A 72,089-nucleotide genomic window follows, 5' to 3' on the forward strand; every position below is an offset into this window, starting at 1 on the left:
ACAGCATGCCCCCTTTCAATGCAGAGTGACCACAGCGTGCCCCCTTTCAATGCAGACTGACCACAGCGTGCCCCCTCAGCTATAACTTCTGCACCCCCCTCCCCCCCTACACACAGCCCTCTCTCCTCTGCCCTCATCACCTTTCTGTAACTGACTCTTCTATCCACTGCAGCCACAGCTTCTTTTACCCTTTCAGTGCACTAAGTACACACTCATTCTTGGCTCCTGAATTCCTCCAGCAGGTAGGAGATAAGGATTAGGCTGCAGCTCACCCCCTCCTCCCCTTGAACACGCTGCAGTCAACCAGTCCAGCACTTGTCCCGACTGAAGTGCAAGGCTAACTGATGCTGAAAAAAACCCTGAGGAGGGAAATAGAGAACTGATCCTGACCCTTTGCAACTTTGTCCCAGCGCTCTTTTCTTATACACTGCTTGCCTGAAAAAGGGGGCGGGTCTGGGTAGCAGTCCCGCCCATACCCGACATCACAGCTTGGATTTGACAGCTGAAGTCTGTTATCGTGGCTGCACAGCGCACACCTCGCTGGCTTGTCCGCCAATCCCACCCTATGCTGGATGTTCACACTGCTGCCTGCAGGTCCTATTGAGGTAAAAGTTATAATCAACAGGATTAATGCGGGACAACATGCCTATACAGCGGGACAGCGGGACACAGGTCTGAATGCGGGAAAGTCCTGCCCAATCCGGGACTGTTGGGAGGTATGGGCTAAGGGAGGGTTAGTTATAGAGGACAGGTACTTCCTTTTCAGACCTGTTTGCTAGGAGAGAGAGACATCAGTAGGCTTTGAGGAAAGCTCCATTGCTGGACTGTGACCTGCTGGATGAGCCAAGCCTTATGAAAGACTGTAGCTCTGATTAGACCTGTGAATAGTGATGTCGCGAACATAAAATTCGCCGTTCGCGAACGGCGAACGCGAACATTGGCGAATGTTCGCGAACCGGCGAACATTGCGAACCGCCATAGACTTTGATAGGCAGGCCAATTTTAAAACCCACAGGGACTCTTTCTGGCCACAATAGTAATGGAAAAGTTGTTTCAAGGGGACAAACACCTGGACTGTGGCATGCCGGAGGGGGATCCATGGCAAAACTCCCATGGAAAATTACGTAGTTGACGCAGAGTCGGGTTTTATTCCATAAAGGGCATAAATCACCTAACATTCCTAAATTGTTTGGAATAACGTGCTTTAAAACATCCAGTGTGTATATACGATCAGGTATGATGTTGTATCGATCAGGTAGTGTAAGGGTTACGCCCGCTTCACAGTGACAGACCAAACTCCCCGTTTAACGCACCGCAAACAACCGCAAACAGACCAGAACCGACCAAAATGGGACAGGAACTGGGCTTTAAGGGTTAGGGTTAGGTTTAGTGTTAGGGGCTAGGGTTAGGGTTACGGTGAGATACTTAGGGTTAGAGTTAGTAACTAGTGTTGAGCGAACACGGACTGTATTATTCGTGTTCGTACCGAATAATTGGATTTTTTGTACCCGAACACGGACACGGACACTTTACTGTATGTTCGGGTAAAAATCCGTGTTCGGTCGTTTTATTTCCGGGTTTTGCATGCTTTGGCGCTCTTTTCATGGCGGGCTTTCAACAGCCAATCAACAATCGTTTAACTGGTGTGCCTTAAGCCATCCCAGCCATGCCTGCAAATGTCTCAGTAGCTGTGATTGGCCGTCTGAAGCATGTGACCAAGTCTTTATAAGTTCGAGGCAGCCGCAGCGGCGTCATTATGCTGCTTAGATTCAGGGACAGAGCACACATCAACGTGCTGGCTGCTGATTAGGGAAAGATAGGCAGGAAAAAACCATTTGTGTCCGGATAGAATTGAGGGACAGGTCGGAGTGTTTAGGCAGGGCGAGTTGTAGGCATTTTAGGGATAGAGTCTGCTGAATTATATAGGGTCAGTGTCTTCTACAAACTACAATCGATATTGCTGTGTGGGGGGTGGGGTCTGCACTCAATCCTGATCTACGATCTCTTCTCAATCCTGTTAGGGACAGAGTCTGCTGAATTTTAGGGAAACTGTGTTCTACAAACTACAATCGATATTGCTGTGTGGTGTGGGATTGGAGATAGGCAGGTGTCAGTGATCCACATCCATTTTTCTGTGTGTGAGCTGCAGTGAACACAATCTTTTTGGGCTGCAGTGAACACAATCTTTTTGGGCTGCAGTGAACACAATCTTTTTGGGCTGCAGTGAACACAATCTTTTTGGGCTGCAGTGAACACAATCTTTTTGGGCTGCAGTGAACACAATCTTTTTGGGCTGCAGTGAACACAATCTTTTTGGGGTGCAGTGAACAAAATCTTTTTGGGGTGCAGTGAACACAATCCTTTTTGGTGTGCAGTGAACACAATCTTTGTGGGGTGCAGTGAACAAAATCCTTTGTGGGGTGCAGTGAACACAATCTTTTTGGGGTGCAGTGAACAAAATCCTTTTTGGGGTGCAGTGAACAACATCCTTTTTGGGGTGCAGTGAACACAATCTTTTTGGGGTGCAGTGAACAAAATCCTTTGTGGGGTGCAGTGAACACAATCTTTTTGGGGTGCAGTGAACACAATCTTTTTGGGGTGGAGTGAACAACATCCTTTTTGGGGTGCAGTGAACAAAATCCTTTTTGGGGTGCAGTGAACAAAATCATTTTTGGGGTGCAGTGAACACAATCTTTTTGGGGTGCAGTGAACACAATCTTTGTGGGGTGCAGTGAACACAATCTTTTTGGGGTGGAGTGAACAACATCCTTTTTGGGGTGCAGTGAACAACATCCTTTTTGGGGTGCAGTGAACACAATCTTTTTGGGGTGCAGTGAACACAATCTTTGTGGGGTACAGTGAACAGAATCTTTGTGGGGTGCAGTGAACACAATCTTTGGGGGGTACAGTGAACACAATCTTTGTGAGGTGCAGTGAACACAATCTTTGTGGGGTGCAGTGAACACAATCATTGTGGGGTGCAGTGAACTCAATCTTTGTGGGGTACAGTGAACACAATCTCATACTGAAGGTTTGAGGGTGCTGCCTGTTCCATACTCCCCCTACTCCTCATCTAGCCTTTTAGGGGTACAAACAATAGTAATTGGGGCCTAGTGTGGTTGTGTACGTGTGATATACATACACTTTTTTGGGATCATATTTTCTATTCCGCTATTTAATCAAAAACCTTTGGGGATCAGTTAAATTGGGGGATAGTCTGTGTTGGTACGTGTGAGAGAGATCCACCTTTCCAAGTTGTTGGGGTTCATCTCATACTTCTGAAGGTTTGAGGGTGCTGCCTGTTCCATACTCCCCCTACTCCTAGCCTTTTAGGGGTACAAACAATAGTAATTGGGGCCTAGTGTGGTTGTGTACGTGTGATATACATACACTTTTTTGGGATCATATTTTCTATTCCGCTATTTAATCAAAAACCTTTGGGGATCAGTTAAATTGGGGGATAGTCTGTGTTGGTACGTGTGAGAGAGATCCACCTTTCCAAGTTGTTGGGGTTCATCTCATACTTCTGAAGGTTTGAGGGTGCTGCCTGTTCCATACCCCCCCTACTCCTAGCCTTTTAGGGGTACAAACAATAGTAATTGGGGCCTAGTGTGGTTGTGTACGTGTGATATACATACACTTTTTTGGGATCATATTTTCTATTCCGCTATTTAATCAAAAACCTTTGGGGATCAGTTAAATTGGGGGATAGTCTGTGTTGGTACGTGTGAGAGAGATCCACCTTTCCAAGTTGTTGGGGTTCATCTCATACTTCTGAAGGTTTGAGGGTGCTGCCTGTTCCATACCCCCCCTACTCCTAGCCTTTTAGGGGTACAAACAATAGTAATTGGGGCCTAGTGTGGTTGTGTACGTGTGATATACATACACTTTTTTGGGATCATATTTTCTATTCCGCTATTTAATCAAAAACCTTTGGGGATCAGTTAAATTGGGGGATAGTCTGTGTTGGTACGTGTGAGAGAGATCCACCTTTCCAAGTTGTTGGGGTTCATCTCATACTTCTGAAGGTTTGAGGGTGCTGCCTGTTCCATACCCCCCCTACTCCTAGCCTTTTAGGGGTACAAACAATAGTAATTGGGGCCTAGTGTGGTTGTGTACGTGTGATATACATACACTTTTTTGGGATCATATTTTCTATTCCGCTATTTAATCAAAAACCTTTGGGGATCAGTTAAATTGGGGGATAGTCTGTGTTGGTACGTGTGAGAGAGATCCACCTTTCCAAGTTGTTGGGGTTCATCTCATACTTCTGAAGGTTTGAGGGTGCTGCCTGTTCCATACTCCCCCTACTCCTAGCCTTTTAGGGGTACAAACAATAGTAATTGGGGCCTAGTGTGGTTGTGTACGTGTGATATACATACACTTTTTTGGGATCATATTTTCTATTCCGCTATTTAATCAAAAACCTTTGGGGATCAGTTAAATTGGGGGATAGTCTGTGTTGGTACGTGTGAGAGAGATCCACCTTTCCAAGTTGTTGGGGTTCATCTCATACTTCTGAAGGTTTGAGGGTGCTGCCTGTTCCATACTCCCCCTACTCCTAGCCTTTTAGGGGTACAAACAATAGTAATTGGGGCCTAGTGTGGTTGTGTACGTGTGATATACATACACTTTTTTGGGATCATATTTTCTATTCCGCTATTTAATCAAAAACCTTTGGGGATCAGTTAAATTGGGGGATAGTCTGTGTTGGTACGTGTGAGAGAGATCCACCTTTCCAAGTTGTTGGGGTTCATCTCATACTTCTGAAGGTTTGAGGGTGCTGCCTGTTCCATACCCCCCCTACTCCTAGCCTTTTAGGGGTACAAACAATAGTAATTGGGGCCTAGTGTGGTTGTGTACGTGTGATATACATACACTTTTTTGGGATCATATTTTCTATTCCGCTATTTAATCAAAAACCTTTGGGGATCAGTTAAATTGGGGGATAGTCTGTGTTGGTACGTGTGAGAGAGATCCACCTTTCCAAGTTGTTGGGGTTCATCTCATACTTCTGAAGGTTTGAGGGTGCTGCCTGTTCCATACTCCCCCTACTCCTAGCCTTTTAGGGGTACAAACAATAGTAATTGGGGCCTAGTGTGGTTGTGTACGTGTGATATACATACACTTTTTTGGGATCATATTTTCTATTCCGCTATTTAATCAAAAACCTTTGGGGATCAGTTAAATTGGGGGATAGTCTGTGTTGGTACGTGTGAGAGAGATCCACCTTTCCAAGTTGTTGAGGTTCATCTCATACTTCTGAAGGTTTGAGGGTGCTGCCTGTTCCATACTCCCCCTACTCCTAGCCTTTTAGGGGTACAAACAATAGTAATTGGGGCCTAGTGTGGTTGTGTACGTGTGATATACATACACTTTTTTGGGATCATATTTTCTATTCCGCTATTTAATCAAAAACCTTTGGGGATCAGTTAAATTGGGGGATAGTCTGTGTTGGTACGTGTGAGAGAGATCCACCTTTCCAAGTTGTTGAGGTTCATCTCATACTTCTGAAGGTTTGAGGGTGCTGCCTGTTCCATACTCCCCCTACTCCTAGCCTTTTAGGGGTACAAACAATAGTAATTGGGGCCTAGTGTGGTTGTGTACGTGTGATATACATACACTTTTTTGGGATCATATTTTCTATTCCGCTATTTAATCAAAAACCTTTGGGGATCAGTTAAATTGGGGGATAGTCTGTGTTGGTACGTGTGAGAGAGATCCACCTTTCCAAGTTGTTGGGGTTCATCTCATACTTCTGAAGGTTTGAGGGTGCTGCCTGTTCCATACTCCCCCTACTCCTAGCCTTTTAGGGGTACAAACAATAGTAATTGGGGCCTAGTGTGGTTGTGTACGTGTGATATACATACACTTTTTTGGGATCATATTTTCTATTCCGCTATTTAATCAAAAACCTTTGGGGATCAGTTAAATTGGGGGATAGTCTGTGTTGGTACGTGTGAGAGAGATCCACCTTTCCAAGTTGTTGGGGTTCATCTCATACTTCTGAAGGTTTGAGGGTGCTGCCTGTTCCATACCCCCCCTACTCCTAGCCTTTTAGGGGTACAAACAATAGTAATTGGGGCCTAGTGTGGTTGTGTACGTGTGATATACATACACTTTTTTGGGATCATATTTTCTATTCCGCTATTTAATCAAAAACCTTTGGGGATCAGTTAAATTGGGGGATAGTCTGTGTTGGTACGTGTGAGAGAGATCCACCTTTCCAAGTTGTTGAGGTTCATCTCATACTTCTGAAGGTTTGAGGGTGCTGCCTGTTCCATACTCCCCCTACTCCTAGCCTTTTAGGGGTACAAACAATAGTAATTGGGGCCTAGTGTGGTTGTGTACGTGTGATATACATACACTTTTTTGGGATCATATTTTCTATTCCGCTATTTAATCAAAAACCTTTGGGGATCAGTTAAATTGGGGGATAGTCTGTGTTGGTACGTGTGAGAGAGATCCACCTTTCCAAGTTGTTGGGGTTCATCTCATACTTCTGAAGGTTTGAGGGTGCTGCCTGTTCCATACTCCCCCTACTCCTAGCCTTTTAGGGGTACAAACAATAGTAATTGGGGCCTAGTGTGGTTGTGTACGTGTGATATACATACACTTTTTTGGGATCATATTTTCTATTCCGCTATTTAATCAAAAACCTTTGGGGATCAGTTAAATTGGGGGATAGTCTGTGTTGGTACGTGTGAGAGAGATCCACCTTTCCAAGTTGTTGGGGTTCATCTCATACTTCTGAAGGTTTGAGGGTGCTGCCTGTTCCATACTCCCCCTACTCCTAGCCTTTTAGGGGTACAAACAATAGTAATTGGGGCCTAGTGTGGTTGTGTACGTGTGATATACATACACTTTTTTGGGATCATATTTTCTATTCCGCTATTTAATCAAAAACCTTTGGGGATCAGTTAAATTGGGGGATAGTCTGTGTTGGTACGTGTGAGAGAGATCCACCTTTCCAAGTTGTTGAGGTTCATCTCATACTTCTGAAGGTTTGAGGGTGCTGCCTGTTCCATACTCCCCCTACTCCTAGCCTTTTAGGGGTACAAACAATAGTAATTGGGGCCTAGTGTGGTTGTGTACGTGTGATATACATACACTTTTTTGGGATCATATTTTCTATTCCGCTATTTAATCAAAAACCTTTGGGGATCAGTTAAATTGGGGGATAGTCTGTGTTGGTACGTGTGAGAGAGATCCACCTTTCCAAGTTGTTGGGGTTCATCTCATACTTCTGAAGGTTTGAGGGTGCTGCCTGTTCCATACTCCCCCTACTCCTAGCCTTTTAGGGGTACAAACAATAGTAATTGGGGCCTAGTGTGGTTGTGTACGTGTGATATACATACACTTTTTTGGGATCATATTTTCTATTCCGCTATTTAATCAAAAACCTTTGGGGATCAGTTAAATTGGGGGATAGTCTGTGTCGGTACGTGTGAGAGAGATCCACCTTTCCAAGTTGTTGGGGTTCATCTCATACTTCTGAAGGTTTGAGGGTGCTGCCTGTTCCATACCCCCCCTACTCCTAGCCTTTTAGGGGTACAAACAATAGTAATTGGGGCCTAGTGTGGTTGTGTACGTGTGATATACATACACTTTTTTGGGATCATATTTTCTATTCCGCTATTTAATCAAAAACCTTTGGGGATCAGTTAAATTGGGGGATAGTCTGTGTTGGTACGTGTGAGAGAGATCCACCTTTCCAAGTTGTTGGGGTTCATCTCATACTTCTGAAGGTTTGAGGGTGCTGCCTGTTCCATACCCCCCCTACTCCTCATCTAGCCTTTTAGGGGTACAAACAATAGTAATTGGGGCCTAGTGTGGTTGTGTACGTGCGAGATACATACACTTTTTTTGATCATATTTCCTATTCCGCTATTCAATAAAAACCTTTGAGGATCAATTGAATTGCGGGATAGTCTGTGTCGGTACGTGTGAGAGAGATCCACCTTTCCAAGTTGTTGGGGTTCATCTCATACTTCTGAAGGTTTGAGGGTGCAATCCTTAAAGAAAGATTCGTGGAGAAGGGCTATAAAGTAGAACATATTGAGGAGGCATATGCTAAATATTGGTTAATGTATGGGAGTGACAGCTCTGTCGAACATCCATCCCCGATAGATAGCCTCCAGCATACCAGCAATTTCAAGAATAAGCCCCCCAAGGTTATGAGCACAGGATCAGTCAGGTTCAGTACCGTTTATAGTAACAAAGCCTTTGATATCCAACGCGTGATTCAGCGCAATTGGAAAATCCTTAAACAAGATCCAGTTTTGGGAAGTGTGCTGCCACCAAGACCAGAAATAGTGTTTAGGAAGCCAAAGGATTTGAGGAGCCAAATCGCACCCAGTAGGGTTCGTAAACTTAAAATCTCTCGAGGGGCACCAACATCTAACCCGTGGTTCTCAGCCTTTGACCAGAAGGGTAACTTCAGGTGTGGGGTCAAAAATTGTGGAGCCTGCTCCTTCATGTGGCACCGGAAGAAGGAAGTAGCTGGCACAGATGGGCGAAGCCACGTGATCAAACAGTTCATCAATTGTGGCACGAGCTACCTTATATATGCCTTAATCTGCCCATGTGGTCTATTATACATCGGACGCACCATACGACCCCTGAGAGTTAGATTCGGGGAGCACAAGTGCAGCATACTCAACAAAAAGACCAAGGAGGGACCGAGAGATCGTAACAACTACTCGGTACCCCGCCATTTCAGCCAGTTCCATGATGGAGACCCTACAGGGCTAAGGGTGTTTGGGATTGAAGCCATCAGTAAGGATCAGGATGATGGGGTGAGATTCCAGAAACTCTGCAAGAGAGAATCGTACTGGATATTCACTCTGGGGTCCTTAGCACCAGGGGGCATAAATGAGGATCTAGAGATCCATGGGGCTCTATAAGGCCAATAGGTACACCTATTTGGTCAGCTCCATTGACCATCATGCACTTTCTATTTTCAGGTTGGATGCCGGGTCCGTTGGCCTGTTTGTGCCGTGGCTACCCTGTATTCGGCCTGTTCTTTCTCTGCTTTTTGATTACAGTTTATGTTAATTCTTCTAAATTGTACTTTGATCACGTTTCAGTTCGAATTTCTGGAGCGGCATCCACGGATGTTGTTCCAGAGTTTCGGAACTATATTATAAATTATGGTCCCACCCAGTTTGCAAAAAGCCGTGCAGTCGCAGGTCCAGCATGAACCTGCGACTGTCAGTGAATGATGACATCGGTTCACCCAGTCTAGAGGACAGGGGTTCTCTTCTCCCCTGGAGGAACGATATAGTCCATCCTTGGGTCAACCTCCAAAAGAAGGTGCTTATATGTAAATGTTTATATATACGTACATAAGTGTACACCTGCACATTCTCCTCGGTGAGTAATTATTCCATATATTAATTATTCCTTATATTGGTTTTATTTGTCGCTTTCATACTGTGACCAGATCGAGTATTAATCTAAATATACAGTGCAGCATATTTATATTTATATACATGTGCAAATAGATGTCCATATTAACAATCTTTGGACCCATATCAACATAGAGGAGGGTTCCGTCTATCTTATATACATATGGTGCAGATGTGGTGTTGCATGCATGCGTGAGTGCGTATGTGCATGTGCTTACATTCCCCTTGTGGGTTTATGTGCGTATGTATGCGTGTGCGCCCCCGCATGTATGCAATATGACCACATCGGTATCAATAGTAAGAATAAGCAAGTAAAATACACACATGTATGTATACAACTCTTTTGAGTCCATCAATGATACATTGTGGCCCCAAGTGGCTCCCAATTGTAGGTTGAGATCTTCTAATAAGGGACAGTGATAGAATTGAGGTTTGAATACAAGATCGTTGAAATCGCCTATATGCAAATAAGTAAGGTATGGCGCTGTGTAATAGGGGCAGTGTTGGTGCTCGTCGGACCAGTGGAGGGTTAGGTAGAGTCACCGTGGAAACAAACTAGCTCGCTGTACGTAGAATCTCTCTCTACGGGAAGTGACGTCAGCGGAAGTGAGGTCAGCGGAAGTGACGCCAGGTGGAACGCACGACGCGACAACCCGGAAGTTGTGTAGCGGCGTGCGTTCCACGGAGCCGGTGATCGGCATACAGGGACCGATCGGCTCCATATTCCACCACTAACGTCCCTCTATTGGCACTCCACGGAGCCGAGGTTCGGTGAACTATGACCGATCGGCTCCCTACCCCCTCTCTAACTCCCCCAGTCTGGTATAGATCCCCCCCACGGCCCCCCCCCCCTCCCTCCTGTATGATGGAAGCAATTTGGGAAAGGCATGGAGAGGGGATTACCATATATGGACAGGACCATGGCCCAGACCACATTAGACCGGCAAAGGTAAAAAAGGAAAAATATGGGGGTCACTATCAAACAGTGATCATACTAGCTGCCCTCCATTGTCGGTCCGAGGAGCTTCCACAGTGTCCCTATGTGCACTGAGTAAGCAATCTCATCAGTTTTTGATATTTGCTTATGATGGGTTTTAATTGTATTGTTTTTAAGTATATGGTTTTTATTTTTATTTTTATGCATATGGTTTTAATTATACGTATATACACTTTTAATATTGTATTGTACTTACATGATCGATGTATGCCACTGTATACCACTAATGATGTAATGAGAGGGAGTGTCGTGGTGCTCTAGCCACCCCCCCGGGGGAAGGACACTCCCACCTGGGGGTAGGGACTAGATCAGTACACCACTACTTAAACCAAGGAGATAGCCATGACACAGTGGCTCTGAGGAAGGGGCTAGGCCTCGAAACGCGTCAGCCGTCATCATATCGATTATGAACGATTGTATGGACTACACCCGGACATTGGAGCAATCTAGCTTGATATGATGTATTTTCATCTACGTCTGTGAGTATGCATTTTTTATTGTTACATAAATAAAGCCTTCTACTGAGGATAATGCGCTAGGTCGGTGCGCCCTTTTTGTTTTCTTTGATTCTAGTACCGGTGGACTACCCCAGTCCGATATGGGCAGCAAGACTTAAGCCATTTGAGAAGCCAGTTGTGAGTCCCGTGAGGAGTGTGGTCGAGGGGTTTGGATACCAAGCGCAGGAGGAGGGTGGTCACACCCTATTGGTTTTTGGAGGTTTGAGGGTGCTGCCTGTTCCATACCCCCCCTACTCCTCATCTAGCCTTTTAGGGGTACAAACAATAGTAATTGGGGCCTAGTGTGGTTGTGTACGTGCGAGATACATACACTTTTTTTGATCATATTTCCTATTCCGCTATTCAATAAAAACCTTTGAGGATCAATTGAATTGCGGGATAGTCTGTGTCGGTACGTGTGAGAGAGATCCACCTTTCCAAGTTGTTGGGGTTCATCTCATACTTCTGAAGGTTTGAGGGTGCTGCCTGTTCCATACCCCCCCTACTCCTCATCTAGCCTTTTAGGGGTACAAACAATAGTAATTGGGGCCTAGTGTGGTTGTGTACGTGTGATATACATACACTTTTTTTGGATCATATTTTCTATTCCGCTATTCAATAAAAACCTTTCTAGGGCAAGATCTTAAATTACAGAAATATGAGGAGACCGTCAAATAAGGGCCGTGGCCTGGGTCGTGGTGCTGCTGGTAGAGCTCCTGTTGCAAGGAGAGGACATGGTCGATCTGTGCCAGCTACACGCACAAGTGAAACACCTTCCTCAAGTGTGAGTAGGCGACAGAACCTGCATCAGTATTTGGTAGGGCATCAAACGCCCCTAGAAGTGATGAGGCCAGAACAAGTTGAGGCGATAGTAGATTGGTTTGCTGCTGACAGTGCCTCCAGTTCCTTCACATTGTCTCCCACCCAGTCTACTGCAGAAAGGTCAGAGTTGGCACCTGCAGCCAATGTCCAACCGTCTTTCACCTCACCCCCTTGCAAATCAGGCCAGCAGTCTGAGCCCCAAGCCATACAGCAGTCTCTTATTCTTTTTGAGGACTCTGTCAGCAGGGTTTCCCAGGGCCATCCACCTAGCCCTGCCCCAGAAGTGGAAGAGATTGAGTGCAGCGATGCCCAACCACTTATTTCTCAAGATGAGTACATGCAAGGATCATCGCAGCACGTCTCCGATGATGACGAAACGCAGGTGCCAACTGCTGCGGCGTTCAGCATTGTGGAGACCGACAAGGAGGGCAGGGGTGAAGACTGGGTGGAAGATGATGTGGAGGACGATGAGGTCCTCGACCCCACATGGAATGAACGTCATGCAGGTGAACTGAGTAGTTTGGAGGAAGAGGCGGTGGTCGCACAGAGCCACCAGCACAGCAGAAGAGGGAGCAGGGTGCAGAAGCGGAGCGGCCGTGCCCTAGACACTACGCCCGCTACTGCCCAACGCAGCAAGGGAACGAGCGCACCAAAGTCAGCTCAAAGGAGTTCTCTAGCGTGGAAGTTCTTTAGAAAATGTGCTGATGACAGGACACGAGTGGTTTGCACCCTGTGCAATCAGAGCTTGAAGCGAGGCATGAACCTTCTCAACCTGAGCACAACCTGCATGATCAGGCATCTAAGTGCAAAGCACGAGCTGCAGTGGAGTACACACCTTCAAAACCAAGAAACGTCTCTGGCTCATCCTGCTTCCTCTTCTGCTGCAGTCTCGGCCGCTCCAGCCACATCTGTAGTGATACCGGCACCTGCCACCCCGCAAACAGACGATCTGTCAGCAACACCACCACCTGGGTCACCAACAACCATCTCCACAATGTCCCGTGGAAGCGTTCAGCTTTCCATCTCCCAAACACTTGAGAGGAAGAGGAAGTACCCCCCTACCCACCCGCGATCCCTGGCCCTGAATGCCAGCATTTCAAAATTATTGGCCTTTGAAATGCTGTCATTCCGTCTGGTGGAGACGCACAGTTTTAAAAACCTTATGTCGGTGGCTGTCCCACAGTACGTCGTGCCCAGCCGCCACTACTTTTCCAGGCAAGCCATCCCTTCCCTGCACAACCAAGTGGGGGAAAAAATCAGGTGTGCACTGCGCAACGCCATCTGTGCCAAGGTCCACCTAACTACGGATACGTGGACCAGTAAGCACGGTCAGGGGCGTTATATCTCCCTAACGGCACACTGGGTAAATGCAGTGGCGGATGGGCCTGAGGCGGATAGCAATTTGGCGCATGTCCTTCCACCACCGAGGATTGCAGGGCGCTTCAGTTTGCCTCCTGTTCCTAACTCCTCCTACTCCGCTTCCTCATCCTCTACCGCCTCCTCATCCGGACAGCGTAACACCTTCACCACCAACTTCAGCACGGCCAGGGGTAAACGACAGCAGGCAGTTTTACAACTTGCCTGTTTGGGGGACAAACCACACACCGCGCAGGAGTTGTGGAGGAGCATGGAACAGCAGACAAATGAGTGGTTGCTGCCAGCGAGCCTCAAGCCCGGCCTGGTGGTGTGCGATAACGGGCGAAATCTCATAGCAGCTCTGGGCCTAGCCGGTTTGACGCACATCCCTTGCCTGGCGCATGTGCTGAATTTGGTGGTGCAGAGGTTCCTTAAAAACTACCCCGATATGTCAGAGCTGCTGCAGAAAGTGCGGGCCGTTTGTGCGCACTTTCGGCGTTCTCACCCTGCTGCTGCTCGCCTGGCAGCGCTGCAGCGTAACTTCGGCCTTCCCGCTCACCGCCTCATATGTGACGTGCCCACAAGGTGGAACTCCACCTTGCACATGCTGGAAAGACTGTGCGAGCAGCAGCAGGCCATAGTGGAGTTTCAGCTGCAGCACGCACGCGTGAGTCGCTCTGCGGAACAGCACCACTTCACCACCAATAACTGGGCCTCCATGCGAGACCTGTGTGCCTTGTTGCGCTGTTTTGAGTACTCCACCAACATGGCCAGTGGCAATGACGCCGTTCTCAGCTTAACTATCCCACTTCTATGCCTCCTTGAAAAAACAATTCGGGCGATGATGGAAGAGGATGTGGCACAGGATGAGGAGGAGGAGGAGGATGAAGAGGTAACATTTCCAAGGCTTTCAGGGCAGTCATTCGCAAGGGGCACCGAGGGTGGGTTCCTGCACACGCAAACGCCAGGGACGCAATTGTCCAGCAGGGGCACAGTTCTGGAGGATGAGGAGGATGAGGAGGAGGAGGAGCTGGAGGAGGAGATGGAACCATGTTCACAGCAGGGTGGCACCCAGGCCAGCTCATGGCCATCACTGGTGCGTGGCTGGGGGGATACAGAGGACACGGACCATACACCTCCCACAGAGGACAGCCTTTCGTTGCCTCTGGGCAGCCTGGCACACATGAGCGATTACATGCTGCAGTGTCTCCACAACGACCGCCGAGTTGCCCACATTCTAACTTGTGCTGATTACTGGGTGGCCACGCTGCTGGATCCCCGTTACAAGGACAACGTACCGTCCTTAATTCACTCACTGGAGCGCGATCGCAAGATGCGCGAGTACAAGCGCACGCTGGTAGACGCCATGCTGCTGGCATTCCCATCTGACAGCGGGGCCACAGTGGAAGCACAAGGCAGAGGAGGAGGAGGAGGAGGTCGCCAACGCAACCAGGGCACCGCCAGCACCTCAGAAGGCAGGGTTAGCATGGCCGAAATGTGGAAAAGCTTTGTCAGCACGCCACAACAAACAGCAGCACCAGCAGCTCAGATGGAACGTCTTAGCAGGAGGCAGCATTTTACCAACATGGTGGAGCAGTATGTGTGCACACGCCTACATGTAGTGAATGACGGGTCTGCCCCCTTCAACTTCTGGGTCTCCAAATTGGGCACATGGCCTGAGCTTGCCCTTTACGCCTTGGAGGTGCTGGCGTGCCCTGCAGCCAGTGTATTATCTGAACGGGTATTTAGCACGGCTGGGGGCGTTATAACAGACAAGCGCAGCCGCCTGTCCAGAGACAATGTGGACAAGCTCACGTTCATTAAAATGAACCAGGCATGGATCCCACGGGACTTTTCCGTACCTTGTGCAGAATAGCAATGGATACCGACCTTACCCACCCATTGTTCCATTTTTGCTCTTTCTCACTCTTTTGGGGTGTACCCTCATTTAAAATTTGTGAAAAGAAGCAGTGTTGGCTACCTCGTCCTCCTCCTCAGGGCCAGATTAATGTAGGGGCTATTGGAGCTGCAGCTCCAGGCCCCTACCTTTTATATAGGCCCCGGGTTGGCCATATTCACTGTTACCGCTCTTCTGTCACTTGTAAACACAGAAGTCTGGCTTCTATGCTCGCTTCCCCAGGCAGCACCCTCAGAACCTCCCCACACAGCGTGAAGGCCGGACAAGGAGGGACAGTTGGCGATGCATGGATGTGTTTATGGGCTTCAGAGACAGCATCCCATGTTGAATTAGGCATGCATGGCTGCACCCTTCCTCCTCTGGGTGCATGGCAAGGCACGGCCCTAAGGCCCTTCAAAATCCTCAGCACGAAGCCCATGATGCTGTTAATCCGGCCCTGGTCCTCCTCCACCGCCGCTTCCACCTACACCGCCCATAGGTGTGCGCAGCCTATTGCATTAAGGTGTGCACCCCAAAGTTGAAATACACATGCATGTGTTTGCCAGCAGGGAGAGTAATGTATCGGGGCCATGTACCTGTAGGCAAGGAGAAATAGAGCAGAGCAGGTCCCAGGGAGATCTTTCCCATCTCCTCACTGGCAATGCTATGTGCCCTAGGTGATTAGGGTGTGCCCAGGCACACCCAGCACACCCTGTGCGCACGCCTATGTCACCGCCACATCCACCACCACCTCAACCTCCCTCCTACTCCATATGGGCCTCGTCCTTCAGAGATGAAGAAGAACATTGTTTTATTTTTCTGTTTTTTTTTGTTGTTTTAAGTTATTTCCCTATCCACATTTGTTTGCAGAGCACTTGCCATGCTCTTAATTACGTTTTGCTGCCATTTGCAGCACTCTAGCCCTTTCCTTTGGTGTTTTAGAGCCATTTTAGTGCCTTAAAGTTCGGGTCCCCATTGACTTCAATGGGGTTCGGTGTCCGGGAAAAGTTCGGTAAAAGTCCGGGACACGGACCCGGACTTTTTTTTAAAGTTCGGCCGAACCCGTCGAACACGGACATCTAGGTGTCCGCTCAACCCTATTAGTAACCCTACCCCTACGCCTCTAACCCTAACCGTCTAACCCTAAGCACTAAAAATAACCCTAACCCTAGCCCTAACCCTAACCCTAGCCCTAACCCTAATTCTAATTTTTTTTTCTGGTTCTGGACATGCTACAGAGCTGAAACTTCACAGGTACACTTTTTAGACCCCCAGACACTGAATCACACAAAAAAAAGTTCTTAAAAATTGTAATTTTATGTTAGAGAGCCAATTATTGGAAAAATTAAAAAAAAATAAAAATAAAAAATGTCTTTGGATTTAGCATCTGGGGGGTCTAAAAAGTGTACCTGTGAAGTTTCAGCTCTGTAGCATGTCCAGAACAAGAAAAAAATACGAATTAGGGTTAGGGCTAGGGTTAGGCTTAGGGCTAGGGTTAGGGTTAGGGCTAGGGTTAGGGTTAGGGCTAGGGTTAGGTTTAGGGTTAGGGTTATTTTTATGGCTAGGCTTAGAGGGTTAGGGTTAAGGTTAGAGGGTTAGGGTTATGGTTAGAGGGTTAGGGTTAGGTTTAGTGTTAGGGGCTAGGGTTAGGGTTACGGTGAGATACTTAGGGTTAGAGTTAGTAGCCCTACCCCTACCCCTCTAACTCTAACCCTCTAACCCTAAGCACTAAAAATATCCCTAACCTTAGTATATATTCCAAAAAAGATAAGTGCTGGACAGCACCCCCTTTCCTGCGCTCGGAACCTGGTCCTCAGGCTGTATAGCATATATATAGCATACTATCTGGAATATCCTGATAGCCAGGCCTACAGTGAACACCATTAGACCACCAGGTAATATGCCCAATATGCCCAGTATGAGATACTTGATTATCGACCTACACTCGATAGTTTCAGCTTATCACAGCAAACCACTAACGGTCCGCAGTGTATCATGATGGTAACTTCACACGCCATCTACTTACAAAGAGTGTGTGTATGCACATCTCTTTGGATGTGCACAAGCAATGGCTCGTTTCCCACTAGGCGCCGGATTGTCCCTCTGTAACTGCTTGGAGAATGTGATGCTCTATTTGGTTTAGGACCAAGACATGCACAGGTCAGTTTACCACATCAGCTTTAATCTAACATTTTGACATGTATGATATGTGAAATGGAGTCCACGATGGGCTGGGAAGTTTTTTGGACAGCTCACCAATGGAATAAATGGTCGCGTGGGGCTAGCCAATCGAAATGTAATTACAATTGTGACTTGCAACAGTTTTTGGGTAATTAGCTGTGTAGTCACGCCCATTTGGGCGATATCTCCTCCCACATCCCCCAGGGGTCATGTGGAGGCCTGGCCTTTCATACTATATTTAAACTATGGACTTGACCATGGCCTCCAGGCTCTGAGGAAGAGGCACGGCCTCGAAACGCGTCAGCCCCCTGCTTCCAGTAAAGACGTTGATCCTCTGGTAGGAGGCAGGTGTATGGAATTGATGTGCCTGAACTTCATGTTTGTTTGTGAGTATTTGATTTTAAACAATTTTATCCAAATAAACTTGTTGAGGATAATGCGCTAGGCTGGTGCGCCCTTCTTTTGCTTTGTACATCCCTAACCTTAGCCCTGACCCTAACCCTAGCCCTAACCCTAATTCTATTTTTTTCTGGTTCTGGACATGCTACAGAGCTGAAACTTCACAGGTACACTTTTTAGACCCCCCAGACAATAAATCCAAATAAATTTTTGACAATTTTTAAGAACTTTTTTGTGTGATTTAGTGTCTAGGGGGTCTAAAAAGTGTACCTGTGAAGTTTCAGCTCTGTAGCATGTCCAGAACCAGAAAAAAAGATAATTTTTCAGTAGAGCAGGGATGGTGGGAACCCCTTTTACACCTATATGATCTTTTTTTTCTGGTTCTGGACATGCTACAGAGCTGAAACTTCACAGGTACGCTTTTTAGACCCCCCCAGACACGAATAAAAAAAAAGTCATGCCTGCCACCGTATATATCAGTGGTGGGTGGGCAGTGGCACTGCAGTGGGCACAGTACACTCTGTGGACCTGACAGTCACTGGCACCCAGGCAACTGCAATTATAAAAAAAATATATATATTTTTACTTTGCAAGCTGCTGTGCCACCGTATATATATCAGTGGTGGGTGGGCACGCAGTGGCACTACAGTGGGCACAGTACACTCTGTGGACCTGACAGTCACTGGCAGCCCAGGCAACTGCAATAATAAAAAATATTTTTTTTTCAATTTTCAACAAGATGCTGTGCCACCGTATATATATCAGTGGTGGCAGTGCACTGCAGTGGGTACAGTGCACTCTGTGGACCTGACACAGCACTCACTGCAATTATGACAGAGGAAAAAAAATATTTTTTAAAATGCAAGGTACTGTGCCTGTGCCACCCGAAATGAGTGTGGTGTGCACACAGTACAGTCTGTGGTGGGTCTGTGGCCTCTCACACACAGCGGGCAGGCAACTGCAGTGTACAATAGATATATATATAAATATATATATATATATATATATATATATATAAATACTCAATTACCAGCCCTAAAAAGGGCTTTTGGGGACAGTAGATATATATATATATATATATATATATATATATATATATATATATATATATATATATATATATAAATAAATAAAAAAAAATACTCAATTACCAGCCCTTAAAAGGGCTTTTGGGGACACTATATATACATATATATATATAGATATATATATAAAATTACACAAATACCAGCCCTTAGAAGGGCTTTTTGGGGTGCTGTCAGGATGCTGTCCTTACAGCAGTAGTGGACCAAGAACACTGACTAGCAAGACCAGGAACACTGACTAACAACTGTCCCTAGCTATTAACAGCAGCAGCAGCAACACTCTCCCTGCTTTTACTAACACACTGCTTTAGAATGATCTAAGATGGATGCTGCCCTTGCTTATTTATAGGAGGTGGGAGGGTGTGGGAGGGAGGTATGCTGATTGGCTGGAAATGTGCCTGCTGACTGTGAAGTTCAGGGTCAAAGTTTGCCTCAATGATGTATTATAGGGGGCGGACCGAACATCGCATATGTTCGCCCGCAGCGGCAAACGCGAACATGCTAAGTTCGCCGGGAGCTGTCCGCCGGCGAACAGTTCGGTACACCTCTACCTGTGAACTGTTGCCTGTAAACCTGCCCGCATCCTCCACCATTTGTAAGGGATCAGAGGGGTGAACAGCCAGCTCAGAGACAGTCCAGGAAAATTAAAGGAGCTTTATTCAGCAAAAGGCAAAACAAACAGAAGAAACAACAGGCTTGTTTTGTAATATAGTTGCACACATGGGTATAGTTCATTTTCTGCCACGGACAGGTTTACAGGCAACAGTTGACAGGTCTAATTAGAGCTACAGTCTTTCATAAGGCTTGGCTCACCCAGTAGGTCACAGTCCAGCAATGGAGCTTTCCTCACATTGTGCTGATGTCTCTCTGTCTCCTAGCAAACAGCTCCACTGATACTTTCAGACCAGCTGCTTAATAAGCAGGTCTGAAATGGAAGTACCTGTCCTTTATAATTTACCCTCTCTTAGCCCTGTCCCAGGCTGACCCTCTACACCTCCCAAAACATTATGTATTTTCTGAAAGCAGAGACAATAGAGAATACAACAGTGGTTGTTGCAATTTTTTTAACGCACAATATAAGCACAACAGTTTATCAAACCCATATTTTCTTTAAAAAATGCACTAAAGTTAATTGTGGTGCACACAAAAACAATATATTACCCATTTTCTAAGATGATGTTGCATTGTGTAAACAGATACCAAACATGTTGAGCCTTAAAACTGCATGTGCAAGGTGTGTGACAAATAGGGATAGGCTCTCTGTTCGAGCAAACAGAGCAAAGCACCTGTATGCTTTGGCCAATCACAGCAAAATGTCCTGTCAGAGCCACGATTGGCCAAAGACAGGGCGCCTTTGGCTAATCTTCGCTCAGGGGCTAAGTTAACGCCCCACACTATATAAGGCTGCTGCTTACACGGCAGCCATGTATAGTGTGTGACAATAGAAATTAGGCAGGTAGTTAGTGGATAGTAGGTTCAGTCAGTTTAGTACAGTCAGGGTAGTGAACAGGCATACTCCACTTTTAAAATGTATGGCTATATTGTAGTCCTGGGTCCCCTCTCGGTGCTCCCCAAGTTGTTTGTCCCTGTCATTTATAGTTCAGGAGCAGTGCCATGTCAAGCTGACCAACATTTCCCATAGACACCAATGTTAAAGATCGAATAGTGCCATGCCAAGCTGACCAATATTTCCCATAGGTGCCAATGAGCACTGATAGCTGAAAATTGGTCTAGGCAGGAAGGATGTGAAAGTGCCCTGTTTTTAAGTGGTTAAGGGGATTCCTATGACATAATTAAAAGTAAAAATGGTTTGATGTCCCCTCAAAATCTATACCAAGCCCTTTGGCTCTGGTATAGATTTTCAGGGCAATTCCATGCCATAATTTTTTTTTATTAAAAAGAGTGTGGGGTCCCCGCCAAAATCCATACCAGGCCTTTAGGTTCTGATGCAGATTTTAAAGGGAACTCCAGGCCAAAATTAAAAAAAAATGGCGTGGGGTCCCCCCCCCAATACCACACCCAAACCCTTATCTGAGCATGCAGCCTGGCAGGCCAGGAAAGGGGGGGGGGTGAGCGAGAGCTCCCCCTCCTAAACCATACCAGGCCGCTTTCCCTCAACATGGGGAGGGTGCTTAAGGGGGGCCCCCCAAAGCACCATGTCCCCATGTTAATGGGGACAAGGGCCTCTTCCTGACAACCCTGGGCTGTGGTTGTGGGGGTCTGCAAGGGGGCCCCCAGATTCAGGCCCCCCCCCATGTGAATGGGTATCGGGTACATGGCACCCCTACCCATTCACCAAAAAAGAGTAAAAAAGTAAAAACCATAGATAAGTTCTTTAATAAAAAAGAAAAAAAATAGTGACCCTCGATGTAAATCCATCGTCAATCTCGACGCCCGCCGGACCTGAAAAATAGAAATAAATTAAAAAACGCTTCACCTCTTCATAGTCTACCCGCCATCTGCATGATCCTCAGCTTTGACAGTTCTTTTATAGGCAAGGGGCAGGGCCACCTGGTTGCATCACCCGATGGCACCGCCCCGTTCTGATGTCACATGATGTCATGATATTTTTCATTGATACATGTCCCCCAGGGCAGTCCCCATTCACTTTTTATGGCAATAACTTGCATATAAACCTTTAAAATTAGGACTTTTGATTTTTCTTGTTTGTGTTCAAAGACTTTAACCTCCCTGGTGGTAATCCGGAGTGTGGCTCTGGGTTAATTTTCACTACCAAAAGCAGCATCCCCGAGCCACAGGGATTACCCTGTAGTGATACTTACCTTGTCCCTACAATCCCCCAACGTCCACCGGCCAATGCCGGTGTTCTATCAGAATACCGCTACCTATCAGATTCTGCAACCGGAAGTGACGGCCGAGAAAACTTACTGCGCATGTGCCATGCGTTCCAATAACTTTCCCAATGTAACAGAACACGAAGCAGCATCAGATATGTTCTTATAACCAAGCAACTCTTGAATTTCAGACTTATTTTTGCAGTAAACTCCCCTTTTTTACTGAAAAAGACTATTTCACCGCGACCGAGTGAAATAGTATATTTCACTATATAATCAGTTTGTCACTGAGCAGTGCAGGGTGTACCAAGATGGATGTCGCCACCTTCTACCCGCAGGTTACTTGCTATATTTACTATATTACAATAATAATAGAATGTAATACTGTTATTCAGTCTATAAGGTCAGTTTACTGGTAAAATAAATATACAATTCAAGACTTGCGTGGGTGTAAAAAGATGTCCGCAGCTGCTTCGTTTTCTGTAACATTAGGAAAGCTATTGGAATACATAGCTGCCATGTTGGAATGCATGGCGCATGCGCAGTAAGGTTTTCTTTCCCAACGTCACTTTCAGTTGCAGAATCTGATAGGTAGCAGTATTCGTCTTCCGGGTTCCCTTCCCTGCGAGCGCCGCGACGCAGGCGGGCGGAACCGGGCAGAACATTTTAAAAAAAAGTACACAAAACATGATATGATACATTGTAATTTTTTAGAATTACATTACTGTATGAAACCATTTCACCTCAGTTTTGTCCATAGTGCTTTGTCCATTGCCCTGCCTGCACTTTTACTGTTTTATTCCTTTTATTATTTTTTATTAATAATTTATTCATTTAATTTATTAATTAATTTATTATTAATTTTTATTCACTTTTACCGTTTTATTCCTAAGAATTACAGGCCCACAATATAAAACAACAGATTTCCATGCAAAACAATGTACCGCTTTGACATTCAAAAATACTGACATAATCAGACAGCCAGGGAGGTTATTATAGTTTGTATGTTAGCTAGAACTTTTTCCCTGTTTGAGAAGTCCTGGTGCGAACCAAACGGGGGGTTGTTCGGCCCATCACTAGTGACAAACCATGATACCCAAAATCGTACATACAGTAAGTGATGCTTTAAAATTCTTTACAGGTCATCAGTTTACAGTTAACTCTAACTATGTTTGTGCAGTAATACCTAATGTGTGTAGCGATGTCATTGTTTTTGGACGTAAAAATACTAGCCAGGGAGTTTTGGGAGTTTTAAAAATTATTTTAAGTTACTTTTTTTTTTTAGGTTGGCATCAAACAAAAGAACCAAAAGGAAGCTGAGCCATCCATGCTGACTGACCTAAAAAACAGAAATAAAGGCAGCTACACCTCAGACATTACAAACATCCTTATTTATTGTAAAAAAACATCCACACATGGCACTCACAGTCCCCGTTTAGAACCTCCCCCTCTATCTCTAACATGTTTCACCCAATCAGGGCTTAACCTTAAGAGATCTCTACACTTAGGCCCTGGTTGTGTGAAATGTGTTTAGAGGGGGCAATTCTCGGGCAGGGACTGTCATTGCCATGTGTGTGGATAATTTTGAAGAGTGTAGCGGCCTTTGTTCCATTTTTTTTTTTTTGTTTGTTTTACTTAACTTTATTGCTATTACATAGTGAGCTGCTAAGCAAATTGGAAGTGACAGGTTCTCTTTAATCAGACATCAGGGGTGTCTCAGACCTCTAATGTCTCAACTGTATTTCTTTGAAGCTAATTAAGTACGGGTCATACTTGATTAGCTTCTTCTGGAGGCACAGCAGCTGGGAACAGACAAAGCTAGAGCCGGAAGAATCAGTAAGAGCTTTTACTGAATAACCAGTTTTCAAACAAGTGCTAATTCATCTCTGTAACTATAAGCTTTGTGAAAAAAAAGCTAATGTAAACAACCAGCAAGTGTATTTGAGTTGTTAGAAACAGACGGAAACCTGACTTCATAGACTTAATTGCGATTTTTTTAGGATCTTTAAAAATTAATGATGTTAAAAACAGCTAGAGAGTTGAATGAGGAATAATAATGTCCATAGTCTGGGCACGGGTGCACTGTATGTCGTATTAGGCCAGATTTTCAGAAAACCTAGTAGGGCATGTAACATAATTTTCCAATTTAACTGACCTTTCCTGTTGTTTTAACACACAGGTTAGAGTTATATGGGACCAGGGGCGGACTGACAACTCATGGGGCCCCTGAGCAGTATGAGATCATGGGGCCCCCTGTGTCTCTGCCCACACTCAAGCCACACCAACACAAAGCCCCACCTACTGTATATATTGCACTGCCCACATTACATGCGTTCATCACAGAATTGCTTTACACTACGTTCAAAATACTTATTTAACCATTAGACCTCTGCAAAATGTACCCCCCCCATCCCTTAATGACCAGGCCATTTTTTTGCTATTCAGCACTGTGTTACTTTAACAATCATGCAACACTGTACACAAATTAAATGTATGTCCTTTTTTTCCACAAATAGAGCATTCTTTTGGTGGTATTTGATCACCCCTGCATTTTTTATTTGTTTTTTATTTGTTTGTGCTATAAAAAAACAATATTTTTTAGTTTCTGCTATAAAACATATCCAATAAAAAAAAACTGAAAAAAAATCTATTTTTTTTTTCATAAATTTAGGCCAATATGTATTTTTGCTACATGTCTTTTGCAAAAGAAATCCAAGTAAGCATATATTGATTGGTTTGTACAAAAGTTATAGTGTCTACAATCTATGGGATATTTTTTTTTTACTAGTAATGCGACTTATAGTGGGATTGCAATATTGTGGCGGACAGTCGGACACTAACTGACACTTTTGACACTTTTTGGGTACCAGTGACACTAATACAGTGATCAGTGCTAAAAATTTGCACTGTCACTGTACTAATGACACTGGCTGGGAAGGGGTTAATATCAATAGTGATCAAAGGGTTAACTGTGTGCCTAACCAGTGTTTATGTGTACTGTGTGAGGTGCTTTTGCTAGGGGAAGAGATGGAATTTATTCACAAATTTCATCCCTTCTCTCCTGTCAGAACAGCGATCTGCCTTGTTTACATCAGCGGGTGCCGGTGGACATTGAGTCTGCGATACCCGCAGATCATCTTCCTCTGTGTATAATCACAGCAGGAGTGAACCGCCAGCGGCACACATGCACGTCCCCTACCCGGAAGTGTCGGATCATGGTATGTGATCTGGCACAGCCGAGCCACCATATATCTTGGCAAGCGGTTAATATTTTAAGAAAATACAGAAAAATAAAAACTTACAAAAAAAAAAGACTGTCATACTGTCTGTCACTTGCTATAGGTGTGTGCAAGTATACAGGGTGTGCTAGATTATCATACAGGTATACAATGCAAGATGTCATATAGAAAATCATAGAAGTACATGTATAGACTCCTCACCTTCCAAATAATCCTCCTTTACAAATAGCACCAGATTCTACTCAGATAATACCTGACCCCCCTGTACACTTCTTCCCAAAAACAACCAGACCCCCTGATCCCCCTTCACAAAAACGTTCTCCCCCTCCCATCCCAGATAATATCAAATTCCTGTATCCACAGTCCCAGATAAAACCAGACTTCCTGTACCCTCCCACTAGAAGATAATACCAAAATCCCTGAAGCCCCTATTCTTAGATAACACCAGATCCCTGGACCCCAAAATTCCATATAACACCAAACCCACTGTATCTTCTACTCCTATAAAACGCCACACACCTGTATCCTCCACTCTTAGCACCAGCCCCTCTAAACCTACACAGTAACACCAGACCCCCAGTATCCCCCACTCCTGGACAAAACCAGACCTTGTAAACCCCCCTATTCCTAGGTAGCACCAGACTCAACCCCCAAGTCTAGATAAAACCAGAACCCCTATGCCCCACTCCTAGATAACACCAGCCCCCCTATACTCCCACTCCTAGATAACACCAGCCCCCCTTACCTCCACTCCTAGATAACACCAGCCCCCCTATACCCCCATTTCTAGATAACACCAGACCTCTATGCCTTCCACCAGACCCCCTGGACTCCTAGATAATACATGACTTCCAGTACAGAGCCACTGATCTCCTCTCCTCTGCCTGGGTCAGCTGGGATCTTCTCCCCAGAGCTGGAGGGTGGCATTGTAAGCCTCACCAGGGGCCAGGTTGGTCAGCAAGGGCTGAAAATGAACCACCAGCTGCTGGTTTGGTACCCAGCCCTCCTTTCTGATCATGAAGCTGATCAGCTAGTCTCAGCTCAGTTCACTTATGACTGATGATTATGGTTACAGGTGGCAGGGAAAACATTGCTCTGTCGTCCCAGGAGGCTTCATGAGGGTGGCAAAGTCTGGGTTGCCATTAGTAACTAGGCCACTGTCACCTATCAACTGCCGCTGACTCTGCTCTCCCAGCTCCAACTCCCCCTAAATGGTCAGTCCGCTCCATAAGCAAATTATGATCTATTGGGGGATCTGTAAGTGGGTGTGCTGCTGATCTAATAGTTGGTCACCAACTATTATATCAGCAGTCAGCACCCTCCCTTAGAGACCCCCATTAGCTCACAGTTCCCTTATATCATGCCCCCCTTCCTTAGAGACCTCCAGAGATCATAGAGATCCCTATAGCAGAACCCCCTGCCCTCTTTAGGATCTCCATTTGGACCATAGAAACTTTTAATAGCATTATTCTACCTTACCCCATTATGCATACTCTTACTGTAACAGGCCATTCTGGCAGACAATTAACCTCTATTGTGTTATCCCATGAAATATGGAACCTCCTTTGTGTTCTGTTATTAGACCGGCGGTAATCAGATACTGCTACAAGCAAGGTGTGAGAGTCAGGGTTGGGGGGTGGAGCTAAGAGGTGGACTAGTTCTACAGATATTTTCCTCAGTGTGTGTGTACAGTGGCGGTCCTAGCAACCAAGAGGGTCATTGAGGTGGCAGGGGACAGAGGAGGCGAGCAGGGAATTCGGAGAACTGAATGCAGGAAGAACACAGAGATGATTACAGAGGCGCAGGTGACAGGAATCTTTACTGAGTGGAGCACAATGCCGGACATTGATCCGGCACTGACTTCATCCTGAGGAGCCTCTCATGGGGCCCCCCACTGGTCCCGGGCCCTGGGGTCAGTCCACCCCTGTATGGAACTAATGTACACCCCTTTTCTTCTAAACTGTAATATTGTACAGTTTACTGTTCCTTAGATGTGGTGACTGCATTAGTTCACTTTTCTCAGGCTAAATACTATTTCCGCAAGTACAGAAGAATCTTCTTTGAAATCTCAATGTTATCAGCTTTTCCAGTTCTCTTCTGTTAACTATGAACTACAAATGACACACCATGGGGGATGTGTTTGTAGGTCACATCAAGAAAGCAGTATAGGGTGACAGCACTGCCCCTCCTGCGATACGGTGGAGTGTTGGCCAAGCCCCCCCCCCCCACACACACACACTTCACAGGACGGGAAGCATGTTATTGGTAGGATCACCAGGTCAAAATACAGGAAAATAAAATAAAAAAAGAGAATGAATTCAGCTGCCACATCTATGGATTGGTAAACTGCAATATGTTACATTTTTCTTCAGCTGCCACATCTATGGACTGGTAAACTGCAATATGTTACATTTTTCTTCTTAGGTTTAGATGCAACTTAAGCATAAAAGCTATTCCTACAGCTGCTACAAATATCTGCTGGTTAACATTTTCCCACTTGGAATTGTCAAGTCAAGTCACTTACATTATACAATTGAGACCCGCGCTGCTCTTTTGTGTAAATCTATATTTACTGCAGAAGTACTAGATACCTTCATTTGCATTTGCCCTCTGCAACATTCACTTGCCAGAGTTAGAACATTGCTGGTAAATACAGGTAAATGCACGTGAACTGAGTCAGGTATACATGCCTGAATTCATCCAGTCTTCATAAACTGGCCTTTCAGTGTTCATTTTTTCTTTTCTTGTTCCACCTATGCGATTGAAGCATCTGCCAAGACTTTTGGAACTTAGTAAAACAGTAATGCAGATTGTGAATTCTAAACACAAGCTTTAAAATCACAGAGGGGGGGGGGGGGGATTGGGTTGCAAGGAATAAGGTAGGAATTTCTGCCCGCTCCTTACCCCCTAGACTAAACATACATGTGCCCTTACAACTTGAAGAGAGAGCCACAAATATGTTTATATTACTTGCTAAATGTCAGATAATTCAACTTTACACGGGGCATATGAATACAGAGGTATGGGTCCCAGCTGAAATTACTATAAATTGACTGGTAGAGTGGAATATCAATGACCTGTATGGCTACACAGAATGGCTTAAATCATGCAACTGAACCTTTGCTGGCAGCCTCCTTAGTACAGCTATGCAGACCTTTTAAAAGAGATATCAGCTTTTCTTCTTTAGGACAGGCTATAAGCATTTGTATGAGTTTCTACAGGAAAGTCACCTTCATTCTGCCCACAGAGTCTCTCTAAGTAGCTCCAGGGCAGTGTTTTTTCTGTCCAGGTGAGTATTTCTCTCTAAAGCCTAGTATACACTTTTATTTTTTTATTCAACCCAGCGGGCTGAGCGAAAAAAAAAAAAAAAAACGAAGAGCTCAGTAGGAGCCACTGTACCAACGATGTGATGTTATTACAGCGATCTACCCCGCTGAGCTATTGTGTTCTGACAGGGGGAAACCCCCCCACCAGAACACACCATTCAGTGCTCTTAGCCATTGGCTGAAAGTGCTGATCAGATGCCTATCGGCAGACCTTTTTAGTTTATGCCCCTTCTACAGAAGACGGCTGAACAGCTGCTATACACACGGGCTTAATGACGGCAGATCTCTATTGAACCGGCCGATGCTGCCCACAATTCATGTTGAAAAAATCCACTCAATTTGATGTGAGTCCCACCGCTTTTAGAATACAGTAGCAAAGCAGGGACAGTTCCCCCATCCCCCTGTGTGGAAGGGGGAAATGGTCCAATTTTTTTTTTCGTTCAGCCAACTTAAGGCTTCATATACAGCTTAAGGATTAATGCTTCATGTACAGCTCCTAAACTTGAGTTTAGGAGCTTTTGGCATTTTTTTTTAGAAAGCTCCTAAACTCCATAAAAGGCCATGTGTCAATGTACACATAGATTTTTAGCAGAATTTAGAAACTGTTGCGGTTAGAGGAGCTTCTCCTGAATGTGGATAGGAATATTTTGACCGCTGGCCAGAAAACACAGCAAAATTGCGGTAAAATCCGGGTGTAATTTTGACACATTTTGTGCTTTCTCGTGGCTGGTGGTCAAAGTAGGCTTTGTGTACATGAAGCCTTAGTCAGAGTGGCTACATACTGTAAGCATTAATTAACCTCCCAAGATTTGTTTTTGATCCTCTGTGTCACCCTATAGTAAAATATAAAATATATAAAATCATTACCCAAATTAAACATAATAATATAAGACGACTTTTCAACCTCGAAAAAAAATCCCCCAAAAATGGGGGGGTCATCTTATACGCCGAGTATAAAAATCCCAAAGGTAATTAGGTAAGTGTAATCTATGAAAACCCTGGCTGTCTGTGCCCTATTCATCAGCAAGGTACCATAAGTACCGTAAATGTATTCTCCTATAAATCTCCAAGGTAAGTAAAAGTATTACCGGTAGATGTATAATCTTCTCAAGGCACTGGCTGTGTGGGAATCCTGTACTGGTATACTGTACCGTAGCTTTGGCTACGTAGTATACTGAGCTAAGCCAATCACGGTGAGTGATGTATTCTATTATTGAATGCAAAGGCTGCTCGGATTGGCGGAGTCAGAGAGGCGGGATGATGTTACTCTCTCTGACTCCGCCAATCCAAGCAGGCTTTGCATTCAATAATAGAATACATCTCTCACCGTGATTGGCTCAGCGCAGTATACTGTATGTAGCCGAAGCTACGGTACATACGGTATACTGGTACAGGATTCCCGCACAGCCAACGCCTTGAGAGATTATACATCTACTGGTAATACTTACTTAGAATACCTTGGAGATTTATAAGAGAATACATTTATGGTACTTACAGTACCTTGCAGATGAATAGGGCACAGACAGCCAGCGCTTTCATAGACTACACCTACTTAATTACCTCTGGGATTTTTATACTCGGCGTGTATAGTATATGGTGTTGCCTTGCTTTGCTTCCGAAGGGGGGGGGGTAGTCTTATATGGTGAGTATAGCACAAAACCTATGTTTTAACTTGAAAAGTAGGGGGGTCGTCTTATACTCCCAGTCATCATATACGCAGGAAAATACGGGTATTTTAACATTTAATTACACACAAAGATATCTGGACAAATTGGATGCCAGTTAAACATTAGGAGATATCTAACCACCTTATCCACATGCATGTTCTTATGCTGAGAGCCTCTCAACATATAGATGTGACCTGCATTGTTGTGCTTATGACTATTCTGACATTTCAGAATATTTGAGGTACCCATATCAGGATAAACTTCCCAGTCCAGCCATACGAGATTGCTTCCAAAGGTTCTTCTATATGGCTAGAAACCCAATACTTTACATTCCATACAAGTCATCGGAAGTGTCAGACAAGCGTCACAATCAGTGTTATTTGTAAAAGATGTCCTATGTTTATAAAGCACAAATTTGCATAAGGTGTTATTCAGCAATATTTATTTTCCTGCAATACTTGTGCTATCTACCTGCCTTGGGTGTTGAGGAATTTGAATAGTAATCAGTTGCTGTGAATTGTCCCAACACCTTGCACCCTCACCCTTTTAGTTATATATTTATTTGAGTCACTGCTTAATCTTAAATTAGTTGTATGTATGTTTAAAATCACAAATTGGCTTGCAGTGCTATTAGGACGGCTTTACCTTGTTACATTTAGACATTTGTAACTCTTTGCTGCAACCCAGACTGGGTGAACGAAAGATTTGTTTGCACATGAGTAAAAATTGTGAATGTTTCTAAAATGGCATAAAATGACAAAGAGCTGTGATAAAAGGCTGCATCCAAATAGAATCCCAGGCATCCATTAGGCTTACTTTGACAATGCACTCTACATAAAGTCTTTCTCTACTTGAGTGGGCCCGTGTGGTCAGACAGAAAACGCAGACAAGCAGCAGGGGCTGACTTACCAACCCTCCATCACTGTCAATAAGCAAAATGAAGAGACATATCATTTTCTTCACTGTTCCAGTGATTCTATAGCTCATTGCCTTCCCTTTGTTTCAGTAATAGATTTAATTAACTTACAATTAATCATAGAGAGTGGTATTTAAAGCTCATCCCAGCATAGTATAGAGTCACAGACCAAAGAATATATATATGGAAGGCTTTGATAATCAAGAGGTCACACAAGATAGATGTTTATCACAGAGCAATGCAGGGAGAGAGATACATTTATGTCTCTACTTTGCTCCGCACAACTGTCTTAAGATAATTGCTCTGCCTCAAAATACAACCTTACAAAAGGACTAGCCATGCAGAAAAGAAGATAAATAGAATATCCCGAGTAGACTGAAAAAGATAAATAATAGAGGTTTGGTGTAAAGACCTCACGTGACCGGTACTTCATGTGAAATCATTATTACATTTTCCTTGTAGCCTTTAAATGCCCTTTCTCGAAATGGGGGTTAAATTGCTGCATAAGTCATGCAGAAAACTGATTTTTTTTTCTAATCCTGCTCCAGTAAAATCTCTGCACAGTGTACAGTTTTTACTGTGTATTTAAGCTATTTACAAGATCATAGCACCAAAATGTCCTTTGAAAAAGAAGAAATTCTGTTTGGTTACAAGGGATAGACTTTAGCAGTATGCCAATTGCCAACCCATTCCCCACACAGCGATACTCTATCTTCAGTTCATGTAGTCTATCAGGAAATGGGGCAAACATGTATAGGGTAGAAACAAATAATTTGTGGCAAGTTTTCAATGACTGTTTCTGTTCACACCTGTGCATTTTTGTGTGCATTTTGCCATACATAAAAACGCATATGACACAAAAATACATTGAGTCCAATAAGGTTATTCACATCTTTGCTTTGCTTTGTAAAAAATGAGGCATGTTTTATTTTACGTGTATTTATTTGCATTTTCTATACACTTCCTATCATGGAGTAGAGTGTAATCTTATCTCTGCATCTTGATTGATAGGTTTTGTCAATTCCCTAAACATAAATGATGATGTGATGTTTGTGCTTGAACATGTTTTCTTTAATTCAAGCTAAAGTTCTAAATTAAATTGGTAAGTTTTCTTTTTTTTATAACTACTTCAATGCAGTTCTGCCATAAGCTGTTGAACCTAGTTGAATGAATCTACATCTTACCATTTTAGTGGTTTTTTTAGCTGGAAATCCATGGTATGATTTGTGCGATGATTACATATTGAGATTTCCTGAGATCACAAGGATAACCCTGTTAGGCCTTCTGTTTTGTGGAGGACATTTAGGCCCCTTTTACATGGGGCGGATCTGTTTTGACAGACTTCGCTTGCTCAGCGTGGATTGCTCCGTTGATCCCTGCTGAGCAGGCGAGTGACAGGTCCGTCTCCACTTACTGTGCAGAGACGGTCCTGTCAGAGTCCCGCTCTCCTCTATGGGGAGATAAAAATGGACAGCCTGTCTGATCCGACAAGATCCGCTAAAAACAGAAGTATGGCTATACATTCGTCTGTTTTCAGCGGATCTGGTCAGATCGGATGCCCGGCGGGTGTCAGCAGACACATGTCACTGACATCTGCCTCCCCATAGAGGACAATGGATGGCTCAATCGGGTCTGCCTGAAATACGGACAGGTGGACCCGATCAGTCCGATCTTGTGAAAAGGGCCTTACTATTATGATAAATCTGGTTTGTTATATCTGTGTGATGTTTGTTTATAAACAAAGTCATAGCACAACCATACTAACAAACTAACATGATCACTATGTCAACACTTAGACCCGGTTCACACTAGCGCGACTTGTCAGGCGACTTGGTCGCTTGACAAGTCGCGGTGGGTCGCCTGCCATAGATTAACACAGGACCCGTTCTAATAGGAGCGACACAGGTCGCTCCGACTTAGAGAAAGGGTCCTGTACTACTTTGGGGCGACCTGGAGGCGACCTGCATTGACTTCAATGATATGAAGTCCGTGCATGTCGCGCCGAGGTCGCGGTGCACGCTGTGCTCCGCGACTTCACAGGTCGCCCCAGCAAGTAGCGTCGCCCCTATGTGAACGGGGTCTGAAATGAGGATACCATGACTTTGTTTATAAACAAACAGTTTGGGATAGTGTTAGTATGAGGGTGAAGAATATGCATCAGGGTGCTATTAAAGTGGTTCTAAAGGATATTTTTTTTTTCAACTAAAATTAAAAAAAAACCTGGCATACTTACCTCAATACCATGCACAGTAAGCCCCTCATCTCCTCTTCTGGGGTACCTTTAGGTGGTTCTCTGCTCCTCCTCTTCTGAGTGTGCCCCCATAGCAAGCTAGGTGCCATGGGGGTGTACATATGGACATGTTCTTGAGTATCATCAACAGACACACGCAGCATGGCTTGGCCCTGCTCCCTCTCTGCTCACAGAGTTTGACTGACAGCAGCAGGAGCCAATGGTTCCCACTGCTGCTTCTGTGCCCTGTGAGAGTGGGGAGTAAGGAGAGCGCCACTGCAGAAGGGCACAGCATTGGATTGAGTGAGGGCTCAGGTAAGTGGTTATGGAGGTGGGGGGGGGGGGGGGTGATACAGCTAATGGGACATGTTTTTACCTTAAAGTGTTACTAAACCCACAACAGTAAAATCAGTCCATATATGCAAAAAATCATGCTTCTTATACTCAGTGTGGAACCTAAGGGGTTAAAAGGCTGTTTGATCGGTCTTCTCTGTTCCCTCGCTTCTTCCACAGTCCCCAAACCATCTCCTGATGGAACAGAGACTAGAGGAAAAGCTGCACATGCTCAGTGTATTGCTACAGAGTTTTTTTTTTCTTGTGAGAGGGCCAATCAGCACTGTGTGGACAGAGGGTCGGGGGTCCTGCAGCTTCATAGGCAAATCAAGGGAGAATGAAAACTCCTCCTACAAGCTTTAACCAAACTGATAGAAGCCACAAGACTGCTATATACTGCTGATGAAAGAAGGCATTTAGCAGTATATAATTACTAAAATAATTGCATCTCCATGTTCTGTGTACTGTGGGAGACCAGATATAGTGAATGAAGGGTCCTGGGTTTAGTAACACTTTAATGCAGGGAATGCATTAAGGTAAAACATGTTGTGATTTTAGAACCACTTCTATCTATTCGTTACTCAATATCAAACTTCAAGTTTACAGCTGGGGAGGGTCTGTTTTATGGAACAAAAATGGTGCAGGGAAGTTAAAAGAAGCTTCCCTAACCAATTTAAAGCCTATTGCACTTTTAAAACCCACCATCATTTCACCTTCCACATTTACTTGATTGAATTACTGAATGGATTGCTGAATGAGTTGATCAAAAGTTCCTGATTTTCAGAGGAGCTACGTCACAGCCAGTGACAGGAGGGAAACAGCGTTCTATAACTGGTGTGGCAGTGATCAGGAAAACTGACTGTGACGATGTGACATTTAAACTCGATGAGAAAACTGCACACAGTAGCCTGGACCTGTTCAAGAAGGACACAGGGATAATCTATCGGATGCTAGGTATTGACCCATCCAAAATCCAACAGAACCCTGAACGTTTTCGAGAATGGGCTATGGTGCTGGGGGACACTTCAATGTCAAGCGGTCACCATTACTGGGAGGTGACAGTGAAGAAGTCCAACGAATTCCGCATTGGTGTCGCAGATGCAGATATGTCTAGAGATGAATGCATTGGAGTCAACAACCGTTCTTGGGTGTTCGCCTACAGCCATAAAAAATGGCATGGTAGCAAATAAAACAATCCCCATCACCAATATTGGCCATCCTAACAAAGTGGGACTCCTACTGGACTATGATCATGGGAAGCTAAGCCTTGTGGACTCTGACAAGGGTTCCCTTATCCACACTCTCAATGCAGACTTTCGAGGTCCAGTGTTGCCTGCGTTTGGTCTGTGGGATGGAGAACTTCTAACTCATTCTGGCTTGGATGTCCCTCACAATCTGTGAAGCCAGCAAGTTTTCTCATTCAAGTGCCTCTTCAGTCCATATTATACTATGGTCAACAGCTGAACTTATTTTGCTGGTGATGGGTGTCCAATATATTGCAGTGTTAAATCGTGCAGTGCTTTACCTTCTACAAAGTCCATCTGTATTCAATGTCAATATAAGCGTGGAAATTGTTCAAGTAATATCTGTACCTTATTAAAAGTAATACACAGCCAAGACTGATACGTTACCTATGTAGCGGACCCCCAGAACCCCCTAGGGCCTAGTGATGACCTTCAGAGGCAGAGAGGGCTACATACCTCCTGTGGGTGTGGATTGTCAGGCATGGTGGGTAGTGATGCAGGTAAAATAAATGTTGGGCGCCAGTCACTTTTATGCTGAAGTAAAGGAATAGTTTATTTCTTCTCAACAGGACAAGAATAAACCGGGGGAGAGAGGGGTAGTGTCCAGGACACCCTTTAAGAACAGTCTATTAGGCAGACTCCTATTGCAAAAGACAGGTTATTCAGACAGCGGTACAGGATAGCAGACCTTGAGAATTATTAGGTATCCATGAGCTTCAGATTGATCTGGGAGACATCTTCTCTCCACTAGACACAATCCCTTTTTGGTGGTCTGTACTGTCTGGACAGCTGTCCTCCATAAGATACAAGCAGGTTACTCACACAGGTTACTGGATGTCTGTGGATGATCTTTCCCTTGTGGGTCGCTGGCTCTCCTCAGCAGAATCCCAGGTATCTGACCAGGCCTCAGGCTTCAGGCCTAGTCAGCAGCAACAGCAGCACACACCCTCCCCCAAGGGGGGTCCGGGCGGGAAGAGACCGATCATTGGACCTCCCATCCTTTAAATAAGATCCCCCACAATGCCGTAGTGACACTGTGATTGGCTGAGGGACACATGGACATTAACAGTTTGTTTAACTGTAATTCTCACTCTAGTGCCAGAGGCTACAGTGCCACCTACTGACGGAAGGGAGAAACACAGTCAAACCAGGTCAAGAAGGGAAGTCCAATTAAACCACAGAATAATTACAGCCAAGCTAAGTAAGGCTCAGCAAACTAAATTTAACAGCAACCTTGCATAAAGACAAGGGTGCTACACCTACATCCCACTGAAATAAAGAAAAATGCAGATGAAGTCCACATCAGAGCACAGACAACTGAAAGTGTCATCTACTGCAATTTCATTTCTACACAGGCCAATTCCACGGTGTTAAACTACTTTAGCCAGCATTATGCATGATTAAAAATGAGTTTATTTCCTATATACTTATTTGTGACTCTTCAGTGTAAAACAAGGAAGGGCGCAGAGCTTGGATATGTTAATAAGCTATTGCAGTACTGGTAAATTGTATAAAACTTGTGCGTGTGCGGGGTTCGCATGTGGTGTCGGAGCGCACTGCTCCGACATTGCATGCGATCGGCTGTGCGGTGCGAGTTTGGCCATACGGTTTGTATGGCTGGATTCGCGCCGCAGCCGCAGCAAACACGCACTGGGACCCTTTTTGGCAGCCGCATCAGGATCGGATCGCACAGCGGTTCACACTTGTGCGATCCGATCCTGTGCGAACTGCACGATCGCACTGCGATATGCGATCAAACTGGGGGGTGTCGTTAACATTACATTGACGCCCCCAGCGTATCGCATATGGCAGTGTGAACTGCCGGGGGTGCGTGTGCGATGCGGGAACAGGCTGCGGATTCGCAGCCTTCCCGCATCGCATAGATGTGAACCGAGGCTTAAGGCCACCGATTTATCTTCATTAATATGCAAGTTTGAGATTTGGGCGAATGACTGTAAGGTGGAAAACAGATTAGGTAGGGATATGATAGGTTGGATTAGGGTGAATAGTAGATCATCAGAAAAAAGACTAGCCTTATAATTATGGGATTTGTTCTAATAAGATGTGCTTATGGTTCTATAGCAAGAACAAATAACATGGTGGAAAGGATAGTTGAGGTATATGTGTAAAGACAAGCTGAGGGTTTGCGGTAGAGAGATTGGAACCAAGATAAAAAATGATGTCCATATCCCCTTTTCCACAGTATTTAAAAAAAGATATTAGAGAGATGGTATCGGAGGCTTTCTATGTCAAGTGATAGACGCATACCCTTAAGTTTATTGTGATGAAGCATGTGGATGACTTGGATTATCTTGCTTGTATTGTCAGGGGCTTGTCTATTAGTGATAAACCCCACTTGGTCCTTGTAGATTAGGGAGGCAAGGAAAAAGGTGGCAAGAGTCTGGTGGTCCAAAGTTTACTTTGTAGGTTGGGAAATTTTAGTTAGTAGGTAATGTCTATGTTGAGGAGGGAAAAAAGGTGTTAATTATGGGAGTCAAAATGATCTTTTCCCAGTTTGGGAACATCACTATGTAGTCACTGAAGGAGGAAGGGTGGAGGTCCGGGCAAAGTTTTAAATGATTACAGAGATTGGTGAGATGCAGGGCTTAAATATTGGCAAAGATTTTGTAATAAAGACCGGTAAAGCCATCTGTGTCAGGGGCCTAATCTTACCTTTTTATATACAGTCTTTATTCATCAGTTATATTTATGGGAAATCTCCAGTGTTCCTAACAAAAATCTGCATAAACCATTGTACATTACTGATACCAAAATGACCTTTGTTTTTTAATCTACAGCCATTATGGTCTCCTAAAATTGACAAGGCATGCGTTCCTTCCTTGTAGATAAGGAATCTTGGGGATATCTGGTACACTTTACTGCATGGAATGCATACTGGAATTTCATTTCCTCCTTTTATGATCGGCACACTGCTTTTTCTTGAGCTGGATACACACTATACAATTTTCTTTGGATTTTTTCCTTTAGACTCACCAAAGCCATATAATATGGGGTCAGACCTAGACACTTTTAATTTGTGTGCAGTCGGGCGGGCCCTTGCACTGCATGGTTGGGGGTAAATCTAAAGGAGATCTACCAACAAGGGTTGTGTAGTGTGTGTCCAGCTTTAGAGATCTGCACTGAACGTGAAGTCAAATTACATCCATCCTATGTAACAGAAGCTTAATTTTTTGCTGGGATTTTTTCAAAAAGCCCTTTCTACTAAGGGGATGTCAAGATTATTCCTATTCCTACTACAACACTAAGGGCAAATCCTTTTTGTCTTGCTACTTTCTCCCTTGTTCCCCACGGTGACCCCTTTTACTCCTGAGACCCTTGAATCAGTGATCCATAGCCCACCCAGTTTGACCATGACTGGAGGGGAGCATACCATCTTCTCCCCCTCCTCTGTGCCAGCTGTACTATTCTAGATGTTAATTATGAGAACATTCTAGCAATTTGCCAGTTAGTGTTCTAATTTGCGACATGTGTTAATTGGTTGGACATACTCAACTTGCGACATCAATGTTCATTTTTCTGATGATATGTTATTATACTAATCTCATTGTATCCTACCACACAGAATCTATATTCCAAACCGCTCCGGATGAAGTCTGAACACCAGGCGAAACATGTAGAGCAATTGGATATATTGGTTTATTTCCTTTTGGAAGCTGTTATTATATTGTACAGGACGCTCTGCGTTGCCTGCACCGTGGTGCGGCCTGTGTGCAGCGTATAGTGCCCTACTTCTCCTTTGTATATCATTCAAATGCAATCTTGTATTGTTTGTTGCTTTGTATGCTCTAGGTGGTGAGGTCCTCCCCATTCACCTATCATTTGTATCCTCTGATCAATGAAATTGCCCATGTTGATCGGTCGATACATACTTTTGTGGTTTTAATACTTATCCAAAATAAAGTGTTGTGTTTTTTTAAAAAAAAAAAAAAAAAAAAAAAAAAAAAAAAAAAAAAAAAATTGTATAAAATAAAGAACTGAGAATTTTCCCACAGAAAAAAAAAAAAAAAAAGTTCCTGATTTCATCAAAATTTGAATTGAAGCGAAATGCGAATATTGTTTTTTTTATTTACATCATGTCATAACAACTGTAAAAATATGGATGCTCTGTTATTTTCTCTCCTGGTCAAAATGGTTACCAAGACAGACAGAGAGGGTCAATCTCACTAGTGGTGACAGGGACAGTAATATAAATCTTTATAAGGTATAAGAGCACTGAATAGTGAATTACTAGATTGTGATACCAAATGTTGAGGTCTTGGCGACTCCTCTCCATCAACAAGCATTTCCTGAAGGAGCAAAGGGAAGGCACTAGAGTGCTAGAAGGATAAGTGAGCCCCACTACTTTGTACAGTCCATCAAAAAAGTTTATTCCTTCTAATAAAAACCTGACCAAATCTACTCATTCCCCCTATAGTGTTTAACCTCCCTGGCGGTATGATTCTTTCGGATTTTAGGTGCTGAAAGCGGTACCATTATTTTGCATGTAATTCTTAAGAATGAGCAGCCCAAACCAACTATTTACATATTATTTTTTTTTACTGTGCGTTCTTCTTTATAACATCTTGGGTATGATAACGTTTGAAACACAAAATCATAAATTATAATATAATAAAAAACTATAAATAAGTTAAAGTATGTATGTACACACACATATATATATATATATATATATATATATATATATATTAACATATACTGTATATATATATATACATATATATGTGTGTGTATATATATATATATACATAAAAAGTACAGTAAAACTGCAGGAAAGGGCACTGGGGGGCAATCTAATGTGAATTTATTTTATTTTGAATTGTATCAGTGTGTTTTGTGTGTTTTACATTTGAATTTGCCGCCGGTTCCACCCCCCTGCGAACGCCACGTCGCAGGAGACGGAAGCCGGGGCACGGAGAGGATCAGGAGGAAGATCCGCCGCTAGATACATCGCTGGATCCCGGTGACAAGGTAAGTAACCCTGCTTTCAGGATCCAGCGATGCTTCTGGCGGTACCCCGAGTGTGGCTCGGGGTTACCGCTTTTGGCTCTGAAATTTAACCCCGAACCATGCTCGGGAATACCGCTAAGAAGGTTAAAGCGGAGTTCTGGCCTCAAATACCTTTTTTAACTAAAAATACCCCTATAATACTAACCCATTACCCTTTACAGAACCACTATTCTCATACTTACAAGGTGTACAGTATTGGATTTTAGTCAAAATCTTACTTTTAAAAACGCTGTCTGGGCGCGGCCATCTTGGATGTGGGCATCTGAAGCCGCAGTGTAATCTGCTGTGTCCTTCTTCCTGATTCCAGGGAGTGTTCTGGGAGTTTTTCCTGATTCCATCCTCCTGGGAGTGATGACAAACAGATCCCAGGTTGCAATGCAAAGGTGGAAGTGATGTTGGTGGCCGTGGCCACAGAAGGGGGAGAAGGAGGAAGTACAATCAAAAATGGCCTGAAAATAAGGTAAGGGCCCCCTGAAAAAAATTCAAAATGCCCAATTGTTGATCAGCATAGCGAGCACTCCAGGAATCACTAAAGTTGCAAAATAGGCTGGAACTCCACTTTAAGTAGAGAAAAAAATAGGCTACAATAACATGTAATTGATTGACTTAAAAACACATGTACTAACTGTACACACATACAGGCAATGTTAACCAAATACTTACAGAGGGGTACCAGATTTGGAAAATGAAATCCTGAGTAATACAAAGGCCTCACTCAATAATAACCCAACATTCTGAAACAGATATTATAGCTCAAGGCAAAATGTTTTTTTTTTTTTCTAGTGCCGAGCTAGTATTTGTGATAACATAGCACTCAAAACAGCAAAGGTAAATAGTAATCTTGCCTCGCCTGATAAAAATCAATACTATATTTACATTTTAATGACCACTGGCTCTATATCCACAGTGACACTGCACACGACCCCCGCAAGCTCCATAGCTCAGTAATATTCCTAATAACATAATTTACAAGCACATACCATGTAATATAATATGTACTGTATACCTAACAATAGATAAGACAACTCTAGTAGTTAGTTATTAGTTAAACCCAACTCTAAGCACCTTAATGTTTGTAGATCTTTCAACAGCTACATACATTTGACTTCTGCCCCTGTTTTTTGTACTGCGTACTGTGTGCCATATTTAGCTGTTTTAGGAAACTTCAGGGATAGCCAAACTTCCAAGTCCTTGCCTCATCAGAACAGTACCTGTGGCAGACACCAGTCACTCTACCTCACCCTGGCCCAGGCACAATTTTGATCAGGTGGGGAGACATAAATTCAGCTGCAAGTGTGCTTTCCTAAACAGCAAAACACAGATTACTGTGGGCAATACAATAAAAAAAAACAGTGGTAGAGGTAGAGGCACAAGTAAAAATCACAGAGCCTCATAGAAAAACTTTTATTGCGCAAACAACAGCATGTATTCATAGTGCAAGACCCAGTAGTCATAGTTCATTTTCTTTAATCAATAGGATAGAGAGGATAGAAAAAAGCCTGTCAGTCAATGGAGGAAAAGAAAAACAGCCCCCATATTTCTGGCTAGTAGGAGGAAAAAGTGCTTTGGTGTCAGTGTTTACAGGGAGAAAAAAATCCCTTGGAAAAATGCCTTGCCAGTAGTCATTAGGGGGAAATGCCCTAGTTTCAAGATTCAGTAAAAGGAAGAAATGATGTGACATTAACTGTGAGTGGAAAAAATGCACCAGCATTGGTGGTCACTTCACCAGGAGTAAGACAGGAAAAACAAAATACCCTCTAATGAATTGGAATTTAATAGTAACTGACTTAGTGGAATTGAATAACTGATATCAACCAGAAATTTTGTGAATATAATAAAACAATTACTTTATTAGATAAAGACTACCATGCAGTGGAATTGTGTATATCCACATAGTGTGCATATAAACAACAAATTTGTACAGTGTAGTGATCATCAACCAATTATTCAATACATGGAAAAAAGAATAAACTGATTTGAGTGGTGTATACTTCCAACGCGTTTCCATAAATAGATAAATATATTGACAATCTTCTTCAGGGATTGCATAGTCCACTCCTGAAAAGTACAAAAATAATCAATGTACACATCTTGACATGTATTACATTCATAGACAAGCAAGAAATGGCATGCTTCAAAATAGAGGATTATCTCCAAACTCCTTTACAACTCTGATGCATACCCAGTAATTGTATCTCTCCGGGTTTTCCCCTGTGTGTGAACCGCTTCCCTCCACCATATGGATGCAAGAGCCAAAAAGAGTTCCTCAAAAGTCCACTCTATTGCCAACCTGAAATATATATTAATCCCCTTGAGCTCTGATTTTGAGTCTTTCCTCTTTTTTGTGATTTACATTGAGACTTTATACTCACCCTCATAGTGAAAGCCTATTATAAGTTCCATAGATGCGGCCATACTGATAGTCAGAATTAAGGATACACCCCAACCTCTGTAAGTAAGCAAAACTTGTCTATCCAAACTATCTAGGGATGAAGGTAACACCTATACCCCCAGGTTGTGAACATATTTTTTACCAGGAGTAAGACATGTCCAGAGATTGGTGTCAGTGGGAGAATATTTTAGAGACACTGTAAAGGCCTGGGGGCAGTGTGGGGGACTCTGTGGGTAGCTGGGGGGCACTATGGATGACCTGGGGCACCATGGGTGGGCATTGGTGGGGTCTAAGGGACCTGCTGTGGCTGGCAGGGGGCATTGTGAGGAGAAGAGGGGCATTGGAGGGGGCTAGAAGAACTACACCATAAGAGGCTGTAGAGCAAGTGGGAGGGGGGCAGAACATGCAGGAGACAGTGTGAAAGGAGATTGCCCCCCCCTTTTCTTCCTACTTAATGTTTAGATTTACTGTCATTATATATGCACCAGAGGATATGAAAGTAAAAATTCCCCTTGATCCTTTCTTCATTTGTTACAGGTGCTCAGAAGAGGAAGAACAGGACTTCAGTCCCTAGTAGGGGCCCATGCTGTAGCTGCTGTGCATTAATGACACCATTGATTTACAATGCCTCCCTATGATGCTTGATGAAACAGTGCCCAGTGCTGAAATGTTCAGTATTCAAGCATTGTACACCTGCTGCTACTCTGCAATGTCCTTCGGTCCACCATTTCTCATCTCAGGGGCTCAGACTTGGCCCTTTCTCTGGCCCAGGCCCCATAGTGACTCCGTGGGCTACTGATGCATTTGTTTCCCAAGTGGGCAGAGGTTAAAATTCTGCAGCAGTTTAAAGTTCTATAAAACAAAATTACACAATGTTGGGCTTTAAGTATTACCTCAAATCATACCTCAAGGTCCCCCTTGTTTCCCTATCCCCATTGCTGCATGGTTAATGTAATAATTCCATTCTTGGGTATAAAGGTGATGCTAACAAATATTCCATGTTCTAGTTGGTATACACAGTTCTTCCCACCCTGACCCCAATACTTTTACTCATGCCAGGCTGCACAGAGCCTCAGAAGACAGACAACCTCTCCATGAGACCATATAGGAAGTTTGGCTTAATTGTATAGGGGAAACTTTGCTTTAGGCTGGGTTCACACTATTGCTGATTGGATGCAGGTTTCCCCACATCCATTTGGCATGTCAGAAGATTATGACTGGCTCTCAATGGAGTCGGTTCACATATCTCCTGAGTGGCTCAGGTGCGAATTGCACAGGAGTCTTGTGTGTCTTCTGGTCTGTTTCAAGTCCGAATTCAGGCAAAAACTCGGACTGAAATCAGACCTGAAATGGTGAACAGGGATGCACCGGACCCCTGCTGTGAGCCACTCCGTGCGGCTGTATGAACCCAGCCTTAAGTTTACATTTAATGTCATATGAAGGCTTTCAATATAATGTTTGCTATGGGATTATACATATGATGCTAAAATGGAACACATTAAAACAAATTTTTTGTGTGTAAAAACATCACTTTCACAAAAACGATAAACCTAAAAACACTAAAATCTCAAATAAGGTTTAAAGGACACAATATATAACCATATACATACATATGCAGGCATCGGGCACAGAAGTGTGATTGATGTGAAGATTCTTTGGAGTGCAGTAAGTGTGAAAGATTCAACAGAGAGATTCAACAAGCAATCGTCGACCAGGTAAATATAAAGTCTCTTTTTTCACGAAACATTTTTGGTTGATATTTGTTTGCTCCCTAATAGGGCTATTTTAACATTGTTTTCATTAAAATAATACTTAGTAATCCTGCAAAGAAAAGTCCTTCTTCAAGCACTTCCTGATATGGTAAGTCAACTGTCTTCTAAATTTGCTCTTGTGTTGGTATCCTCTCCTATGGGCCCCTTATGGAAACTATAAGCAGCCATGTTTATTGCATAAGCATTTTACCCATTGTGATTATCATCTTAAAAGCAATGACACATGGGGGGGGGGGGGATTTACTAAAACTGGAGAACACAGAATCTGGGGCAGCTCTGCATAGGAACCAATCAGCTTCCAGGCTTTTTGTTGTTAACCACTTAAGCCCTGGAGGATTTGGCTGCTCAAAGACCAGGGCCTATTTTGCGATTCGGCACTGCGTGACTTTAACGGACAATTGCGCGGTCGTGCAATGGTGTACCCAAATGAAATTGATGTCCTTTTTTTCCCACAAACAGGGCTTTCTTTTGGTGGTATTTGATCACCTGTGCGATTTTTATTTTTGCGCTATAAACAAAAAAAGAGCATCAATTTTGAAAAAAATAACAATATTTTCCACATTTTTTTATATGAAATCCTCCCCCTCCCCCCCCTCCCCAAAATGTAAAAATCAAATTTTTTTAACATTTTAGGCCAATTTGATTTCTGCTACATATTTTTGGTAAAAAAAATCACAATAAGTATATTTTGATTGGTTTGTGCAAAAGTTATTGCGTTTACTAACTAAGGGAAAGATTTATGTCATTTTTATTCTTTTTTTTTTTTTTAACTAGTAATGGAGGCGATCTGTGATCTATTTTGCAGTACTGCAACATTGTGGCGGACAGATCGGACCCCTGACTAACATTTTTGACACTTTTGGGGGTAGTAGTTACATTACTACAATAATCAGTGCTATACATATGCACTGTTACTGTAAAAATGACACTGACAGGGAAGGGGTTAACTTTATTAGAGATCCAGGGGTTAAGTGTGTCCCTAGGGGCGTGCTTCTAACTGTCAAGGGGCGTGGCTTTTGATGTAACCACAGAGACATACGATCCTACATAGCAGGATCGTATGATCTCTGCAGTTACACCAGGGAGAATGACAGGCGGCTTTGTTTACATCAGTTGCCTGCCTTTCTCCCTCTCTAGTGGGAGATCGCGAGTGACCGGCAGACATCGGAACCGCCGGTCACTCGCGCGGGGATCGGGAGCGCACCTCCGGCAGTGTGCGCTCGCCCCCTATTGGCTCGTAGGCGAGTGACGTACTGGTACATCACTTTGCCCAGGAGGGGCTGACCGCCGCAGCATATGTACTTGCAGCGGTCGGCAAGTGGTTAAAGCTTTATTGAACAAGCTGAAGTTAGAATCTGATTGGCTGCCATGCACAGCTGCACCAAATTCCGAGTGCTCCAGTTTTAGTAAATCTCCCCTATAGTCAACACTGTAGCAAGTACATGGAGACATGAAGTGGCCGACAAGGCTCCAAGAGATGAAAAAAAGGGTAAAACAGTATTTTATGAAACAAAAAAAAAAACAATTGCTTATGATTATGGTCTGAGTTCGAGGTTTGGGGAACTGCTAAACTAATGTGTCACTTTGCCCTCCCAATTTGCATCATGGTAATGCTATTGCGCTGCAAGGGTATTTGAACTTTGGTCTGCTGACTTAGAAGTGCCAATAATGTAGGCTTTGTTATATGACAACCCCCCAATATATTAGAAACTGTTGCACGAAAAGGATACTGGTTGTGTGGAAGCATATTGAATTTTATTTTATGTGTTTTGCAGCAGGACTTTTCTTTAAAAAGAATTGTGGGGTTTTATTCCTTTTTTTTAGGTTAATGAGACATTTTAACTTTTGGGGTGCTGAAAATACAGCATTCACTTGTTTTTTCCCATCTGTTCTTGGTGCTGCCCTTTGTTTACAGCATGACACTATATTACATGAAAGAACAAAATTAAAATTAAATAAAAGTTGAAGAACTTTGAACTAGTTAGGCCAATTATTATTACAGATTAAAACTGTCCTTCTGCTTGCCCTTTTTTCTGCTGTTGCATCCTCTGCTGTATTCGAAATCCTGTAGTAAAACACTTACCTGTGCTCTCTGTCTATAGTAAATTTGAGCCTAAAATTGCTATTTAATAATTCTGCTGGCCAATTTTACACTACTAAATAAATACATCAATGATGTGTACTAACCCTAAAAACTATTTTGGCCATTATAGCTGCTGTATAAAATATCAAACATATATTCTCTAATAAAGTATCTAAAATGACATCACTAAAATTAAATAGTTATGCCAAAAGTCAGTATATAAAAAAATCGGTGGTATGGATCGGCAGCTGTACAGAAGCAGGAAATGCTGATGGTGTGTAGTTCTGGATGAGTGCATGCAGTTTACACCTAGTATTAATGAGCACAGTTTATGTTAGTTTTATTGTTTTTTCAATTTTAAATTAATGTACACATGTTACACATTGAGGGTTTCTTCTTTTATGTTCCTATATTATTAAACGGGAGTGTTAGTGATTTTGTTCAGTTTGGACAAACACCTGAACCTTTGCTTGGTCAGCCCTCTGTTGGGCAAGAGTGAAAATCATATAGGAAAGCAGTATTTCTACCGACAGCTTCCACCTGTCACTAGTTCCTAAGGAAGCTGCGGGTGCTTGCATCTGGCACATCCCTAGTAACCAGTGCTGTCACTGAGAGTTTAATTAAGCAAAGAGGCAGGGATATCAGTGACATCAGTATGTACCACATATTTATTTATATAGGAGGGGATGCTATCTGGATGGCCCTATTATAAAAAAACAAAACAGCACACAGACCCTGCCAAATATCCCCTAAAATATAGAGAATACGCTTGGAGGAGTCCGTGTTCTGATTTTTTTTTTTTTTTTTTGAAGGATTGGTGGCAATTTTCATTTGTAAATGTCAGTGCTGCTGCAGCGCTTCCTGTACATCACAGAGATGCACCCCTTCACTGGCTGGATTAGGGCACCCCTCTTGCATGGTATGGAAAGGAAAGGATGATTTTAATGTTTCAGTTTAACCACTTGCTGCCCAAGACAATTCTGATACTTCTCACATACCATTGGTGTGCGCAGGCTATTACGTTAGGGTGTGCACCCTAGAGCACAAACACATATGTATGTATATCAGTACAGTAGAGCAGTGGAGGGTGTCTGCAGAGCACAGAATGGTGTCAGTACTTTTTATTTTTATAATTTTTTTTGCAATTTCTTTTTTTTTAAGGAGCCCCTTTGGGGGGGCTTTGGTGAAATATCAAGAGACTGCGGATAGAGCTTCCCCAGTCCCTTTCTCTTTAGCACCAGCTGCAATTGACAGTGAACTAATTCACAAACTGAGGCACTGTAAATAGTTTACTAGGCTTCAGTTAGGAATGAACAGAGGAGTGGTACAGACCACTCATAGTATTCATTCATCCATTCTGAAACGTTCCTTGCAGCAGTGGGCAGGGGGAGGAGAGGAGTGAAGCAGGCAGCACTGCAGGGGGGCACAGGGGTACCAGGAAGCAGGAGAAATAATCACCGCACAGGTTGATTAGGGTGTTCCCCGGGCACACCTGGCACACCCTGTGTGCACGCCTAGGTCACATACATATTAAAATTATAATTTTTTCCAAGATAATTATTTATAACCTCTAAACATGATATATTTACTGTAAAAGGAGGAGGGGGAGGGAAATGGCGCTGCCTAGGAAGTTGGAGAGTTCACCAATATGTTAAAAAACTGTGTAAGTGGCCCAAGAAACTGCAACAAGAACGACAACTCAATAAAGTGACTAAATGCCACTGAGATCTAGAATTTGGATGTATGGAGTGTGTGTCCAGCAATAGCACAGAAGAAATAAGCTGATGCATATATGGCAATGTGTAAAAAAGTGACAGGTGCTAGTAGGTTGTTACAATAATACAATCTCATAATATAAACAATAAATCAATAAATAAATAATAATGTGACTAGTGCCCTTTTAGTGCCCATTCACACTACCGCGACTTGTCAGGCGACTGGTCAGCCTGACAAGTCGCGGTCCATGCAGTGCTAGGGGAACCGTTCTAATAGGAGCGACTCAAGTCGCTCCAACTTAGAAAATCGTTCCTGTACTACTTCGGGAGCGACATCGGAGCGACTTGCATTGACATTCATTATATGAACCCAAAAAAACGCTAGTGCCAAAAAAAAAAAAAAAACATGTGTTGTTGCAGGCATTTTTTTGGGGTTTTTGGAGGCAGGCAAAACATCTGAACTTGTGTATAGTGGTATATATACACACATACTTATATGTATTTTACACTTAGACATATATAGGTGTTATAGGAGCAGAGCCATATTAGTGTTAATTAGGGTTGAGCGGACACCTAGATGTCCGTGTTCGACGGGTTCGGCCGAACTTTAAAAAAAAGTCCGGGTCCGTGTCCCGGACTTTTACCGAACTTTTCCCGGACACCGAACCCCATTGAAGTCAATGGGGACCCGAACTTTAAGGCACTAAAATGGCTCTAAAACACCAAAGGAAAGGGCTAGAGTGCTGCAAATGGCAGCAAAACGTAATTAAGAGCATGGCAAGTGCTCTGCAAACAAATGTGGATAGGGAAATAACTTAAAACAACAAAAAAAAACAGAAAAATAAAACAATGTTCTTCTTCATCTCTGAAGGACGAGGCCCATATGGAGTAGGAGGGAGGTTGAGGTGGTGGTGGATGTGGCGGTGACATAGGCGTGCGCACAGGGTGTGCTGGGTGTGCCTGGGCACACCCTAATCACCTAGGGCACATAGCATTGCCAGTGAGGAGATGGGAAAGATCTCCCTGGGACCTGCTCTGCTCTATTTCTCCTTGCCTACAGGTACATGGCCCCGATACATTACTCTCCCTGCTGGCAAACACATGCATGTGTATTTCAACTTTGGGGTGCACACCTTAATGCAATAGGCTGCGCACACCTATGGGCGGTGTAGGTGGAAGCGGCGGTGGAGGAGGACCAGGGCCGGATTAACAGCATCATGGGCTTGGTGCTGAGGATTTTGAAGGGCCTTAAGGGCCGTGCCTTGCCATGCACCCAGAGGAGGAAGGGTGCAGCCATGCATGCCTAATTCAACATGGGATGCTGTCTCTGAAGCCCATAAACACATCCATGCATCGCCAACTGTCCCTCCTTGTCCGGCCTTCACGCTGTGTGGGGAGGTTCTGAGGGTGCTGCCTGGGGAAGCGAGCATAGAAGCCAGACTTCTGTGTTTACAAGTGACAGAAGAGCGGTAACAGTGAATATGGCCAACCCGGGGCCTATATAAAAGGTAGGGGCCTGGAGCTGCAGCTCCAATAGCCCCTACATTAATCTGGCCCTGAGGAGGAGGACGAGGTAGCCAACACTGCTTCTTTTCAAAAATTTTAAATGAGGGTACACCCCAAAAGAGTGAGAAAGAGCAAAAATGGAACAATGGGTGGGTAAGGTCGGTATCCATTGCTATTCTGCATAAGGTACGGAAAAGTCCCGTGGGATCCATGCCTGGTTCATTTTAATGAACGTGAGCTTGTCCACATTGTCTCTGGACAGGCGGCTGCGCTTGTCTGTTATAACGCCCCCAGCCGTGCTAAATACCCGTTCAGATAATACACTGGCTGCAGGGCACGCCAGCACCTCCAAGGCGTAAAGGGCAAGCTCAGGCCATGTGCCCAATTTGGAGACCCAGAAGTTGAAGGGGGCAGACCCGTCATTCACTACATGTAGGCGTGTGCACACATACTGCTCCACCATGTTGGTAAAATGCTGCCTCCTGCTAAGACGTTCCATCTGAGCTGCTGGTGCTGCTGTTTGTTGTGGCGTGCTGACAAAGCTTTTCCACATTTCGGCCATGCTAACCCTGCCTTCTGAGGTGCTGGCGGTGCCCTGGTTGCGTTGGCGACCTCCTCCTCCTCCTCCTCTGCCTTGTGCTTCCACTGTGGCCCCGCTGTCAGATGGGAATGCCAGCAGCATGGCGTCTACCAGCGTGCGCTTGTACTCGCGCATCTTGCGATCGCGCTCCAGTGAGTGAATTAAGGATGGTACGTTGTCCTTGTAACGGGGATCCAGCAGCGTGGCCACCCAGTAATCAGCACAAGTTAGAATGTGGGCAACTCGGCGGTCGTTGTGGAGACACTGCAGCATGTAATCGCTCATGTGTGCCAGGCTGCCCAGAGGCGACGAAAGGCTGTCCTCTGTGGGAGGTGTATCGTCCGTGTCCTCTGTATCCCCCCAGCCACGCACCAGTGATGGCCATGAGCTGGCCTGGGTGCCACCCTGCTGTGAACATGGTTCCATCTCCTCCTCCAGCTCCTCCTCCTCCTCATCCTCCTCATCCTCCAGAACTGTGCCCCTGCTGGACAATTGTGTCCCTGGCGTTTGTGTGTGCAGGAACCCACCCTCGGAGCCCCTTGCGAATGACTGCCCTGAAAGCCTTTGAAATGTTACCTCTTCATCCTCCTCCTCCTCCTCCTCATCCTGTGCCACATCCTCTTCCATCATCGCCCAAATTGTTTTTTCAAGGAGGCATAGAAGTGGGATAGTTAAGCTGAGAATGGCGTCATTGCCACTGGCCATGTTGGTGGAGTACCCAAAACAGCGCAACAAGGCACAATATATGCAAATGTCAAATATGCAAACTATGCCGCAATTTAATGTTTTTTACACCAAAAGGGTGTGTATTGAATAGCGGAATAGGATAAAAAACTGTGTATCTCACACGTACAAACACAGACTAGGCCCAATTAAATTTTTTCCTACCCTAAAGGGAGGATGAGGAAGAGGAGTATGGAACATGCAGCACCCTCAAATCTTCAGAAGTATGAGATGAACCCCAAAAACTTGGAAAGGTGGATCTCTCTCACACGTACCAACACAGACTATCCCCCAATTTAACTGATCCCCAAAGGTTTTTGATTAAATAGCGGAATAGAAAATATGATCCAAAAAAAGTGTATGTATATCACACGTACACAACCACACTGGGCCCCAATTACTATTGTTTGTACCCCTAAAAGGCTAGATGAGGAGTAGGGGGAGTATGGAACAGGCAGCACCCTCAAACCTTCAGAAGTATGAGATGAACCCCAACAACTTGGAAAGGTGGATCTCTCTCACACGTACCAACACAGACTATCCCCCAATTTAACTGATCCCCAAAGGTTTTTGATTAAATAGCGGAATAGAAAATATGATCCAAAAAAAGTGTATGTATATCACACGTACACAACCACACTGGGCCCCAATTACTATTGTTTGTACCCCTAAAAGGCTAGATGAGGAGTAGGGGGAGTATGGAACAGGCAGCACCCTCAAACCTTCAGAAGTATGAGATGAACCCCAACAACTTGGAAAGGTGGATCTCTCTCACACGTACCAACACAGACTATCCCCCAATTTAACTGATCCCCAAAGGTTTTTTATTAAATAGCGGAATAGAAAATATGATCCAAAAAAAGTGTATGTATATCACACGTACACAACCACACTAGGCCCCAATTACTATTGTTTGTACCCCTAAAAGGCTAGATGAGGAGTAGGGGGGGTATGGAACAGGCAGCACCCTCAAACCTTCAGAAGTATGAGATGAACCCCAACAACTTGGAAAGGTGGATCTCTCTCACACGTACCAACACAGACTATCCCCCAATTTAACTGATCCCCAAAGGTTTTTGATTAAATAGCGGAATAGAAAATATGATCCAAAAAAAGTGTATGTATATCACACGTACACAACCACACTAGGCCCCAATTACTATTGTTTGTACCCCTAAAAGGCTAGGAGTAGGGGGAGTATGGAACAGGCAGCACCCTCAAACCTTCAGAAGTATGAGATGAACCCCAACAACTTGGAAAGGTGGATCTCTCTCACACGTACCAACACAGACTATCCCCCAATTTAACTGATCCCCAAAGGTTTTTGATTAAATAGCGGAATAGAAAATATGATCCAAAAAAAGTGTATGTATATCACACGTACACAACCACACTAGGCCCCAATTACTATTGTTTGTACCCCTAAAAGGCTAGATGAGGAGTAGGGGGAGTATGGAGCAGGCAGCACCCTCAAATCTTCAGAAGTATGAGATTGTGTTCACTGTACCCCACAAAGATTGAGTTCACTGCACCCCACAATGATTGTGTTCACTGCACCCCACAAAGATTGTGTTCACTGCACCTCACAAAGATTGTGTTCACTGTACCCCCCAAAGATTGTGTTCACTGCACCCCACAAAGATTCTGTTCACTGTACCCCACAAAGATTGTGTTCACTGCACCCTAAAAGGATGTTGTTCACTGCACCCCACAAAGATTGTGTTCACTGCACCCTAAAAGGATGTTGTTCACTGCACCCCAAAAAGATTGTGTTCACTGTACCCCCCCAAAGATTGTGTTCACTGCACCCCACAAAGATTGTGTTCACTGCACCCCAAAAAGATTGTGTTCACTGTACCCCCCAAAGATTGTGTTCACTGCACCCCAAAAAGATTGTGTTCACTGTACCCCCCAAAGATTGTGTTCACTGCACCCCACAAAGATTCTGTTCACTGTACCCCACAAAGATTGTGTTCACTGCACCCCAAAAAGATTGTGTTCACTGTACCCCCCCAAAGATTGTGTTCACTGCACCCCACAAAGATTCTGTTCACTGCACCCCACAAAGGATTTTGTTCACTGCACCCCAAAAAGATTGTGTTCACTGCACCCCAAAAAGGATTTTGATCACTGCACCCCAAAAAGGATGTTGTTCGCTGCACCCCAAAAATGATTTTGTTCACTCCACCCCAAAAAGATTGTGTTCACTGCACCCCACAAAGATTGTGTTCACTGCACCCCAAAAAGATTGTGTTCACTGTACCCCCCAAAGATTGTGTTCACTGCACCCCACAAAGATTCTGTTCACTGTACCCCACAAAGATTGTGTTCACTGCACCCCAAAAAGATTGTGTTCACTGCACCCCAAAAAGGATGTTGTTCACTGCACCCCAAAAAGGATGTTGTTCACTCCACCCCAAAAAGATTGTGTTCACTGCACCCCACAAAGATTGTGTTCACTGCACCCCAAAAAGATTGTGTTCACTGCACCCCAAAAATGATTTTGTTCACTGCACCCCAAAAAGGATTTTGTTCACTGCACCCCAAAAAGGATGTTGTTCACTCCACCCCAAAAAGATTGTGTTCACTGCACCCCAAAAAGATTGTGTTCACTGCACCCCACAAAGGATTTTGTTCACTGCACCCCAAAAAGATTGTGTTCACTGCACCCCAAAAAGGATGTTGTTCACTGCACCCCAAAAAGGATTTTGTTCACTGCACCCCAAAAAGATTGTGTTCACTGCACCCCACAAAGGATTTTGTTCACTGCACCCCACAAAGATTGTGTTCACTGCACACCAATAAGGATTGTGTTCACTGCACCCCAAAAAGATTTTGTTCACTGCACCCCAAAAAGATTGTGTTCACTGCAGCCCAAAAAGATTGTGTTCACTGCAGCCCAAAAAGATTGTGTTCACTGCAGCCCAAAAAGATTGTGTTCACTGCAGCCCAAAAAGATTGTGTTCACTGCAGCTCACACACAGAAAAATGGATGTGGATCACTGACACCTGCCTATCTCCAATCCCACACCACACAGCAATATCGATTGTAGTTTGTAGAACACAGTTTCCCTAAAATTCAGCAGACTCTGTCCCTAACAGGATTGAGAAGAGATCGTAGATCAGGATTGAGTGCAGATTCACCCCACCCCCCACACAGCAATATCGATTGTAGTTTGTAGAAGACACTGACCCTATAATTCAGCAGACTCTATCCCTAAAATGCCTACAACTCGCCCTGCCTAAACACTCCGACCTGTCCCTCAATTCTATCCGGACACAAATGGTTTTTTCCTGCCTATCTTTCCCTAATCAGCAGCCAGCACATTGATGTGTGCTCTGTCCCTTAGCTAAGCAGCAGAATGACGCTGCTGCGGCGGCTGCCTCGAACTTATAAAGACTTGGTCACATGCTTCAGACGGCCAATCACAGCTACTAAGACATTTGCAGGCATGGCTGGGATGGCTTAAGGCACACCAGTTAAACGATTGTTGATTGGCTGTTGAAAGCCCGCCATGAAAAGAGCGCCAAAGCATGCAAAACCCGGAAATAAAACGACCGAACACGGATTTTTACCCGAACATACAGTAAAGTGTCCGTGTCCGTGTTCGGGTAAAAAAAATCCAATTATTCGGTACGAACACGAATAATACAGTCCGTGTTCGCTCAACACTAGTGTTAATTATTTCATTAGCGCAAGCATATATTTCTGCTACCATCACACCTATATACACTTATGTCTAGGTGTATATATCCATATAAGTATGTGTGTATATATACCCGTACACACAAGTTCAGATGTTTTGCCTGCCTCCAAAGAACCCAAAAAAAAGCCCAAAAAAATGCTAGCGCCAAAAAAAAAAACGCCCAGGTGTGTTGTATACACATATTGTTGTTAATTATTTCATTGGCGCAAGTAGTGTTTTCTGCTCCTTTCACACCTATATATGTGCAGGTGTATATATACATACATGGGTGTGTATATATACCCCCTTTACACATGTTCAGATGTCATGCCTGACTCCAAACATGTGCTCAAAAAATCACTATAGACGCCTGCAGCCAAAAAGCAAGCTGACAGGGGCGAAGCCATATTACTGCAGCGAAAGTGACTTGAGAGAAACTAGCTTTTCTCTATAGCAGTCACCCTGATATGGAAGGGTTTGGTCACCCTGCCATAGCAGTTACTGTCAGTTCACCCTACACTACATTACGGTCACCCTGATATGGAAGGGTTTGGTCACCCTGCCATAGCAGTCAGTTAACCCTACACTACATTACGGTCACCCTGACACTTCACACTTTCCCTACAGAAACTAAATTTTTGCATCTAACTAAAGTGTAAAAGAGCACTCTAACTACACTAAATATCCCTTTCCTCACACTAATAAATACTAAATGACACTTTTAAAGTAAAATTAACAGAACTGCTTCCACTCTCTTCCATGTCCCTGTATAACAATGCTAGGAATTTGGCGGGGGCTATCTTATATACTGGGGGGCATATTCACTAATGATTGGACTATGGATCCCCTAGTCACTCCAATCACATTCCTAGCATTCTCCTGCCCCCTCAATTGGCTTTTGCTAATGGTTCTGGTCCAATCACGGGCTTTTAAAGCCCATTTCCTGAACCATTGCATTTTGGTCGGTTCTGGTTGCCGAATTCCGAACTTTTTCAGCAAAAAGTTCTAAATTCGGCCGAACCTCGAACCCCGAACCGTTCGATCATCCCTACAGGGTAGTATTAGGAGTATTCTGTAGTTCTGCCTGGTCCTGGGTATCCTTCTACAGATCAGATTTCCTGGTTAGGGGTCCTGGATCTCCCTCTAGGAATCCTACTTACTGGTTGGGGGTCCACAGTACCTGGCTGGGGGTCCTATAACGAATAATCCTCTGGGGCATTGGGGTAGGTAGTGGTATCATAAAAAGCAAAAAGCAAGGAGAGGACCAATAGTGTGATACTGTATAATCCCCTTTTATTAGAAAACAGGTAGTAGGGTACTCACATTATCCAAAGCGGTTAAAAGCATGTATCCGGAACGCGTATGGCACCGTCACGTCACTTCTGGTTCCGGACTCCATTGGAACGCATATCGTTCCGGATTCATGTTGATATGCTTTTAACCACTTTGGATATTGTGAGTACCCTACTACTTGTTTTCTAATAAAATCGGATTATAGAGTATCACACTCTTGGTCCTCTCCTTGCTTTTTCCGATACCACTACCTACCCCAAAGCCCCGAGGATTATCCGTGATAGGACCCCCAGCCAGGTATTGTGGACCCCCAACCAGGAAGTAGGAGTACACCCCTCACATTTTTGTAAACATTTTATTATGTCTTTTCATGCGACAACACTGAAGAAATTACACTTTGCTACAATGTAAAGTAGTGAGTGTACAGCTGTGTGTTTACACAACAGTGTAAATTTGCTGTTCCCTAAAAATAACTGCCATTAATGTCTAAACCGCTGGCAACAAAAGTGAGTACACCCCTAAGTGGAAATGTCCAAATTGGGCCCAAAGTGTCAATATTTTGTGTGGCCACCATTATTATCCAGCACTGCCTTAACACTCTCAATGCTCAATAGGGTTTAGGTCTGGAGACATGCTTCTCCAGTCCATAACCTTTACCCTCAGCTTCTTTACCAAGGCAGTGGTCATCTTGGAGGTGTGTTTGGGGTCGTTATTATTTTGGAATGCTGCCCTGTGGCCCAGTCTCCGAAGGGAGGGGCTCGTGCTCTGCTTCAGTATGTCACAGTACATGTTGGCATTCATGGTTCCTTCAATAAATGGTAGCTCCCCAGCAGCACTCATGCAGCCCCCACCATGACACTCCCTCCACCATGCTTGACTGTAGGCAAGACACACTTGTCTTTGTACACCTCACCTGGTTGCTGCCACACACGCTTGACACCATCTGAACCAAATAGGTTTATCTTGGTCTCATCAGACCACAGGACATGGTTCCAGTAATCCACGTCCTTAGTCTGCTTGTCTTCAGCAAACTGTTTGCGGGCTTTCTTGTGCATCATCTTTATGCAGTGATCTTGATGCAGTGTGCGGCATATGGTCTGAGTGCTGACAGGCTGACCCCCCACCCCTTCAACCTCTGCAACAATGCTGGCAGCACTCATGCGTCTATTTCCCAAAGGCAACCTCTGAATATGATGAGCACGTGCACTCAACTTCTTTGGTCGACCATGGCTAGCCGTGTTCTGAGTGGAACCTGTCCTGTTAAACCGCTGTATGGTCTTTGCCACTGTGCTGCAGCTCAGTTTCAGGGTCTTGGCAATCTTCTTATAGCCTAGGCTATCTTTATGTAGAGCAACAATTCCTTTTTTCAGATCCTCAGAGAGTTCTTTGCCATGGGGTGCCATGTTGAACTTCCAGTGGCCAGTATGAGAGTGGGAGTGATAACACCAAATTAAACACACCTGCTCCCCATTCACACCTGAGCCCTTGTAACACTAATGAGTCACATGACACCGGGGAGGGAAAATGGTTAATTGGGCCCAGTTTGGACATGTTCACTTAGGGGTGTACTCACTTTTGTTGCCAGCGGTTTAGACATTAATGGTGTGTTGAGTTATTTTAGGGGGACAGCAAATTTAAATTGTTAAAAAAAACCTGTACACTCACTACTTTACATTGCAGCAAAGCGTCATTTCTTCAGTGTTGTCACATGAAAAGATATAATAAGATATTTACAAAAATGTGAGGGGTGTACTCACTTTTGTGAGATACTGTGTATATATAGTACAGAATTTTTCATACACTATATATATTTATTATATATTTGTATTTATTTATCCATTTATATTGTCCTGGCTCCATCATAATCCATATAATAATTTTTTACATTTTCATATTGTTTATACATTTTTACTTTTTTTTCATCTTTGCGTCTGTACATGAATTACATTATTGTTAGTTCACATAGTAATAGATTTATATTTATATGGGTGTGCAGGAATTGTCAGTAAGAAGTTTTCAGTCTAGCCATAACAGTAACAGCACCAGAGATCTTCCCCCCTTTAAGAAAAAGCTGAACTGATATCAACAACACCCACTTTAGTCCCCGGATATGTGGGGTGCTGTGTTAGTAACAATACATCCACAACCGGGGTATATTGGGAGAAAAGCACAACCTTCCCCCCTGCGGCATCATTGGTCACATCATTGGCCCAAAACTGGTAGTGGTGGCTGGAGCGCATCACATGGCTAGAAATTGGAGATATCGGCTGGAATGCACTGTGGGGCCACTCTTCCAGCTGTCCGAAGCGGTATGCATTCCAGCACACAGTTAGACCATTCTGGATTGAATTTGAGCCCTTAAAGCTATATGCATTTTCATCAAGAAGCTGATATATTTGACATCCAGTATGATAATAAGTTCTTATTTCTTATTTTCAGGCACATACAGGGAACCAAATGCAAAATGAAAAAAAGGTGTGCTGATTGAATGAAAAAGCTGCTACCAAAATCCAATAACTGAATTGGACAAATAAATATATGTGAAAAAGGTCTGGTGTGCTAAATACAATAAATGATCCTGATGTACAAGTTTGGATTATAAATGTGTATAAAAACACAGTGATAACAAGTGTACAAAGTGAATATGTGACAAATTCCAAAAACAAAATGATGCTCTAGAACTGCAAAGTGAATATAACTAACGTGATGTAATCAGAAATAAAATTCCATTTATCCACGTGACCGGTGCATATGATCATTCAAATGAATGTGAATAAGTGACATGACAAATGCCGAAAACAAAGTGATGCTCTGGAACTTAAAAAAAAAATAAAAATACACGTGGTATAATCAGAAATAAAGGTCCATTTATTCACGTGACCAGTGCATGTGAACAAAAAACGTGATGTGTTTCAATGATGTAGGTCCATTTATCCCCGTGGTTGGTGCAAAATCCCACCACCTTGCAAGTTATATTCTTACCAGACGGATATGGTTAAGTGCATACCAGCTCCTCTCAAGTGATCTCCTATGATGTGACAGTGATAGGTGCTCCACTGCACACAGGTGGAACATATACTCAATCAAGCCTCTTACCAGATGGAAAGGAAATGACACCCGCATAGGTTGAGACTTGAAGGGTTAATGAGCAATCCTGTACCTCCTCTAGTCTCCTGAAAGCGACACCTCTCGGATGACCCCCAACTGAAAAAAGTTGAAGTTTTTACAAGGAAACGCATCATCAGGGAGGCGCCACGCCATCACGCTCTGCGTCCACGGTCCGCGCTGCAGGCGGCCACGGTCTAACACAAGTTATCGCATACTGCTGATGTTATATGGGACAATGTAAGTGCACTTCTGTTTTTAATTCTAATAAAGTCTGTGAGGTAATGCACTATTGTCTGCCACTCTCATTTTTCTTGGGGGTCATCCGAGAGGTGTCGCCTTCAGGAGAATAGAGGAGGTACAGGATTGCTCATTAACACTTCAAGTCTCAACCTATGCGGGTGTCATTTCCTTTGAGGAGATCTACATTTGCTCCAAACCTATTTCCATCTGGTAAGAGGCTTGATTGAGTATATGTTCCACCTGTGTGCAGTGGAGCACCTATCACTGTCACATCATAGGATATCACTTGAGAGGAGCTATTATGCACTTAATCATATCCGTCTGGTAAGAATATAACTTGCAAGGTGGTGGGATTTTGCACCAACCATGGGGATAAATGGACCTTCATCATTGAAGCACATCATGTTTTTTGTTCACATGCACTGGTCATGTGGATAAATGGACCTTTATTTCTGATTATACCACATGTATTTTTATTTATTTTGAAGTTCTAGAGCACATGTGTCAAACACAAGGCCCGCGGGCCGAATCTGGCCCTCCAGGCCATTTCATGTGGCCCTCACACCTCTCCTAGAGCTGCAGTAAAGTCCCAGCCCTCCTTTGGGCCTCCTCCAGACCCTTCACTTTCTGCTTCCTAGCTCTGCCCCCTGCTTCTTCTCAACAGCAACACAAGGTAAGAGGGTGCACTTTGATGTAAGGGGGGTGGGGGGGACTCTTGACATCTCATGTAAGGGGGTTGGGATACGCTGAACTTCTAGTATTACAGATACAACCGGCCCTTTGAGGGCAATCATAATGATGATGCGGCCCTCAATGAAGTTGAGTTTGACACCCCTGTTCTAGAGCATCACTTTGTTTTCGGCATTTGTCATGTCACTTATTCACATTCATTTGAATGATCATATGCACCGGTCACGTGGATAAATGGACTTTTATTTCTGATTATACCACGTTAGTTATATTCACTTTGAAGTTCTAGAGCAGTGATGGCGAACCTTGGCACCCCAGATGTTTTGGAACTACATTTCCCATGATGCTTAACTACACTGCAGAGGGCAAGAGCATCATGGGAAATGTAGTTCCAAAACATCTGGGGTGCCAATGTTCGCCATCACTGTTCTAGAGCATCATTTTGTTTTTAGAATTTGTCACATATTCACTTTGTACACTTGTTATCACTGTGTTTTTATACACATTTATAATCCAAACTTGTACATCAGGATCATTTATTGTATTTAGCACACCAGACCTTTTTCACACTTACAGTGAACCAATGCAAGTAATTTACCGTGAACATACTGTATGTCTTGGTGCTGTGGTTGTTTGGGTTTGTGCCTAAACCACAGGTGGTATAAAAAAAGTATGTAGCATGCAGCAATGGTCTATCTCTAATGAGGAGGGGACCCCCCTCGAAACAAGGTAACACCCATATGGCATCTTCACCAACATACAAGAAGTATACTTAGCGGTCTTGGCAGTATTCCATTTGGATATCTATGACGAGCATGTCTTTTTAATTGGTTTGTGATTCCTTTGGCTTATTTTCCTTTTTAATAAATTATGTTTAAAGATAATGCACTAGGCTGATGTGCACTTCTTCTTTTTTTTTTTATATAATGCACTTGGACTACCCTGGTTTGAGGAGGGCAGCAAGGCGTGGTGACCTTTGATGAGTGGATGGATCCATGCAATTTGGAATAAGGGAAGTTTACCTAATATTACAGCACCACTCCCGTTGGATAATTGATGAATGCCTGATGGCATATATTCCAAAAAAGAACAGCATAAGTGGACTGGTGACAATGGAGACTGGAGACACAAGTGGTAAGTTGTGATTGGGAAGGAATTAGGAGGTTTATATCTGTAAAATAGAAAACCTAACCTCTGCTCTACTATGCAAGTTAGTAATGGTCACCAATACAATTGAGGTTGCTGCTTAACACTCACATGTGTTCCCACATATAACAGACTAAAATAAAAATACTAACAGTGTGTTGTAAAGCGCTACCTATCTATCAAAATACAAATACATAAATGTACTGAAATCAACTAAGAGTACTCCAAATTATATTACCCATAATATCACAACATGCACAAATGGCGGTACCCTCCAAGTCTCTACAGAGCTAGTGCATATAATTACCATGTGAATATAAGTGACTGCTTAAAGTGTCAATAACATACAATGATTATACATAAAACCAATAAGTGTACAAAAACAACTGTGATGCTGTGTCCTCATATGGTGATGTCACTAATGACATATAGTCTATACAAAAAAACCACGAATTAAGTCAAAAAAGTAAACGTGACAAAGATTGGTGATTGCAGTCCTTGAAAATGGCAGACTTCTGTGACTCCTGTGTTGTTCAAAAACAAAAGCTCATGCCCTTCCAACTGTCAAACTATGTGCTCACCTCATTAAAAGACCATATAAAGGCCCATATAAGCCTTCTCCTTAGGGGTAAAGCTCCAGTGACTGTTGGCTCTCCTCTGGTTCCTGAGACACTTGCTACACTTGTGCAGTATTCCTCGTAACATGTTGCTCATAGTATAAGAGAAACTGACATAGTGCTGAACTGTATAAAATCAATCCTTTAATAAAAAAAGCTAAAAGGCACATTACATTTTTAGGTGTACTGCCTCCAGTGCACACGAGTAACATTGAGGGTGAAAAGCCCCCTTAAAAGTCAAATAGATGTCCGCAGAGATACAGTTCCTTCCTGTACATGCGCAATGATGTCACCGGGCTCTACCACATCAGGTGACTTTTCTCAAGGTGGAGGGGCACAAGCTTTTGTTTTTGAAGAACGCAGGAGTCACAGTAGTCTGACATCCAAAAGAGAGAGACCGCACTCAAAGATGTTAAATAAAAATCCTTAGGACTCCTTTATTCTCCATAAATCCAACAGACAGCAGACAGACAGTGCAATACACGAACAGACGTGTCGGGTTGACGCGTTTCACGATAAAAATCGCTTATTCATAACCACACACCTTAACATCTTTGAGTGCGGTCTCTCTCTTTTGGATGTCAGACTACTGTGACTCCTGCGTTCTTCAAAAACAAAAGCTTGTGCCCCTCCACCTTGAGAAAAGTCACCTGATGTGTGATCTGTTGGATTTATGGAGAATTAAGGAGTCCTAAGGATTTTTATTTAACATCTTTGAGTGCGGTCTCTCTCTTTTGGATGTCTACATGCTTGGATGGCGGATCTGACCTGCACCGAGTGCTGAACTTGCACCTGAGCGGCTTTCTTCCTTGTTTTTAGTCACAGTAGTCTGTCATTTTTAAGGACTGCAATTAACATCCTTTTTCGCGTTCCCTTTTTGGACTTACAGTAGTTCACTTATAGCAGTAACTTTGTTTAGAATTTATGTCATTAGTGAGTGACATCGCCAGGAGAGGACACATCACGGTTGTTATTGTACATTTATACATTTTATGTATAATCATTTTATGTTACTGACACTTTAAGCAGTCACTTATATTCACATGGTAATAATTTGCACTAGCTGTGTAGAGACTTGGAGGTCACTACCATTATTGCATGTACACTTTTTTGTTTGATTTAATGTATTAGAGCTACTAAAATTACTAACAGCAATGTAGTATGAGCACCTAAATGCCCAGAAGTAAATCTAATAGCATTATAATATTTCATAGTTATTGGTAAATCTAAATTATACTATCAGATTGTAAAATGTGAGACCATGTGAAAAAGAAAACAGGGAACTTCATTCTAATGGGGCTTTATATTTAAAAACTATGATTTTAAATCGACTCTCACCAATAACTGGGAATTAGTGCAGGGTCTAACCAAGAGGTAAATATCGTAGGAGAAAATAATGTACATATTTTGGACCTATCTAGGAAGCCAGTTGTAGACTGAATATATATGTCAAGATGAAAGTGCATAGTTAAAATATTACCAGAAGCAGGAACTTGAGAAATTGAGGAAACAGTGATTTGTATGTGTATATTACTCTTACTACTGCTGCTACTACTACTACTACTACTACTAATAATAATAATAATAATAATAATAATAATAATAACAATAACAACAGAATGATAACATATTGCTTAAAATTTTTTCAAATTAACTTGTTAAAAAATGTATTAGACCAAGATGACAATTTCTGAAAAATATTACTTATATGTTAATTTTACTCCTAAGTTTTTCATGGTGTGTTGCCAAAAAGATTTGCAGTAGATTTATAAAAGATAATATCTTTAGTGTTCAAGCATCTGAGGTTGGTACCGTAGTTTTTATGATCTGTGCTTTACATTACTGACCTCATTATTTTATTGTTTAATTTGCAAACATGATTTGTCACATTCATTTGATAAATAGCACATGCAAGGAAATCCAAGACAAAATTAGTTTGGTAAATCTGGAAGTATGCCCTGCATCGTATTAACAAAATACCAAATATAGTAACATAACCTTTAAAAGAGAGCTGATCTGCTTCCTTTCATAGGATGCACTAGAGAGGTATTTCATACATTAGATTAATCCTGATTAGCATCCAGTCAACTGACACTGTTTCCGAATATGAATCATACATTCATCAATAATTTACCGAAACAATCGAGACTTTAAAAGTCAAGTGGAAAGACTTGGAAAGCAGGATGATAGGGAACGGAAACAATAATTCCAGTTACAGTTTGAAAATAAAATATTTATTATAACAGGAGTTAAGTAGCAAATGCATGTTCATACCATCAGTCCTGGAGCTGAGATGCCATTGGTAACTATAATTCTAGTAGATAGGATGCAAGAGGTAGAGCTATATTAAACCTCAATGGGAAAATGTATGGTGTAACACAGTGCTTTCTAAGAAAATTGTTACTTCACTTGGACCCAAGAAAATAAGTATTACCAAAATGTCAGCAAAGACAAATATCAATGAGTGTTACAACTGTATATGCTGTGCCCTTGATGATATCATTATCATGAAATGCATTGGGTGGAGCTTAACGATCTCAGAGTGGACTGTGTGTTTCTGCCACAATCTTTGTTCATATCAGCGACTTCTTCTATATATCATGTGAGGGCAAATGTGTGTGTGTGTATATATATATATATATATATATATATATATATATATATATATATATATATATATATATATATATATATATTATGGGAGATTAGCTCACAGGGATCACCTTTTCCAGGAAAATAAGGCCAGCATACAGGCAATTCCTTAAAAGTCTGGTGGGTTGTCAGCTTTATTCAGCAGAGGTTTGCAAAACGTGAAAAAACAACAAAACAGTAAAATAAGTCCTTGCCATCCGGTGCTAAACTATACAGCAATTACCCTCACTATAATGTGTGGGGCTGGTCTCCATCGCCCGCAAAACATATGGTAAAGCACACCTTTTTCTTTTAAAGTCAAAAAAGAGCTCCTCTCTCAGATTCCCTTCTGAGTCTCAGGCCAGAGCATTGCTGTGCTCTCTTCCTGTTCATTTAAAGTCCAGCTGAGCATGGACTCAGGTGACCCACAATCTCCGGACCGGAACCTAGCCTGTCACAGAGGCTGGAAAAACCCGGGCCGGATTCCGGTTCAGTCTCTTACTTTCGAACGTATGCAAGGTGAAATATGCCAATTATCGACTACCTCACCTCACATACTGTAACATATCCTCCCCCTCTGCTCACGCACCGGCGATTGAGCAATTGACCCAAGAATAAAGTGCATGCGGGAGAGGGCATCCGCATTGTTTTGAAGCTTGTCTGGCCTATGCTCTACTGTAAATTTAAAGGGCTGTAGAGCCAGGAACCACCTTGTCAAGCGGCCATTTTTCTCCCTGTTGTCACACATCCCCTTTAGGGGAGCATGGTCAGTGACCAACTTAACCACTTGCCGACTGCCTAATGACGATTTACGTCGGCAGTCAGCCTGACGTAGGTCTACGTCGCTAGCCTGTGAGGGTCTAGGGAGCGAGCGCACCACTGGAGGCGCGCTCCCGCTCGGTCACAGACCCCCCCGCGCGAGTGACCGGCGGACCCGATGTCCGCCGGTCACTCGCGATCGTCGGTTACAGAGGGAGAAAGGCAGACGGCTAATGTAAACAAAGCCGCCTGTCTTTCTCCCCTGAGTAACAGCAGAGATCATACGGTCCTGCTATGTAGGACCGTTGATCTGTGCTGTTACACCACTAGCCACAGCCAATAACAGTAAGAAACACGCCCCTAGGGACACACATAACCCCTCCCTCTCAAATAAAGTTAACCCCTTCACTGCCAGTGTCATTTTTACAGTAACAGTGCATATGTATAGCACTGATTAGTGTAGTAATGTCACTGGTAACCCCAAAAGTGTAAAAAATGTCAGTCAAGGGTCCGATCTGTCCGCCGCAATGTCGCAGTCCCGCAAAAAAAAAAATTGCAAATCGCCGCCATTGCTCGTTAAAAAAAAAAACAATAAAAATGACAAAAATCTTTCCCTTAGTTAGTAAACGCAATAACTTTTGCGCAAACCAATCAAAATACGCTATTTGCGATTTTTTTTTTACCAAACATATGTAGCAGAAAACAAATTGGCCTAAAATGTTAAAAAAATTTAGATTTTTACATTTTTTTGGGGGAATTTCATATAAAAAATGTGAAAAATATTATTTTTTGCAAAATTGTTGCTCTTTTTTTGTTTATAGCACATGATCAAAAAATCGCACAGGTGATCAAATACCACCAAAAGAAAGCTCTGTTTGTGTTAAAAAAAGGACGTCAATTTCATTTGGGTACAGTGTCGCACGACCGCGCAATTGTCCGTTAAAATCACGCAGTGCCGAATCGCAAAATAGGCCCTGGTCAGGAAGGGGGTAAAATCTTCCGGGGCTTAAGTGGTTAACTAACCTCCCCAACAAGTAATACTTCAGGGAGTCCAAAGCCCATTTAATAGCGAGACACTCCTTCTCGACAGCATAGTTTTTTTCATGCTTGTATAGTTTTTGGCTCAGGTATACAACCGGGTGCTCCTCACCCCCTCTGTTCTGGGATAGAACAGCACCTAGGCCCACCTTGGAGGCGTCTGTCTGTACCACAAACTCCTTTGTGAAGTCCGGGGTCACCAGCAACAGTAGTACACAAAAGGACTTCTTTAACTTCTGAAATGCCTCTGCTCTGCTTCAGGATTCCATTTGACCATGACCGACCCTCTACCCTTCGTCAGGTCAATCAGAGGGGAGGCAATGGTGGCAAAGTTGGGTATAAACCGCCGGTAATACCCCCTAATGCCTAGGAAGGCCCGGGCCTGTTTCTTGTTCACCGGTTGGGGCCACTTTTGAATAGCCTCAATCTTATTAGTCTGAGGCTTGACCAGTCCCCGACCAATAACGTACCTAAGATATTTGGCCTCTTCCAGGCCTATAGCACACTTTCTTGCGTTGGCCATAAGTCCTGCTTCGCTAAGGGAATCTACCACTGCTTGTACTCAGGGCAGGTGCGTGTCCCAATCTGGGCTGTGGATGACCACATCGTCCAAATAATCAGCTGCATATGAGCGATGTGGTCTCAAACTTTTGTCCATCATTCGCTGGAAGGACGCAGGGGCCCCATGCAGACCAAAAGGCATCCGCTTGTATTGAAACGAGCCCTCAGGAGGGGAAAAGGCAGTCTTCTCCTTGGCCGATTCAGTTAAGGGTATTTGCCAATAGCCTTTTGTTAGATCTAGGTTTGTTATGTAGCGGGCCTGTCCTAACCTGTCCACGAGTTCGTCGACCCGAGGCATCGGGTATTCATCAAACTTGGATACACTGTTGAGTTTCCTAAAATCGTTACAAAACCTAATAGTGCCATCAGGTTTTGGGACCAGTACTATGGAGCTCGACCACTCACTGTGGGATTCTTCTGTCACGTCCAACTCTAATATTTTTGAATTTCTTTGCGACTGCTTCTCACCTGGCCTCTAGAATTCTATATGGTTTTAAATTTACGCGAACCCCTGGTTCCGTCATTATATAATGCTGGATCACATTGGTCAGTCCAGGTAAGGGGGAGAAAAAGTCTCTACTTTTGTACACAAACCCCCTAATGTCATTTTGTTGTGCCACAGACAGGAAATCTGTTATGGGGACGTCAGGTGTCACCAGTACCCGGTCTGCTAGGGCCAGAGATGCTGCTAATAAAGTCTCTTTGTCCTTCCAGGGCTTTAAGAGATTCACATGATAAATTTGTTGTGGTTTCCTTTTCCCTGGTTGGTAGACTTTATAGTTGACCTCTCCTACCCTTTCAATAACTTCAAAGGGACCCTGTAACTTGGCTAGGAACTTACTTTCAACTGTGGGAACCAGTACCAACACTCTGTCCCCGGGGCTGAAAGTATGGACTTTGGCACCCCGATCATAGACCCTCTTCTGGGCCTCCTGGGCTCGCTCCATATGTTCTCTTACCAGGGGCAGGACAGCTGCAATTCTATCCTGCATCAAGGAGATATGCTCTATGATGCTTCTATTTGGGGTGGCCTCACCTTCCCACATTTCCTTGGCGACATCTAGCAGCCCCCTGGGATGTCTACCATACAAGAGCTCAAAGGGAAAATAGCCTGTGGATGCTTGCGGAACCTCTCATGTGGCAAACATAAGATATGACAGCAAAAAATCCCAGTTTCTCCCATCTTTGTCAACCACTTTTTTTAACATACTTTTTAAAGTTTTATTAAATCTTTTGACCAGACCATCCGATTGGGGGTGGTAGACAGAGGTACGGAGATGGGAGATTTTGTCTACACAGTTCCTTGGTAACCCTGGACATAAATGGGGTGCCCTGATCAGTTAAAATGTCTTTTGGGATTCCCACTCGACTAAACACCTAAACACCTGGACTAACTCCTTGGCGATAGACTTAGCAGAGGTTTTACGCAAGGGTATAGCCTCAGGATAGCGCGTTGCATAGTTGAGGATTACCAGAATATGCTGGTGACCGCGGGCAGATTTCACTACCGGCCCCACCAGGTCCATGCCAATCCTCTCAAAAAGTACCTCGATGACTGGTAGAGGGACAAGGGGACTGCGGAAATGGGGCGATGGTGCCGACATTTGGCACTCAGGGCACGATTCACAGTACTCCCTGATATCTGCATGCAACCCAGGCCAGAAAAATCTCTGGGTGATTATCTCCCTGGTCTTTTCGATACAGAGATGTCCCCCATTACATGACCATGGGCCAGGTCTAGGACCACCCTGCGGAAGGGTTTGGGAACCAGTAGCTGTTCAACCTCATCCTCTCCACGTTTTACCACCTGATACACTGTTTTTAATGGCCATGTAGGGTAAAGACACCCCCCAGTGAGGATCTACTGGTTCCACATCCACCATCTTAGCGTTTTCTGGCTCTAAGGAGGATGACATCTCACAGTTGCTCGGTACAGAAATCCTTTCGCCTGACCTCTAAGTCGGGTACCACATTCTGGCTACTCTCATTGTCAGGGCCAGAAATGTCCTCCTGTTCATTACCCTGCAGCTGGGAGCTAGCTTCCAGGTCCTCCGGCTCCCCCAGCCATGACAGGGAAAGGAAGAGGATCACAGCTCCCTCGATTTCCCCAACAGTCTTTCCTTCACTTTTGCAGAAAGGGTCTGGGGAGAGTTCCTGTGCTTCCGGAGCAGGGGGAGCTCTATCCACCAGCCTCCCCTTGCTCTCCCACAACCTCCAAAAATGGGGGAAATCCCTCCCCACTAAAGCTTCATGAAGCAGTGAAGGCACCACCCCCACCAAATGGATCACATTGCCCCAAGGGGTATTAACCTCAACCACCACTGTCTGGTAGTCCCGAGTGTCCCTATGGATGCAAATGACCCCGATAGTACTGGGGTGTAGTTTTGTGGGATTTACACAATTACTTCTGACTAGGGTCACCAAACCTCCAGAGTCTAGAAGGGCAGTAAGCGGCTTTCCATCCACTGCAATAACACACATTTGTTTTTCAATGCGATTCTGACATGATGCAGTATATGCGACCTGTGCAAACAGAGATATGCATCTTTTACTATAAGAAAAATCGCATTGCATAGGTTCATCATTTATAGCACAGTTTGCAGCAATATGCCCTAATGCATGGCAGCGGAAACACTGTATGTGCTCTACCCCCAGTCCTCTTAGCGGTCCCAAAGACCTTCCTGGCTTCTTTGGCCAGGCCTAGGACCCACAGTCTGATTAGCTGTAACAACAGTCTTATCTAGTTTCCCCATGTACTTGAACCCTGGAACAGTCTTACCAGAACCGCTGGGCGATCTTGCACCCCTAGACACACTGGGGTGTAGATGGGTTCACCAAGTCCTCAGTAGCACTGTACCTCTCCACTCGGTCCACCAATTGAGCTGCAGTTTTGGGGTCCCCCTGTCCGACCCACTTCCCCAGAGCAGCAGGGATCGCACGCAGGTACCAGTCCATTACCACACGCTCCACAATCTGGGGGCCCATCAAGGTCTCTGGTTGCAACCACTTTTTGGTGAGGTGGACCAGGTCGAACATTTGAGAACGGGGTGGCTTGCTGCTGGAGTAGGTCCACTGATGCATGCACTGGGCCTGGACTGCCATATTGACACCCAAGTGTGCGAGTATCTCCATCTTCAGAGTCTCATAGTCCTGGGCCTTATCCGGGTCCAGGTCAAAATATGCTTTTTGTGGTTCTCCGGTCAGAAACGGGGCCAACAGACCCGCCCACTATTCATTTGGCCAACCTTCACGGACAGTGACCCTCTCAAAAGTCGCCAGGTATGCTTCTACATTATCGGCCGGTGTCATCTTCTGCAGGTAGTACGAGGCACGTACCAATTTTGGTTCACCTGGCACAGGAGATGCAAACGCTTTTTTCAACTCCAGCAGAGCCTCTGTGAACTGCCGGTTCATCTCCTGCTGGGCCTCCTGTTGTGTTGTAGCGGCCTCTGTGATTTGGCGGTTGGTTTCCCGCTGAGCTGCATTAGCCTGTAGCAGGGCCTTTAACATTTCCTCCATCTTTAGAATATGCCCGCTGAGTCCACCACGTGTGGGAGATTAGCTCACAGGGATCACCTTTTCCAGGAAAATAAGGCCAGCATACAGGCAATTCCTTAAAGGTCGTGTGGGTTGCCAGCTTTATTCAGCAGAGGTTTGCAAAATATGAAAAAACAATAAAACAGTAAAATAAGTCCTTGCCGTCCGGCGCTAAACTATTCAGCAATTACGCTCACTATTTGGTGTGGGGCTGGTCCCCATCACCCGCAAAACATATGGTAAAGAAAACCTTTTTCTTTTAAAGTCCAAAAAGAGCTCCTCTCTCAGATTCCCTTCTGAGTCTTAGGCCAGAGCATTTCTGTGCTCTCTTCCTGTTCATTTAAAGTCCAGCTGAGCATGGACTCAGGTGACCCACAATCTCCGGACCGGAACCTAGCCTGTCACAGAAGCTGGAAAAACCCAGGCCGGATTCCGGTTCAGTCTCTTACTACCGAATGTATGCGAGGTGAAATATACCAATTATCGACTACCTCACCTCGCATACCGTCACAATATATATATATATATATATATATATCTACATATATATATATATATATATATATATATATATATATATATACACAATATCTTACAAAAGTGAGTACACCCCTCACATAATTTTATTAAATCCCTTCATGTGACAACACTGAAGAAATGACACTTTGCTACAATGTGAAGTAGGGAGTGTAAATGTCTAAAACGCTGGCAACAAAAGTGAGTACACCCCTGAGTAAAAAATTTCCAAATTGGGCCCAATTAGGCATTTTCCCTCCCCAGTGTCATGTGACCCGTTATGTTACAAGGTCTCAGGTGTGAATGGGGAGCAGGTGTGTTAAAGTTGGTGTTATTGCTTTTACTCTTCCATACTGGTCACTGGAAGTTAAATATGGCACCTCATGGCAAAGAACTCTCTGAGGATCTATAAAAATGAATTGTTGCTCTACATAAAGATGGCCTAGGCTATGTGAAGATTGCCAAGACCCTGAAACTGAGCTGCAGCACAGTGGCCAAGCCCATACACCAAAGACATGTATCAGAATGCATGTTGACCTAAATGTATGAAGCAATTTGATTTTATTGGAAATCAAAAAGTAGAAAATATAGTTTTTTCTTTTCAATACTTTTGATATTTTTCATTTATATAATAAAAAAAAAAACAGTGATGATTAAAAACCACCATAAGAAAGCTGTGAAAAAACATTTGTTTACAGTGCTGCATGACCAAGCAATTGCCAGCTAAAGTAACACAGTGCAAAAAATGCCCTGGTCATGAAGGAGGTAAAACCTTTCAGAGGTCAAGTTATTAAAGTAAACCTGACAGGGTAGTGCAACAATAGGGCAGTACAACCCAGGCATTTTTAAGAAAAGGAAATGGCTTCATTCAGATTCTCCCAGCACAGATATATTTCACAAGATGCATAACACTCACCCTGCCAAGACTAGTCTCAAGCAGACAGGTGAAAATGCAAAGTTGCCGTGAACAAGGTGAGCGAGACATAAACACATTGGGATGGCTTGGGCAGAAAAGACATGAGAAAAGACTTCTATTTATTATGAAAACTGAAACTCTGTCTGAAAAGGTGAAGTTAGTCTTTAGAATTACTCCTGCTGAATCTTGGAAAACCATAACATGCCAATTTCAACACTTCTTGACAGTGTCAAGAGTTTGTCAGCCCCTTTGGCTTCCTACACATTCTTATTGGTCAGTATGGTTGCCTTTAATTCCACTGGACACCCCCACAGCTGCAGGTGCTGCAGGTGCTGCAGGTGCTGCAGGGGTTAACACAAGCAGCTGGACCTGTTACAAGCACTCGTCAAAAGTGCTGACTATGCCTGCCCATTCCAGGTTCATCAAAACAAAATTTGTGCATTGTCTTACAGCCATATTCTTTAAAAAAAAACAGAAAAAAGGAAGACAGGCTCAGAAGATGATAATGAGGGGGAGAGGCACCACGTCCCAATTGTATATATAAAAGAAAGAACATGGGAGGGGAGCATGGGAGGGACTTTCTAATAGGGTGCCGTCATTAGACAAATATAGAAAAGTATTGTATAGAAGGTATAAATATTTTTATTGAAACAAAAAGCATAAAATGTGTATTGTATTCAACAAGACACAGCAGTATTACAGACATACTCCTTCTAGTAATCATAACTGATGTTTGTATAAACCCTCAGCTGCCCCTGAGGAAGCGGCGGTTTTGCCGTGAAACATGTCGGGCTAAAGTTTTGGGCATCATTGATCTTCACACAGATACCAAGCAGGGGACCCCACTTCTGGCTGGTCAAGGGTCTATAGTTGTTTCTACTAGCCCCTGTGTAAGATACGACATTACCACCTATACTCAGTTTATTACAATATGGCTTGTATTTCTTTGTTTTTAAATCTATGTCTGTAATACTGCTGTGTCTTGTTGAATACAATACACATTTTATGCTTTTTGTTTCAATAAAAATATTTATACCTTCTATACAATACTTTTCTATATTTGTCTAATGACGGCACCCTATTAGAAAGTCCCTCCCATGCGCCCCTCCCATGTTCTTTCCTTTAAAGAAACAGCCTGAGTATAAATGACTGTTCTTT

General features: G+C 43.7%; 1 pseudogene across 1 annotated transcript; it reads left to right on the forward strand.

The window, feature by feature from the left end:
* Window positions 1-10,330: 10,330 nt before the first annotated feature.
* LOC309548544 (SPRY domain-containing protein 4-like) lies at window positions 10,331-34,778 on the forward strand (annotated as a pseudogene). Its single transcript has 2 exons — window positions 10,331-10,359; window positions 33,935-34,778. The product of its transcript is annotated as an SPRY domain-containing protein 4-like (transcript).
* The last annotated feature ends 37,311 nt before the right edge of the window (window positions 34,779-72,089 follow it).

The sequence above is a fragment of the Pelophylax lessonae genome (genome assembly GCF_965119305.1).
Source record: "Pelophylax lessonae genome assembly, chromosome: 1".
NCBI lineage: Eukaryota > Metazoa > Chordata > Amphibia > Anura > Ranidae > Pelophylax > Pelophylax lessonae.